We start from the raw sequence: 72,089 nt of genomic DNA, 5'->3' as shown, positions 1-72,089 counted from the left end.
CATGGAGGTGCCTCCTCACACGAAAGACCTAGTCTTCGTGTGGGCTACAACCCCCTCTCTACGAGAGAGGAGCTCAGGGATGTTTTATTTGAACAGGCAGGGTATACTAAACCCCTATGTGAGCCGGTGTGTGTGTGGGGGGGGGGCAAGAAAGTGCAGGGCTGTGATGTGAGAAATAACCTTAAAACTGGCTACTGGGTTACCTGTATTGTAACTTTATTCAACTACCGAGTGTCGGGATTAAAAGCAATGAGGAGCTGTTAACACACGTGCCAACATTAAAAGCACATGTGTAGCTAGACCAACATGTTTCGACCAGGTGACCAAGATGGGGTTGTGGCCTTCTTCAGGGTCAATATATTCAGCTACTGCATAAATATACTGAGTGTGTGTGAAAATGTTTCAAAAAACGTGAAATTAGAAAAGAAGTTTGATACTGAACCAGTGATCTGACTGTTAAGTAAGGACTGCATACAACCTGTATTGAAGACATAAAGGCATGTATGTCAACATAATGCATATCAGTGTATACATAACCAAAGTCTCATGTCCATTTACTAACATCCTATGTTCAAATTCATAACATTTATGCAACATATTTATGTTCTAATGTGTCAAAAACAACGACGTGTGACTCACAACAGTGGTTTGTACCGTTTACTTCATCTGTCCAGGCATATTAGCCATATGGTACATGCAGGCTGGATGTAGCCTACATAGAGAAAATGGTCTCTCCGTAGGCGTCCTCCGGACACATCACAATGCAGCGTTGTGATTGGCTTGGGGAGGGGAAGGAGGCTGCCTGCTTCCTGTTCCTTCCTGAGGCAGGAGAGCAGCAAAGCAGCAGGAAAACGTGGCCATGAGCGGAGGCGTTGCGGGACCCGGTACGCTAAGTTTTGTTGTATTTTCAAATCTCCTCCCCCCACGCAAAACCCCCAGCAAGTCATGCCGGCCGTGACTGATTAACAAGAGGAGACACTTATATCAACTGGCACCCCGTCATTTAATCAACTGTAGACCCTTCCAGTCTGAAAAAGTCGTTTAGATATATTTTTTCCATTTTTAACATGTTTGACTGGATGACATTATTTCTAAATTACAATTGCTGTCATTCTGGGGCAGCAGTTGTCTGTTTGCATGTCCTTTCACCGCTACACAGAGCACAGATGGGACAAGTTAGTGCAGATGATATACTTTTTCCCACCACTTTCCAAAACATAAGATGTGATTTCAAACTGCATATTTTCCTAGAAGCTTTGCTCCAAGGTATATTCTAAGGGATATATGATGCAATGTGACAACGTATTAATTATGTAATTGGAAAGTGCTTTCAATATCAAATTTGCTTCGTATTGGTAGACAGGGCGGAAAGTGCAGGGATGAAGCTAAAATCATGTTACATATTAGCTTTATAACAGTTCTGTAATAAGAAGCACCTCATGCTTCAGTGTCAATTTTTGAGTGGGGAGATCCCTGAAAACATCTGCCACCCTCAACACGAACATGGATATATGAGTAAAACAACACACACACACATGCACACACACACACTAACGGTACTACGGCAATTCCCTGTACCTGGGTTCTCCAAAATATTTATAAAGCAACTCCAGAACGTGCAGAGCGTGGCAACTGGGAAACAGCCACTACAGCATGGCCGTTTCCACACATACCCTTAAGCACGCATGCATTACAACGCATGCATGGTTACCACGCAAAGCATTTACCATGCATTCCTTTACTGTGAGATACATAGGAAAGGCATGTGTGTTAAAGGTACAATTGAAAAAGGGATTTGGGGGGTCTCCCCCCAAAAAAGCGTGTGTTACAAAAAAGGGGTTTGGGGGGGTCTCCCCCAGAAAAAAATTAAACCTGTTTCAAAAATGCACATGTTTTCGTCGTTTTCTGTTTCCGTCGTTTACAGATGCTGTTGTTGAAAGATGAGGAGGCAATAAGCGTCGTTAGAGAAAACGGAAAAACACTTCCACTTTCTCCTTACGACGTGCAACAAACCTCGGAAGAACTTGGAGAGGAGAGGTCTTGGAGAGGTAAGCAGGATTTTAGTCAAAATAAAAAATAATTTAAGGTACGAGGGGGTGGTGTCGCTTCAAAGCGGGGGTAACATTTTAGGGTATAGGGGAGGGGTATTTGATAGAAGGGTTTTTGGGTGGGGGAATCACGCAGGGGAAGATTTTAGTGTCCAGGGCAGGGCGAAGGGGAGCAGTTAACGGAATTTGGGCAGGGATCGCAGATGACCTTTACCATGAAAATGCCATTAACATGCATGATTTAACGAAAATCGTTCATCCAGAAGTTCACCATAACTAGAAAGTGAGTCAGTGACTGCAAAGCTCTATTGTGTGGTCTAATAATTGTGTGCTGTCAATCTCCATAGTCCTGTTATCCCCAGTTTCCAAGCCCTTCCAGCTCTACCTGCTTGTCCATACCAATGCTGGGCATGACTCCTGTCACTGAGATCAGCTAAAGTACGTACTAAAAGGCTACACATTTTCATCTGGAGTTGCACACCTTTTTGAGAACTGTGCTCTTTAGCTGTCGCTCGAAAAGGCGAGGCACACAATGAAGGGAGGAAGGGAGCCCATGAGGCAGGCTCGGTGGGACAACTATGGACAAATAGACTCTGTAAGACCTTTCCCCATTCAAAAATTTAAGCCAGGAGCACATGTGGAGCCAATCCTGCATGAAGGATTGGCCAAGTGTTGGCCAGTAGGGAGAGATTTTCTTCCAAGCTCAGGAGGCTAAACTGAGACAGGCAAGGGTCGAGTTGTGAAGTAGGTGAGAGACTCTGCTGCCTCCTGCACAAAGAATTCCTGCTTGCCTGCCAGAAAGAATTGGAGAGGGGAACGTGCCATAGCTCAGACTGAAAACTTTCAAAATCTACATATTTCCTTATCATCATGTGTGGAATCTGGCATTAAATAATTTGTTGGGGACTTAGAGGGTGCTCTGGCAGAAGATGAGATATACCGCAAGGAGGGAAAATCTCAAGCCCTCTGGTTCCACAACACAACGCTACAAACATTAGCTAGCCCTACAGCCTCACAAATGTTGAACATGTTTAATTGGAACCAGAGAGGAGGATTGAAATTCTGTTGATCATCTGTTAGGCATAATGTCTTTCATTCGTAAACGCAGTGAAATCAGGAACGAATGTGGTTCCTAACATCCCATACCACTCTTAGACGTATAATAAATACTTCTCACAAAGGAACTAGCAAATAATATCATTGGTATTGCTAACAATCCACAGCACCCTGATTAGTTGAGTTTCATGCTTGTAGGAAATGTGTTTATTTGTTGAGAGTGTGTGAGTCCACTCACATAATAAACATAATCCTTGTAAGGGTGAACCACAAAAGTCGCTAAATAAACCTGTGCTCAACCCCCTATGAAGCACTCAAACTGTAATAAAGTAAAACACAATGTAAAAAAAATCCTAGAGAAATTTTGAAAACTAGAGTAAAATTTAACAAATAAAAAAAAAAACATCTAATCTTTAGAACTAGAGTTATCGATTTTTAAAGTTTTAGGTGGAAATAGCGATTGAAAGCACAAAGCGTCACTCGTGGGTATCTAGTTGTGCTGGACCTAGTCAAAGTCACAAGTTCCCAACCATGTTATAATGAAAATATTAGGATATCAAGACAGGACTGTCGAAGACAAGAACAAAGATGGAGGAAAAAGTATGATGTAGAAGAGAAAATCATGTACAAAAACAAATTAGCAGATCATAAAAGAATAATCGTAGCAGCAAAAACCTCCTACTACTCCGAACAAATCAAAGTGGCTTGTGACGTAAACAAACTAATCGTACCTACTAATCCGAACCACGCAGTAACAAACCAAGATTTTAGCAACAAATAAGCATCTTTCTTCCAGGAAAAAGTTGCTAACATCTTTTCCAGCCTCTCAGCTAAAAGAGTAACAGGTGAAAGTGGGGAGAATGCCCCCAATGATGTTAGCCGCTTCTCCACATTTAAGGCTCTATCAGTGCAACTGAAAAAAACTCATTCCACTACTCATTAAATCTGGGGCACCTCAAGACCTCGGCCCCCCAAGGTAATGCATATGATTCTTGCCCAAGTGGCACAATACCGTGGCCACATATTGAATTCCATTGGCCGGAGGAACTGTCCCAACACACTAGAAACATGCCTCCATTCTACTTCTGCTAAAGAAGGACAACCTAAACGCAGGAAAATCAACTCTTGGATGACACTCAACACAGGGTTAGAAAAAAACGAAGCACGGAGTCAGCTTTGATAACTGCCACCGAGGATATTAGGGAAGTGCTGGACAGGGGAGGGACCGCGGCCCTTATACTGTTGGATCTCTCCGCAGCTTTTGATACGGTTAGCCATGATATCTTAGTTGACCGTACGTGCAGCCTAGGGATTGAGGTTGCAGCACTAGATCTCGACAAATCCTTCCTGGCAAATAGACAGCATATGGTGTCAATGGGCAATTATACATCTAAGCAATTCTCCTTACCCTGCCGAGTCACTCAGGGATCAGCCCTGAGCCCAACACGTTTTACCCTTTATGTGGCTCCACTTGTGACAATTATCAAAAGTGCAGGCTTTCACCTGACGTCCTACGCAGATGACACCCAAATTGTGGTGTCTCTGGAAAAGCCCAAAAACAACTCAGGCATGGCACTCAAAAACTGTATGACCAATGTAAGTAAGTGGATGGATCACAACTACCTCAAACTAAATGCCACCAAAACTGAGGTCATCCTCTTTGGTAACAACCCCTCACTCTGGACGCCAGACTGGTGGCCACCCGAACTGGACTCAGTCCCTGAACTAGTAAAGAAAGTAAAAAATCTGGGCGTGTTGATAGATAAAGAACTGAAGTTCAGGGATCAAGTCCACAAAATCACATCAGTCTCCTACCTAGCACTAAAGCTCATAAAAAAGATTGAAAGATTTCTGCCCCCAGAACTCCTGAGAACTGCCGTCAGCGCACTGGTTCTCACGAAGACAGATTACTGTAACAGCCTCTATCCCACTCTTGCAGCTGGCCTTGAAAAGAAGCTCCAGACCTTGCAAAACTCCCAAATATGAATCTGAGCCATTAGGAAACTGCACTGGCTGCTGGTTAAACAACACTGTAAATGTAAGGCTCTTTGCCTGGCCTACAAGGCACTACATGGACTAGGGCCGGATCATTTTAGAGAGAGACTCAAATGGTACTTCCCAGCCAGGACACTAAGCTCTGGCTCCGCAATGAATTTGATCATCCCGCCCTTTAGGAGAACCAACTGGGGAGGAGAGAGCTTCTTCAGGGACACAACAGTGCTCTGGAACAGCCTTCCAATGGCAGTGAAAGTTGCACCCTCTCCACTCACTTTCAGAAAGGCCCTAACGACCTGGCTGTTCCCCCAGGACACTTAAGGCCACCCGGCCAAAGCTAAACATGATAAGGACATCTAATACAGCATCTTTTTCAGGTCCTATAGCGTCAAGACGCCTTACGGCATTAGTTTTGCTTTACAAATTATATAAATAAATAAATGATGATCAGGTTCAAGACTAATTTTCATATGGCTATGTTTAAAGTGAATTGGCATGGGGAGCAAAAAAACGATGGATTTAAGCCCAGGTCTCTGTACTGGGGTGAATGTTCGACATTGTTCAACACTCTTCACTTGTTTTTTTTGCATTTGTCACCCTGAGCGGGATGGGTATGGCCATACCTGGGTCCTGTGCTCTCCATTCCACTTGAGTCAAGCTAGTCTGGCTGATGAGGGGTGAAATCCCGAAACCTGTCCCAGGATGCTTGTTTCCGGTCCAGGGAGTACTGGGGTGAACGTTTGTCATTGTTCAGTATTCTGTCCATCAATTGTTCTTTTTGAACTTTATAAAAGTGGCATCTGTGGAATAGTAACCAAACGTTTGACTAAGCAAATGAGTGAAAGAAGCACTTATCTATCTGTTCCCAAACTGAAGTTAGCACTTATTTAGTGTAAAAGGGTAACCCAGTGTTATTCTATAGGAGATACAGTCTTACTACAGTTAATAACAACTTTAAAGCATGTGTCACTGTCAGCACATGTAACACTTAAACCCAGATGTCCTACTTTTTAAATACTATGCACCCTACCGTATGAGACTTTAGGGCCTACATTAGGGGTGAATTATGAGCATTAAAAAGAAAGGTTTAATGGAACGCATGTCGCTGATGGTAGATAGTAGAGCAGATGAATATCCCGAACTATTTGCCCAGTTTATCACGATCCTGGCGAAGGAGTTCAGAGTGACCTGCCTAAAAATACCTGCAAATTCTGCGCTTGTTGCCTCTTAAGGATATGAAACCACATAGACTGCTGCCTGAGAGAATACTCACTTCATTCATCACACAGAGCCTATAGGACATGTTAGAAATTAGGACAAAGGAACTATGATGAGGAGGAGACGGGGAGGGGGAGGGAAGGGTCGGTGGCCCATTAGTCTTATGTTGTTTCTTACTATTTACTGTCATTTTCTGCATCACTTTGTTATGCTTTCATCTCCAAGTTGTTATCTCATATGTAAAACTCATAACTCCGCCGGCCTCCGGGTTGTAGACATCGAGCTGTGTAATACTCTATATATTTACTCGCTGCTGGCTAATGGTTGTAGGCGAGAGAAGTGTTAAAGCACAACAGACCTCAATAAAAATCATAAAAAGAAAGGATTAGGCCTGGCAAAAATGCATTTTTCGTGGTCAAAATAGCAGTTTAAAACAGCATAACAGGCTGGTGTGGCAGGCATGGGACATATTTTGCAGTACTACTTTAGTGGGTGGCACAGTGAGTGCTGCAGCCCGTTAGTAGCATTTAATTTACGGACCCTGGGTGCATGGAGTACCGTTTAGTAGTAACTTACAAGTACATTAAATGTGTTAGTTAGGTGTAGGTCAGTTTTACTAAGCACAAACACTTTACCTCTGGTTAGCGGTGGTAAGGAGCACAAAGTTCTAAAACTAACAAAAACAAATTCAGTAAAAATGCAGGATTGAAGGCAAAATGTTTGGCGAATACCCCACTAAGGATCTCAAGTCTAACAATGCTGAATAAATTGCCTTTGCTAAATATGAGGAGGTGCAACTGTTGTTTAGATTGCGTCAACTCAATGACTGAACCCATTGTGGTCTTATCATTAGATGACAAGGCACATGTCCTTCCCTGGAATTGTCCTTCATGTTGGTAGCACTGACTCAGAAGTCATCTGATCTAGATTCTTTTCATTGACCAAGCTATTGTTTATGAATTCAGAGGCGAGAGTCAAAACTTTAAAGTTCTATCAGACTCATTTGAATTGAAAGGAGGCACTAGACAATGGATCCTTTGTTCGTCCTTTTGTTCTCCATCTCGTTGAAGCCAGTCTCATGCTCCATTAGAGGAAACCCACTGGTTTCATTGGTGTGGAATGTGAAATGTTAGGATACCTCTAAATGCTGATGCTATACTCTTATATGTGATTTGCACTGAGCAGGCAATTGATAGAATGATACATATTTAGACTTATCGTAAATATTCTAGTTTAGGATTAATTGAAGAAAATTGTGTTCATTAGACTTGTGTTCATTTTCCATACAAACCAACTACCTATTCGGAGTTGAGCAGGATACCCTTTGAAACTTGAGGATCCAGATTTCTAGAAATATTGCGGGTCTTTTCTAATATTAGTTTGACTATGTTACTGGAATTTTGTTCTTCTTTGGGAAAGCATTACTGTATAGGAACTCCAATGTTCCTCTACGTTCTACAGAACATGCCGTACTAGGTCCCTAATGATGTGTTTTTGAAATCTTTACAGCATTCTATGCTCTCTGATTTGAGATGGTGGTGTTTTGAGGATCTCCCTCAAAACATTCATTAATGGTATGTAGAAGGAGGAAATAGCTCTATAACTAATGTCTGTCTTTTACTGGGCTTCCCAGTTGCATGTGCTTAATTACTGAGTGTTTGATCCCCAACAAGAAATGCCTCTCAAGATAGACCATCATGCCATGTGTAGTGGGGATTGTCTGCAAGCTGTCTATGGAGAGAAGATGTCAGACAAGTTTGCTGAGCTCACAAAGTGTATGATACAATTTTGGAAGTTAACTAAGCCTCTGATGAGGTGGGCCTGTTTTATCACTTAAAGGTGTCCTTAATGAGTTAGTAAGGATATGAATGAAATTAAATGTTTTAAGGAACTCCAGTGATGGAACATGATGAACATAACCAAGATTGACAATTTATGGGGTACTAAAGGGCTTTTGACAATTGATCAATAGCAAGTAGAATTTAAACTGGCTAAGACTGAATTATTTTGTTATTTTCAAGTACTACACACTGCCAGACAATTATGTTTCTGTTAGCAAGAATGTACTTGACTCCTCTCCAATGTTAGGAGTAGAATTCTACATAAGCCATTACCTATGAAGTGAGTGTCATTTATGCATAAAACATTCATTAGCAACCTCTCAAATAGTCTCATCTCCCATTACCTAAATGGGAAAGAGATATAAGACTAAAAGATGACTCAGAAGGTGAAGAAGTGATGATCTACCAAAGGCATTTAGTGATAAGGTCTAGAAGATTTAGACTGGTCCCACCTTAAGTCCTCTACAGGACATGCTGTACTAGAACTCAATGGATGCGATGTGGAAGGCTTCTGTCAGGACAGTGGTGTAAGGAACGTCGACAGGAAGGTACCTACAACATGATGCAGGAATGCTTGAGGGTCCAGGTGTTTAGGGTGCAGTATGCTGTTTAAAATGAAATGAAATGAAATGAAAAATTACATTTATAAAGCGCAATGGCTAACATGAGGCCTCCCAGCGCTGCGTAAGGAACACAGAAGGACAGAGGAGATCAATTAAATACAGTCCTTAAAAAGGTATGTTTTTAGGAGTTTACGGAATGCTAGCCGGTTAGGCTCCTTTCGGAGAAGTAGTGGAAGGGCTTTCCAATGGATGATGGCATTGTAAGAAAAGGAACGTCCACAGCATCTGGCTCTGCTTATTCTAGGGGGTAAGACCAGAAAAGCGGACATTGAACGAAGGTTTCTGCACGGACAGTATGGGGTGGTCAGGGATTGGATGACAGCTGGGCTCTTCTTCCAAAGGGCCTTATGGGCCAGGCACATGGCCTTAAACTGAATTCTCTCCCTGACCGGCAGCCAATGAAGGCTCCTAAGTGCTGGTTTAGCAGATTTCCGGCGGGAATCTGAAGTAACAGGCGGGCTGAACAATTTTGAATGACCTGGAGCTTATGAATAGTGGAATGAGGGGCTCCTAAATATAGGGCATTCCTGTAGTCCAGGCGGGAGAGGATAAGGGCCTCGACCATAATCCTTCTGGGCTGAAAGGGGGGAAGGGGGAGGATCCTGCGAAGCATCCTCAGCAGGCCGTAACATGTGGCTGAAAGCTTCGCCGCCTGGCAGTTAAAATTAAGAGAACGGTCAAGCCAAAATCCGAGGCTCTTAACCTGATCTTTCGCGGCTGATGCCGGGCCAAGGCAATTAGGCCAGAACAGGGTGGAATGGAAGGAGGCGGAGTTGAAAAACTTTGGGAATGCCTATTACCAAGATGGCAAAAATAAATCTTTCACTTATCTGGTGATGAGCAGATCTCACCTAGGTAGCATTAATTTTTAGCACATTTGGGTGTGACTGTAGCAGGGGAGGATAAAGCACAGACACGAGGGAGTCAAGAAGCTCTGGAAGTAGACTAATTATGTGTCCGGATACTCCTGGATATGTTATTATGATCTCATTTAAGACAACACCTATTCCTCCTGCATTTCCCATTTCTAAACCTCTTATACATTCAAATGGATAGTCATTGCATTTTGTTACACATGAAAAGCTCCTTGGTTATTCTACAACTGTGATGGATATTGCCATTGACATGGTGAGACTTAAATGTTATGATGTCTATTCACTTTAAGTTAGTTTTCTTGTGTATGTGTTTTTGGAGTGATATCAGTAAGAAGTTAAATAAATCTTCAGCAGTGCCATTGTGGAGACTCAGAGCTGAGGCGCTGCAGGATCCTCCCTATGTTGCGACCCTTCAAGACACTGTAACACAATATTTCGCCGAAAATTGGGGGACTGCAACAACCAGAGCAATAGAATGGGAGGCAATGAAAGTTGTGATTCGAGGTGCGCCTATTAAGACAACATATGGGGTTTGACAGCCGTTAGAGCAGGACATCAGATGCAGGAGCAAAATTTAGGAAACTTAGAAAAAAAAACATACACGAAGATCCACAAACGATGGAGGAATGGGGAAGGTTGCGGGAGGATTTGTTATAAAACAGAGCATAAACAACTCTCTTACCCCGGCCCCACTGGATGACATTTTTTACAATCCCATTACACTAGATACTCTTCCTCTCATTGATATGAAAACCTTCGCAGAACTCCTTATCCGTGTCAAGTCTGGATCACCTGATGATATCTGTCCACCTCACATTTTTAGAGAGCTAGGCTTAGCTATCCCACAGGGCATCCTCTCTTTCCTAAATGAGTCACTTTTGCAGGGCAAGGTACCCAGCAGTTTTAAGAAGGCACTGTTAATCCCCTTGTTAAAGAAACCCGGTATTGACCCACATGATTTGACTAACTATAGGCCGATTTCTCTCTTGCCCTATCTATCCAAATTCTTGGAAGCCCATGTTTCCTGCTGCCTGTCGAATTTCATCGAAAATTCGGCATATTTGGAGCCGAACCAGGCAGGCTTCCGTCCATGTCACTCTACAGAGACTGTGATTCTTGCAGTTCAAAACACTCTTGGATCTAATGCGGATAAGGATGTCCATCAGGCCCTTGTGCTCCTGGACCTGTCGGCCGCGTTCGACACGGTTGACTATTCCATTCTTGTCAACCGTGTCGAGCAGGCCAGCCTCAGAGGTTCCGCTTTGAGTTGGCTAACTTCCTTTATTACTGGGCGCACGCAACCAGTGAGACTGGGGACCTTCACGGCTCCCAGAACCCCGTCCACTTGCGGGGTCCCACAAGGATCCTCTCTGTCCCCTTTATTGTTTAACCTATATCTACGTCCATTATTATATTCTTTAAAAAAATTTAAAGTTACCATTTTTAACTATGCGGACGATCTGCAACTTGTTTTCTCCTTAAACTCCGCAGATTCTGTGACTGAATTTCAGAACACCATGGTTCACATTCAGAAGTGGATGACCCTGAATTACCTCAAACTGAACCCGGGCAAGACAGAATTGATCTTGCCCGGGAAAAGTGAACTCAGCTGGGGCATCCACTTTTGGCCACCTGACATGGGGGTTCCGCCCTTCAAATCCCTCACGGTCAAGAGCCTAGGGGTGACACTTAATGAAGATCTGTCACTCAAAGGTCAGGTAGGGGCGGTGGTATCCTCAAGTTTCTTTCAACTTAGAAAGATTTAAAAAATTGCTCACCTTTTGACATACTCCGCACTTATCCAGATAATTATAGCCCTTGTTCTGTCCCGACTGGATTTCTCAAATAGTCTTTACTTGGGACTCCCAGCAGGTCAGCTTAAAAGATTGCAGCTCGTTCAGAACCAGGCGGCCAGACTTATTTTTAAACAACCTAAATGGCAGTCTGTCAGACCTGGCTTACAAAAACTAAACTGGCTGCCTGTGGCTCAAAGGGTTGAATTTAAGGCAGGTTGCATTATTTTCAAGGCTCTGCAGAGTAGGGGTCCCAAATTCATTAGGAAAATGGTACTCAAGTATGCCCCCTCAGGGGGGCGCTAGAGGGCGCACTGCGGGATGGCTGACTGCTAAGTCAGCTCCGCCGGACGGGCGCGATTCTTCGTACCCCCTGGCCCTAAATCCGCCCCAATTCCTGTGCAAAACGGCGGAATGGACGTCTGAGGGACCCAGCTCCGAGGTGTGTTAACGACAGCCAGGAGCCACGCAGCATGCCGAAGCAATCGGCGAAAACGTCCCGGCGCTAACAGGCTGACCAAAATGGCGGCGCGCTGCTGTGGTGACCGCAACGGACATCGAGCGATGTCGCCCTCAGACGACCACAGGACCGGCTTCCTCCCGACACGCAGACAGTAAGGAGCGGCAGCCGGCGAAAACCGGGAGTGATGTGCCTGCCCAGAGAGCGGACCTTGAGACATATATTGTGCGTTCCACGGCGGCCAAAATGGCGGCGGCGGTGAAACGCATGACCGACGATCCTGCCCTGTGCACTGCCGGCTCTCCGATCTACACTGACAGCGAGTGACCAGGCACGGAGACGCTTCCCAGCGCAGCTGCAGAGGCGAGAAGAGGTACGAGGCGGCTGGGGGCTCACCGGGTGAAGTGCGGCAGTGCAGGGCTGCCCAGCGATATCGCGCTCCGCACCAGAGGGCGCGGACCGGACCCGCCGTAATCCACGGGACTGCCTCACACGGACAAGACCATACAGGGGTAATCAACGTTTCTGCTATCTCCGGGCGATCCAGTACTACATCGTGCGCTGCCCTGGGCCACTATGGGACTGCGTGACCACTCTGATGACTAGACCACCAACACAGGGGGCAGCTGGAGCGCACTTGCGACGCACACGGTCTACGATCACACCGGCAGCCCCGCCGAGCTCGACTATCGCTAGCCCAGCTACACTCACGGGCACCATGGGGAAGCCCGATAAACAACAATCAAAACTGCCCTTCGAGACCAGAAAGCAGACGGCGAAAACGGGTGCTGCTCAAGACGTCGACGGAGACCAGGTCCTGGGGGACGGCGCAGGTATGGAGGCAGTGCTGAGGGCTATCCAGCAGAGCTTGCATGATATGAATAGCAAAATGGACAGTGTCGTGGCAAGGGTGGATTCTTTGTCGAACAAACTGGAAAAACATGAGGAGAGACTGGTGGAGGCGGAACAGAGGATCTCTTCGGTGGAAGACCACTCAAGAGACATCGCTAAAACGCACAGCGCCATTGCAAAGACCCTGGAAACCCTGAAGGCGAAGGTGGAGGACCAGGAAGCGAGGTCCCGCCGCAACAACGTGCGCATCTCGGGCCTGCCGGAATCCACCAACACAGGCAAGATGGAGACGTACGTGGAGAACATGCTGAAAGACATCTTCGGCCCTGGGAGCTTCTCTGACGTCTTCCTGATTGAACGAGCACATCGCTCCCTGGCCCCCACCCCGAAGCCGGGGGCTACGCCTCGGATAATCATCGCCCGAGTGCTCAATTACAGGGACCGGGACGCGATCCTTCGAATGGCGAGGGAAAAGGGCGCCATTACCCACCAGGGCAACTCACTGGAGTTCTACCCAGACCACACCATGGCGGTACAGCAGGCAAGGAAAGAGTTCGCTCCAGTAAAGAAGAAACTTCGAGAGCTGGACATTGGGTATGCAATGCTTTACCCAGCTAAACTTAAAATCCTAACAGATGGCAAACCGGTGGTCCTCACGACGGTCCAAGCTGCGCAGGATTACGTCAAGAACCTCACCAAACGTCGGAAAAATCAAGATACTGCAGCCAGAATGAGCGACAACGACTGACGACGCAAAGGATGCCATGTGCCATGTGCGCGCCACTGGATTGCTTCTTCGACATTGAAAGCGGGCGAAGGACACTTCTAATTAAGTGCATCTCCACGATGAGCTCCACAAGACTATGGACGTCGCTGCTCACGAACTATGTAAGAGAAGCGCTACTAGGGATATCGCAGTGAGTACACTTGGGGAATGGTATGACAGAACCCGCACACGTGCTCTGGGCCTCAACTGACTAAATACATGTGGCTGGTAAGGTGTATTGACTACGTTCCCGCAGAGGAACACACCGGCAATAACTGCGAAGGTGTGCGACATTGCCTACATGGGTTCTGCAACCTCGAGGGGGGGTGGAGGAGATAGCTATGCCCATGCTATCATTACAGGGAGTCGGGGGCGGGAGGAGGGGACTAGGGGGTAACTATTGACATTGACATCATCTAGGACTCGCGCTCGTCCACATCCACTTCGTGGATGGAGATGTGTGCTTCGGGCGGCACCCCCAGGAGGGTGTTCCCCAGAACAATTTCGTACACAGTTTTGAAGTTCGGGGGGGGATGGCTTTGGCAAAGTTTGGGCGCTAAAGTGGGAGGCGGGGGGTTGGGGGAGCTGAATAGAGTTTATATGTTTGCACTGTGTCTAAGAAGCATTGCGACCTCTTTTGTTGCCTGTAATACACATGTTGAAAATGCGATATCTCACAGATGGCTGCATAAATCACGCGAAGCACCATTTCACCTGCTCACGCTCTAATGGCACGCACTGACACACTTAATTTCATCACATGGAACGTCAGGGGACTGGGGAACCCAAAAAAGAAACGGCAAATGTTTGCATACTTTGACAGGCTTAAGGTGGATGTGGCGTTTCTACAAGAAACACATATGGCACCCACTTCCACATCCAAGCTGGGCTCCAAATGGGCAGAATCCGCCACAGGCGCGTACTACTCGACGTACTCCCGAGGCGTCAGTATTCTGATCAAGAAAGGTACACATTTCAAGATTAATGAAAAGTACACTGATTCTGGGGGGAGGTATGTTGTGGTGGTGGGTGAGACGAGACACCAAAAACTAGCCCTTGTAAATGTGTATGGCCCGAATGTGGATGATGCGGGCTTTTTTGAAAGGTTATGGCACATCATAGCGGATATACAGGCGGACAATGTCATCTGGGGAGGGGATTTTAACGTAACACTAAGAGACGGGCTCGACAGAGCGGCACACACACTTGAGCACCACACCAAGGCGAGGGACATGCTACTTGACGCGATGTCAAATCTACACATGAATGACCTGTGGAGGCTGCAGCACCCGGGGGAACAAGTCGCCACGCACATTAATGCTGCAAATAAGAGCTGGTCCAGGTTAGACTTTTGGCTGGCCACTCAGGACGTCCTTACATGGGTAGAGCAGATAACACATCTCCCTAGAACACTATCAGATCACGGTCCCGTACTCCTGAAGCTGCGGATACCGAACTATGTCCCTCCGCCCTACACTTGGCGATTCAATGCACAGGCCCTACGTGATCCACTGTATGTTGACACGGTCCGTAAGGCGATCACCGACTACTTTGATTTGAATGTCCCCACCACGGAGGACCCGTGCCTCCTGTGGGAAGCGTTCAAGGCAACGATACGGGGCGTGTGCATTGCAACGTCCGCTGGCATACTGAAAGATATTCGCCACCAATTAAAGAGAAGGGAGGAGATGCTCCGAGACCTCGAACAGAGATACACGGATACAGGGGACACGGCACTACTAAGCGACATTCAGACGCTATTGATAGAATACAATACATTTGCTGAGGACGAACTTAAGTACATTTACAAGAGAACAACGGCCAGGAGATACGGGGAGGGGGGCAGACCGGGCAGAGCCCTGGCGGAAAAGATTTGCTCGGGTAGGGCGCCACAACACATAGCGGCTGTACACACCTCACAGGGCACTCGTGCGCACGACCTGCCGACCATCATGGGGGAATTTAGAAACACCTATGGGGCACTCTATGCGGCCAGGCCTCAAATATCGCGGGAGGAGATTTTGGACTACATGGCCGACGTTGAGATCGCCTGGCTGGCTGATGGACACAGGGAGTACTTAGCGAGACCCCTCACGACACAGGAAGTCATAGACACAATCAAAAGACTCCCCAATGGCAAAGCGCCGGGCCCGGACGGCTTCGTAATAGACTTTTACAAAACGTACGCAGACACGCTAGCACCTCATCTGGTGAATCTGTACGAGGCTGCGCATGAAGCCCAAACACTGCCACCTTCCATGAGAGAGGCGTTGATAGTTGCTCTACTGAAACCGGGCAAAGACGAAGAACAATGCGATTCATACCGCCCACTTTCCTTGATAAACATAGACACCAAAATTTTAGCCAGCATCCTAGCAGACCGACTGAAGCCACTAATGCCGCTGCTAATAAGGCCGGACCAGGCAGGTTTCATTCCAGACCGGTCGACCACGCACAACACTCGCACCCTGTTTGCACTGGCACACTACTTGGCCCCTGATATTAAAGCGGTTGCTGTATTATTAGATGCAGCAAAGGCATTTGATACGATTGACTGGCCTTTTCTTCACGCAGTCCTAATCCGGATGGGGTTCCCCCCATTATTCATCGGCTGGATATCAATGCTATACTCGGGGCTATCTGCCCGCATACGGGTAAACAAGCATCTATCGTCCCCTATACCTATCGAGCGAGGCACTAGGCAAGGATGTCCTCTATCGCCAATGCTGTTCGCCCTTATACTCGAACCCTTGGCGTGTAAAATAAGACAGCATCACCACTATTCGGCTATTCAATTACCTACGCGACCGATACACATAGCATTATATGCAGACGACATGGTCCTGTACGTGAAAAACCCGGAGACAAATCTCAACCCACTGCTCAGGGAGTATATTAAATACGGCCAATACTCGGGTCTTCATATCAATTGGAGCAAATCACTTGTTCTCCCGCTGACAGACGGTACCCGGCCCACAGCGCTGGATTACCCCCTGGAATGGCAGGATGAACCGACTAAATATTTAGGCGTCTGGTTCCACAGAGACCCGGAGTTGGTCATCCGCACTAACTATTGGAGAGCCGTCTCAACGCTAGAAGACAAGGTCAACAGATGGATAGGCTTGCCACTCTCGCTGGCAGACAGACTTGCCATTGTGAAGATGGTGCTCCTGCCCAAATTTTTATACCTTTTCAATAATATACCTATTAAGCCGCCGGCTGAGGTGTTTCGCAACATTAAGTCCCTTATGCTCTCCTTAATATGGGCGGGGAAACAGGCTAGGTTAGATCTGCAGACTCTGACCCTCCCGTATGCCAAAGGGGGCTTCAAGGTGCCAGATATTTACCTATACTACCAGTGCGCCCAGGCGCAATTTGCGCACTACTGGTTCCATGAAATTCCCTTTTTGACGCACGTAGCAGTAGAACATGGCGATGTTGATCCCATTCCACTCACGAGCATATTAACGCACAAACGCCCCAGACTGCACGATCATGACATCAACCCGGTCAACGCCACGATAGACGCATGGAGGACACTGAGTAAGATGGCGCACTGCACACCACTCTACGCACCAGCACTCCCCTTGGCACACCATCCGGCATTATCGGTCACTCAAGAACAGGTGGGAATGGACCTTCTTAAACGCGCTGGCATAGACACCCTTGGGGACTTATATAGGGATGGGCAATTCGTGACACTGAACCAGCTGACATACATTCAGAATCCAACTCTGCTGTTTAGTTTCAACTACTACAGGCTACAGAGGGCAGTGAGGGAGCACTTCGTGACCTTTCCGGCGGAACCACAGGCACTTGCACCACTGACACTTGTGCTCAACACCCCCTCAGCGTCACACTTAGTGTCCCGACTATACCGCAGCGCGCAAGCTAGCAATGGGGGTAACACTACCAGAGCAAGGGAAAAATGGAACGCAGCACTGGGGGAAGACCTCACGGAAGAGGAATGGGAGGCCTCCTGCATACTCACGGGGATGCTGACGCCGAATGGGAATCTTAGATTGATTCATTACAAATACCTGCACCACATGTACCACACGCCTGAACGACTGCACAGGTATGGGCTGAGGGACAACTCTAACTGCACTAGGTGCGGGCAGGAACATGCAGATTTTATACACTTAGCGTGGCGCTGCGATGCGGTGGCACAATACTGGGATCAGGTGGTGCGGACGCTCAACACTATATTGGAGGCGCAATTGCCATGTACAGCTAAAGTTTGTCTCCTGGGGTTAGTGCCACAATTAAGAGCGAGGCGCCGTAAGCTATGCGTGATTGCACTACTGGTGGCGAAAAGGAGAATCTCTTTACACTGGAACAGTAAGCGGAGACCTACAGTAAAAAATTGGCTAGAGGACTTGACCTACTGTAGAGACACTTTAATTACATACGAGGAAGAGTTGCCTATGGGTTCCCGCCCCAGAGACTTCTGGGAACCGTTTCAGCATTATCTGGTGTCACTGGCCACTGCCACCGGCGCGTGCTGAGCGCTCAACTGTTACAGGATGTTTGCCACTCTGTGATACTATTGACGGGGCGGTGAGGGAGGGAGAATGTTGTGACACAGTGCTTTGAGGGTTTTTTTTTTTTTTTATTTTTTTTTTATTTTCTTTAGGGGGTTATTGAGTTGTTGTTTACATCGTCCTCCCTAGGTTTTGGGAGCTTGGGTTGAAAATACTAAAAATGTAAGACCGACCGAACGTGTATACCATACGACTACATTGCCAAAACAAAACACCGAGATTGCACTGACGCCACATAAGCGCCGCCGGACCTATGGTTGTCGGCTGATGGGCTGTGTATGGATGAGCCTTTGATGTAAATTTGCGTGCAATGCACAGCCGGCCTTCTCAGGTTGTAGGCGATATTGTTTGTACTATTTCTGTGACAATGTGCAATAAATGTCTTACCCAAAAAAAAAAAAAAAAAAAAGTATGCCCCCTCACGTAACCTTTGTTCCGCTCACAAAGACTTGTTAGTTGTTCCTCGGTTTAAGAGGAAACGGCAGGGCGGGAGCTGTTTCCACTTTATAGCTGCTACCCTCTGGAACTCTTTACCACTGCCTTTAAGACAGTGTGAAGATCTTCTTACTTTTAGATCCTCTCTCAAAACGTGGTTATTCAGGCAGGCTTATCCCTAGAGTAGTGTGCTGAGTGTCCTATAGAGCATTGTGTTGTGTTTTCCATTCCAATAGCGCCATGAAACCCACGGGCGTACGAGCGCTTAAGAAATAAATATTAACATAACATAACATAACAAAGCGGTACAAAAGGGGGTGGTGATGGGCGGAGCATCTGAACCAATCAAACACTCACACCCAGTCAACAGATCTGGGTTTAATCCATCACCGTTCTTTAGCCCACTCTACCACCCGAGTTCAGACATGACCATATGCAATTCAGTTTGACCCTGTGCCTCATGGGAACAGTCCAGCCTGAACTGCCAAGCCATGCCTTCCCTGGACTGGAAACAAGCTTCCTAGGACCGGTTTCTGGCATTCCGGCCGTCTTCAGCTAGGCTTGCTTGAATCCAGTGGCAAAGTGAGCAAGGGACTCACGTCTGAGCATACCCTGCCAACTTATGGCGAACAAAGCGGTACAAAAGGGGGTGGTGATGGACGGACCATCTGAACCAATCAAACACTCACACCCAGTCAATAGATCTGGGTTTAATCCATCACCGTTCTTTAGCCCACTCTGCCACCCCAGTTCAGACATGGCCATATGCAAATCAGTCTGACCCTATGACTCATGGGAACAGTCCAGGACCCCCCTAACGAGAGATCACACAGGTGGCACCCCCGCAGCAGGAGGGAGGACTGGAGAAATTCATTGAGGCACCTTGACAGGGCTTAAGACGAGGAACAGATGGCCCAGGCACAGTGAGACAGGGAAACACCCAGCCCATGCTTGACACTAAGATAGCCGCTATGAGTCATCTCGAGGAGACCCACCATTTCAGGGGCTTAGAAGGTCCTGGGCACATATCAGGGACAACTCTCTACAGACCCGTCCTTTCCCCGCAGCATAACAAGGGGACCCCCAGAGATAAGAGTGGCCCAGTCACAGTGGTCGCTACCACATCGTACTACTACTCTTAGAAAAAACGGACATCGGCCAGTCTTTTAACACATATCCTATCCGGCCTACCCATCAGGATATGGAATTTATGAACCTACCTCTGACCATGGAGACCTAGCTTTTTGACTGATGCCTGGGGAAGCTACTTGATAGCTAAAGAGGAGATCGGCTGTGGACTACCCCTTCAGCCGTCACCTACCCAGCCGGCCTTTGGACAGAACTTACTTCATCTCTCCGTTGTATTCTCCCTCTGACCCCTTTGCTACACACCTTTCTCCTTTACGCTCCATTTATCCCTCCTCTTTGCTCTTTAATTGTTTTCCGTTAAGACGTAGCTGTTTGGCTGATGCCCGGTGGAGCTACCCGATAGCTAAAGAGGAGATGTGCTGTGGACTACCCCCACCCCCCTCCTCAGCCATCACCTACCCAGCCGGACTTTGGGCAGACTCTCCTTCATCTCTCCATCCTATCCACCTCCCATCTCTTTACCCCACCCCCTTACTCTTCTAAGCTTCATTTATTTTGTCTTCTACTCTCTTGAAATGTAATTTTGTAATTTCTGTGAAACCTTATGTAAAGCGCTTTGATACCTCTGGATCTAGCCAGCGTTATATAAAACTTTCCAAAAATGAAAAAAAACTCCTGGGCCTGATATTGCTGCCTTGGACTCCAGGCCATGGGTTGGGTTAGGGATTACAAAGCCTAAGTGCCTTAGGGGTGCACTGGTCTACAATGTGTGATGGAAAGTCACAATTCCTTCTCAAATACAAATTATGCCACTACTTGTAACCCTTCCGAATTGAGCCCCTGAGGTATTCGGGGAGGGCACAAGCAGGAGGAGTTTTAGTTGTTGTACATTGTCACTTAAGGCTTAGCACTGGCAATTGTGGTTCCCCCAGGCTGAGTAGACTGAAAGGGCCAAAATTACGCTGGGACGTACCAGTTTATGACCACCTCCAGTGAATTGCTTAGTTGTGCAATCTACCCTGGATACTGTCTTTGAACACTCACCTTTTGTTGAGTGGACATTTGCCAGCTTGAACAACCCAAGTGCATTTCCACAAGACCTTTTCCATCTAAGAACCCTGTTTGCAGATCTCAATCCTGTGTCTGTAAGTAAAGAGTTAAAACGGGCAGAAACGTTGGCAACAGCACCTGGATTTCCATTGTAGTAATAATCTTAAAGATGCATCTTATGCTTGGCAATGAATATTGTCTGCAAAGGACAAGCTCTGTAATGTGACTAGCACCCAGATGATTATTCTTTGATTGTATAGGAAGATGCAGTTGTGGAGCATTTTAGAATCAAGCGTAATTTACCGATTCATGCCCTTATATAGGTACAATTCACATTGCCCTTATATAGGCATAGAAATCCTGCCCATATTTAGACATAACCCATCCACTCCAAATACAGGCATGGCTACTTCCACTAGTTCCAAAAAGTCACAACGATTTCTTGGAAAACTCGGCTTCAGCAGTCAGGGACATCCCCTTGCTTGAATATGGATTTGTCCTAGAAATCATGGCGTTTTCAAACAACTACCATTCCCTTGGGGTTCTTTGGTGCAGTTATTATGTCCGACTTTACGTTAAACAATGCACCTTGAAGGTATAAATGTGCCTACACTTACCCTAGCAAACACACAGTGGTTCGGAGCAGCTCGACTATCTACTTGCCCGATGCAGCTCGCTACAGCAAGTGCTGAAGGAAGCCGACCCTCCAGCTGACACACTGACAGAGAGGCTGCCTTTCACTTACGGAGAATCCAGCTCCAGTGTTTCCAAGCTCCCCTCGCGGGGTGTTTGGAAATCGAGTCCCGAGACAGAGATACCAGACCTCCTTCATTTCTGAAACAAAGGTACGGAGCTGATTAGACCCTAAGAGAACTCTTGGTTAGATTCTTGGCAAAAACAAACTAAAGCTATGCTACACCTCACTTACTTCTTCCCTCGTACTAGACTTAGGTTAGGTACCTTGGGGTAGGCGTATTTTAAAAGCAACAGTTGAGTACTTTTTAGCCTTTGTTATTTATGTATGTAATTATCTATGGTCTAGGAGCCAGACAATGCTTTTACAGTATTATTTTATCATTCTCTTCTTACTGTACGCATTATACTTTGCAACCAGTATTACGATTGTAGCAGTTCATTTCTTTTGCATGAACCTTTTATTGAAAACGCCTGTCTCTCTATTTCTCTGCACCACTGATGAAACCAAGCATGCACGATTGACTTAGTGAAATATCTATCTATTGTTTCCACGACTCTGAAGATTAGTTTTATTCTTGGGGAAAACAAAGTTGTCATGTTTATGCGGTTGTCAGAAATGAATCCCTTCTTGTTTATTCAAGAAAGTTTCTAGTGACCTCTGAGCTAGCTGGCACTCACAATTAAGTCTAATATATTCAATAGAGACCTAGTCGACCTAAGTCCTACGTCAAATCTATAGGATATATTATTCCAATGGGCAGAGCCTATTGGGAATATAGGAACTAAACAACAGTGCAGAATCGCGTCAGATACCACACCAATAGAGAGTGACTGTTCGGATCCTGTCCTTGAATGCACCAAGTGATTGTGCAGATTTCATCATGACTTCATCAAGTAGGTCATTAAAGAAATACAACTTTGTTCTATTCTCCAGCCAGTTCTGTGTTCTAGATTGCCTGTTAAGTTGTGGTGGTGAGAGACCACACCTCTTGTGAGACGTAATAAACTTCTGTAAGGCTCAAACAACGTGGCCAAACAACATGGTCCCTCCATGGTAAATTGGGTCTTTTCTAAGGACCCTCTGGTAACCCATGGTACCTTGGCAAAGTAGCAGTGATGTCCTAAAACAATGCCTTTTTGAAGGGTGAAACATCCAGCTAAACAACACCAAAATGTAGAAATAAAGAACTTAAATGGTCCAAGTTAGGTCAATTAAAAAATATATAATTTAGTAGGAAAATGTCACAAAAGGGAACAAAATGATAGCTAGGGATCAAAAGTTGTAAAAGACAGCAAACACTGCCCTTGATGAAAAAAGTATTTAATGTTATCCAATGCAAAATGTCAACAAATGAGAGGAATTTGGCAACAAGTTATCTGGGGGAAGTTTTTCACAAAGTCCAAAGCAAAATGCTGAAGCCCGAAACTCGACCACAGCTGGGCACCGTTCTCTCTCAACAAATTCTGTCAATCAGGAAAGAAAAAATCTTATCTTTATAATGTAAGAAGGTCTTCTCTCCTCTTCAGCTCCTGAAAGATTATCATTTTGTCATGGATCCGAAAGGGTGTTCTAAAAGGAGCCTCCACCTGCTGGAAGTTGATCTATTGTATTTTGGAAGCTAGATGAAATACCAGGGAAAATGAAACAATATTATGTGAAGTGAGACCTGAATTACCAATTGTCCATATAATTCCTATATTCTCATGGTACACTAAGGGTCCCACTTGTAATCAACTGGTAACACTCATGCCCTTGGTATCCAGCTAGTGCAAATAGGGAAGTATAGATTTACTATAATTAACTGCACTGTAGCCGTTTTGGCATTGCGGTCCGTACCACGGTGCATTCCTGTCATGCATCACGCCACATACCTACACGGAGGCCTGTTATCTGACAATTTGCATGACAGGAATGCCACAGCTCCAGTTTTGGAACTTGGGCTTCCTCTATTCACATGTTGGGGCACTATAGTCTTACCTTCCTTTCACTGGATATATATTTCTTTCTTCATTTCTTCATGAGGCCATCTTGCCTTCCCATGATTCCATAGTCTTCTTCCCAGAAGGCCTTGTGAAGTATCTGCTCTACCAATTCTAGGTGGCGCCCTTCCTATTCCGTCCGCTATCCTTTTCCTGATTCACTTCCTGTTTGGTACCTTCCTGTTCCTGTTTGGTCCCTTCCTGTTCCTGTTTGGTCACTTCCTATGCATGGGTATTTAAAAGGCTGAATCCTTCATTTCCTTGTGTTGCAACACTCATTGCTCCTGCTGGTGTGTCCTCACTCATATTGGTATCCTGTGCTCCTGCCTGGTGTATCTGTAATTCCTGCTGGTGTAACTTATTCCTGATTATAGTCTTCTATTCCAATTTGGATTCCTTGCCTACTAATTCCTCCTCACTGGTAGCTTCATTCCTTCCTTTTTATTCCTGGAGTCCCCACTTCCAAAAGAGGTTTTTCCCTACAGGGTTTTTTCCTCTTGCGACTCCTTTTGGAAGCCATGGTCTGCTTTGGCCTTTTTCCTTGTTGGCTGTACCGTAGCTACTAGAAGGGGTCGCACTTACCTTGGACAGACCAGAACCCTCAAGAATCGAAGTCAAGGATCTCTCCAATACACCAGAACCAGTAAGAACACTACAAATCGTGACAAACACTTTCACTTTATTGCATAACCTAAACATCGAAAAATGTCAAATTTCTTTGATAAACATCATGGCCATATTAGAATATGTGAATCTCTGCATAGTGCTGTTATAATTTACAGAGCTAAATGCTGTTGTGACCACAATCACATCAATTCTTCCATAATAGTGAGCTAATAAAACTACAGCCTAAATGAAAATACAATTTAAACATCAATCTTGGCAAACATAGTCATTGTGAAAAATTAGTTTAAAATGCAATACCTAGTGTCATTAAGCCCCATTGGGCAAAATCCATAACTAAGTAAGCTATGCAATTGCGAGCAAAATCTAATTTAAAATTGCAAATGCTCAATTAACCAAGTACTAATTTGTCGTAGTGGATTTAAATTAATGCACAAATAAGTACTTAGCTTTTCAGTAAATACATAGACATCACTGTTATACTACAATTATTCTTTTTCAAAAACCACTTTATTCGATTTAGTTAAAAATCATGAAAGCATGCTACAATAAAAAGGGCATTTCAAAATCGTAAAAAATTCATAAAATACAATATCATGATTTATACAAAGATTAAAAAAACAGACATTTAAATTGTACAAGATAAAAACAGTTTGTCACCCCTCATAGACCCTCATGCTACATTTTTCATTCTCCTCCTCCTGATCCTAACAGCTGCGACAAGGTAATTGGCCACATTAAACATAACCAAGGATGATTCTAACATTTGTAGATATAAGAAAGCTGGTTTTGCCTGAATGAAAGCTTTACCTTTAAGTAAAGGCACCAGATACTTCTGTCTTGGAATATTATAAAATGGACAAAACAACATTAGGTGCATATTATCTTGTAAAGAAAAATTATCACATTTGCACACAGGTGCATCCTCAGGCTTATACCAACCATGACTATCACAGAGGACCATATAGATCTGATTAGATCGAAATTTAACCAGGAGCCACCTGTGAAAAGGGATGTTTACTAGAGTAAGGTACGGTTGAATAGCTAAACAAGTGATCGTCATGAAATGGGCTCTGACCGTAGGTTTAGTTAGATGGTATGCCTCCCGATCCAAACTCTTCAATTTAGGGAAGTTTTGCTTGACCCATTCTAGGTCTGCTTTTTTTAAACCCAAAAGACAGGAAAATATCTCAGGGCGTCCAAGTTCTATTGAACATTTGTGAATGTATGACAGCCAGAAAATATCTTTAACACCTTGGATGCTAGGCGTTTCCCCCCCCCCCGTGCAGACTTTTCATTTACTCCATGCTTCATGACGAGCTCAACTCGTCATCAGCACAGCTCAACTGTGCATCATGACGAGCTGAGCTCGTCATGAGCATCGAAAGGGTTAAATGTATCGAGTTTTAAACAATCCATCAATATTTTATGGTTCAGACCTAGATTTTTTTTAAACCAAACCCTAATCCATAAAAGAATTGGTGCCATGGACAGGATATCAGTAATGTACCCCAGTCCAAGCTCCAGATGGACTGAAAAAGTGGCTGTCGACTGAGGAAGCCCTAACAAAGACCTGAGGAACTTATTTTCCTCCCTTTGGATAGTATCACTTTTAGCGTAACCCCACAGGCCTGCTCATACCTTGCAATTGCAAGTGTTTTTGCCTTGTACAAAGCTATTAATGCACCGCTCGGTTTCCCTCCAAGTCTCCTCGAAAAGCTTAAATTTGCATTTACCGAGCTCCTCACCGCTTTAGTTTTAGCTATTATTTGTGGAGTCCAGCTCCCCTTATTATCAAAAATTATTCCAAGGTATGTAAAAACTTTGACATTAGTGATTGCTTCACCGTTACAAAAAAAGGGCTTAATGTTATTTTTAACAGCCCCAAAAGCCATGACATGTGATTTCGAATTATTTACCACTAGGTCAAGTGAGGCCATAAATTCACTAAATGTATTTAATAATCTTTGAAGACCTAAATGAGTCCGGGCTATTAATGCAGCATCATCCGCATACAGGAGCACAGGAATAGGGGTATCTCCTGCACGCGGGATGTCCAAGGATGCAGTTAAAAGTTTTTCCTCCAGAGAATTTATATATAGAGTGAACAGCATGGGGGCAAGAATGCAGCCCTGGCGCACACCCCTGCCAGATTTAAACCATGCTGTACAGTTGCCTTCTTGATTCATTCTAAAAGATGCCTTTAGGTCTTTATGGAGTTCAGCCAGAAAATGGACAAGAGGTGGGTCAAGGCCCCATTTTAACAGCATGGACCATAGCCGAGCCCTGTTAACCAGGTCGAATGCTGTAGACAAATCCATGAAGGCCACAAAAATTGACCCCTTTGCAGCCCTTGTATATTTTGAAATTAACAAGTGTAAATTTAAACACTGATCTTCAGTGCCCCTTCCGGATCGAAATCCGTACTGGGCATTAGACAAAATATCATTATCCAACGTCCACTTATTAATTCTGGCAAGCAGTACTTTGCCCAGGATCTTCATAGAAGAATCCAGCAAGGATATGGGACGGTAACATTTAGGGTCACATCTTTGCCCTTTTTTAAAAATAGGCACTATGATGGAGCATAACCAAGTTTTGGGAAAACCCCACGCAAGTACACAGTTAAAAACATTCGCAAGTATTGTTGCCCACATCTTTGCATTTAATTTATAGAGATCCAAAGGCACCCCATCCGGTCCCGGGCCTTTATTCCCAGCAGAACCTTTTATCGCTACCTCAACTTCAGTTACACTAAAATCTAGTTTAGGTAGCATATCGGAGGGGCAAGGCATATGAAATGTCTCAAAAACTTCATCACTCCCATAAATTGCAGAAAAATGTTTTAGCCAGTCTGCCTCAGGGATATTTACTTCAAGATCTGTATTTCGAGATTGGGCAAATAACGGGTTATTTATTATTGACCAACATTTAGAGCTTTGTTTAAGAGTGGTAGAATCCATTAATGAGTCCCAGGCATCTTCTTTTATGACTTTTTTACGCGTCTTCACCACCTCAGCGTAGTTCTTCCTGAGTTGGGCTACCAGTGACTTGTCTCTAGGGATGTGTTTTAGCGCTCTCAACAGTGCAGAGTGAGCTTGAGAGCAAGCATGATCAAACCAACCGTGGACTGGGGCAGGTCCCCTCCTTGGGCTGGCTGAGAGCTCCTCCTCCACTCTAGAGCAAATAGCCTCAAAGGCGGCAACTACCTCTTTCCCCCCTTGTCTGGATCCCTGCATGTATCAAGTTCCACTGCCATTACTTGTTCAATCAAACTTAAAAAGTCCTCAGGACACACTCTGCACCATTTTAGTCGCCTCCCTTGATCTTTACTCTTGACATCTTTCACAGAAGTGCCCGAAAAGGCACTTTTGAGTAGACAAAGAGACCCGTCCATGACAAGTGACACCGGGGTATGATCACTAAACCCGCTTATGATAGCATTATAAAAAATGACCTGGGGACACAAAAATATAATCAATAATCGACTCACTTCCCCTTGCATTATATGCGACCACACGATCACTTGGATCAGAAAACCCTGGTTCATATAAATCATTGGATGATAACAAATCCTCCATAGCTGAGCCCTTTATACTGTGCTCGAAATGTGGCAAGGTCGTGTCATCAGGACCATCAACATCCTCAATCTGACAATTTAACCCGCACAAATGAACATTAAAATCTCCCATTAATATGAGTTGTACAAAAGTGGTTTGTTTTGACACATAATCAGTTAAAAAGGAAGATAAACCTTCTAATACAAAATTGGGAGCACCCCCCTGCATTGAATTATAACAATTTATAATAACCATCTTGTTTTTGTCTGGTAGGAGGATTTCCAGCAACTGAAAATAGTGTGAGGAGCAGGAGATTTCCTTAACACTACCAGCTACATTAACGGACACTAGGAGCATCAGACCGCCTCTATCCCTTCCCACCGGGGAACTCTGGGCTTTGACAAAGAAAGATGTGTAGCCATCCAACCAAAAAACATTGTCCCTAGACCAAGTTTCTTGTAAGGCCACTATATCATACTCTTTTAACATTTTTAACCAAATAGGGTCTTCGTGCTTTGAACGTAACCCCGCATTATTCCAGGACAGCAACCTGACGTTTTCCCGGCCTAGATCTGTTGGGCCATCACTGGCTATAGATAATGTGTTAAAGGGTGAAGTGGTAATAGCATTATCCTGGCCATAGATTTTCTTTCTCATTTGATCATGCACTAGTCAGTCACTGTCTGCTTGATTGGCAAGTGCCGTAAATCTATTAGACAAGATTAAATCGTCTCTAGGCATGATCCTTGAAATATTAGCTGTACCGCCTCCACCCCTAGATTGCTTGGTAACCCATTGATTATCTTGTAAAGGCGAAATTGCTCTGTCTTCTTCCCATGGGTTTTTATTATGCAGCGGCCTAGATTTCTCGCTGCCAAGTGTCATATGTACTGGAGGATAGAAAAAGCCCAGGGGCATAGCACGGACGCCCTTACCTACTAGGTCCAGGGGAGAAGCATCCCAAAAGAGGAGACTAGCTATATTGCGCGATTTAAAATTTACTATGACACAGTCACCTGTCACACATTTCTTTGTATAACCCACCCAATTAACCCTTCTACCTGTCAGTACATTATCTGCAATATTACTTTCGCCTGAACAATTCGCATTGCACCATTTTTTAATGTGATTACGCAAGGTGTTGTGTGATTCTACCTCCCCACCAGCTAGCTTAGGCACATTTACCAATATTGCTACAAAAGGTGTTACATCTGAAGGTAGATTTACTGGGGGTACTGTAACCAACCGCCCCCCCTGTAGGCCTCGTGCCCTTTCCGATGGTGTGGAAATAGGCAAAGTTTCCAAAGTGGGCGTAGATAAACCCTTTTCAACTTTACCTATATTGGGCACAAGGTTACCAGTGATCATGTTAGTCAAGGGGCCGCCAACCTTGGGTACAGGTACCTGTAAAGCTGATGTACACAACACTGTTTGTGTGGAGGACGTAAGGGCCTGAGTGTTTAAAAAATCATTTATTCGGTCACATTTCACCAGTAGGTCCTTAACACAGTCCTTCAAAGTCTCAGTTATATCGGTGGCAATTTGAATAAAAGCAGATTCCAGTCTGTCAGAAAAGAGTTTTTCTAATAGTGACGAAATGCCATCCTCTGTAATGTATATAGCAGGTTTACCCCCAATCTGACCACTTGATATGCTCTCCGTAATACCAGGAACAGTAACGGTGGGAGGTATCACCGTTTCTGGCAATTCCGGAATAGGAAGTAAAGTGGGGGACTGAGGCATGATAGGTCTACATTGCTCAATAATGACCCTTGGTTCCAGCAGTATACAGTTAATGGAAGAGGTTATAGTTGTACTTGAGCCCTCTTGTGGACTTTCAAGGCCCAGCTCCCGCTCTGTGACCGCAATCTGCGTAGAAAGTTCGTCTACTTTCGTGGTCAGGTAGCTTATAATACTGGTGGTATATTTAGGAACTTTAGCTTTCACTTCCCCCACTGCAGACGTAGGTAATTTTCGCTTACCCATGATGAAAAGGACGTGGCCCGTCCCGTCCCTGGTCGTCCTTGGACGGCCTTAGACGGCCCGCCCTCTGCCCGGCCTTAGACGGCCCGCCCTCTGCCCGGGCTCCGCCCGACGTCACCCGCGCGCGTCCCGCGACGCGGTAGGAGCCGCTGTTACTTATGCGCCTCCGGGCGCTGAGGGCTGGCGCTGCTGACGCTGGACGCTGTACCCGGCGTCCCCGGGAAAGAGCAGGGGGCGCTGGGAAATGTAGTCCCTCCGCTCCGAGGGAAAGCGCTGCCGCTGGTCCACTGGTCTCAGTTTCCCGGGTCCCGTGCCTCCGGGTCTCCGCACACAAAGTCCCTCTGGAAAGTGCCCCCGCTCCTCTGCAGGAGCCGCTGTTACTTATGCGCCTCCGGGCGCTGAGGGCTGACGCTGGACGCTGTACCCGGCGTCCCCGGGAAAGAGCAGGGGGCGCTGGGAAATGTAGTCCCCCCGCTCCGAGGGAAAGCGCTGCCGCTGGTCCACCGGCCTCAGTTTCCCGGGTCCCGTGCCTCCGGGTCTCCGCACACAAAGTCCCTCTGGAAAGTGCAATTATTAGAAAGGTACTCTCAAATATATATGATGCCCCATTGGGCTGACCTACTTGAATGTTTTCAAAGCAATGTATTAATTTAACCAAAATCTAAATGCTACAAAGAAAATATCTTAGCTCTCCTGTGTTTCGCAAATCAGTTCCATTCATGTCTCACTTTATTAAGATGTTTGTTATATGTGGTGATGAATCTGCACTTGCTGCCACTCTGAGAATTCTATACTGGCATTTTGAATAGCAATTCTACTTTTTGTAGCTACTCTATTTCTTGTTCGCTTCAGGATCTCCTCATGATATCCCCTATCCATTAATCTGTGATCATTTCCTCTTCTGTCTTATCATACAATGGTTTAGAGCTACACATTTTTCGGGCCATTAGCATTTCTCTGTACGGTATACTGTTCTTCAGTGCTGTAGGATGTGAGCTTGTGGCATGTAATATTGTATTTCCTGAGGTTTTCTTGCTAAACACTGTTGATGTGAGATGTGTGCCTATTATCTCGAGTTTAACATCAAGAAATTCTTCACAGGTGTTGCTAATGCAGCTGGTAAAAGAGGGATTTAAATCACTGATATTGATTTCCTTAACATATTCTTCTACTGATTTCTGGTTACATTTCCAAAGTAAGAAAAGGTTGTCAATATACCTAAGCCACATAACAATATGATGGGACCACTGTTGAAGCTCTTTATTACGTAGCACCTGCTTCTCCCACTAGCCCATGTGCAAATTTGCATAACTTGGGGCGAAACAGGTGTCCATCGCTATCCCTTGCAATTGTTGGTACATGGCATTATTGAATAAAAAGATGTTATTCTCAAGGCACCCAGTGATCATATTTAGCAACATCCCATTGTGTTTGTCGAACTGTATTGGCCTAGACTTTGAAAAATGTTGCACTGCTCGCAAACCATCTGCATGTCTTAAGCCCATATATAAAGAGTTAACATCAAGGCAAACTATTAGATAGTCTTCCTCCCAGTGTATGTTGAATATTCTTTTCAAAAAGTCAATAGTGTTCCTAATATATGATGAAAAATCAAGGACCAATGGGTACAAAAAATAGTCTACAAAATTAGAAATATTTTCAAATAAGCTATTTATAGCAGAAATGATCAGTTTACACCGAGGACGATCTTTATTCTTGTGTATTTTTGGCAGCAAATATAGTACCGGTACTTTTGGATGTAAAATTCTCAAAAAATGGTACTCTTCTGAACGAAGTAAACTGGCATCATGCTCATCAGATCTTTATAGAAATCCTCTCAAAGGTTCTTATAGTAGTTTTTTGTGATTTTACAGTAGCAAGCTTCATCATTTAACTGTGTATATGCTTCCTGCATGTACATCTCTTTTGACCAGATAACAACATTGCCTTCTTTGTCTAAGCTACAAATAATGTATTGGTCATTACAAGACCATTTGTGCATCACTCTGCTGTATTTCAGATTCCGAGGGTGTTGTGCTTACTCCACTTACCTTTAGATGTTTTTTAGTTTTTTTAACTCTTGTATTAGACTCTCACTAAACAAGTCAATACTGTTGCGTGGCATAATGGGATTAAATCTCAATTTATGGTTAAAGGGAGTGTCTGCTCTCTCATTGTGCACTACTTGTTCAACCAAAAATTCTGCATCATTGAGATTTCCCGGCCCCTCAGCCTCCTCATTTTCTAATTCTCTGAGATTTCTCATTAAATCAATATTGGATGCTGGGAGATTTCTGTGAATGGTCCTTTCAGGTATCCTTTTGACGTTCTTTTGTTGTAATTTGAGAACTTTCCTGAGTTGCAGCATATTTATTTATTTTATTTAGTGTGTTTTATATAGTGCACAGCTACCCCAACGGGGTGTCCCGGCGCTTCTGCAGGTGTGCTGTCTCAAACAACAGTGATTCTTAACAAAAGAGGAAAGTCTTCAGTGCTTTCCGGAAGGGCATCTCTTCATGAATCATCCGGAGGGAGAGTGGAAGTTTATTCCATTGAGAGGAGGCGCATACCTGGAATGTTTTACCTCCTGAGCGCGCCTTTCTGAACCTCGGGATGGCAATCAGGTTTTTTGAGTTGGACCGGAGGTGTCTGGCATTGCTATAGGGGCGGAGACAAGAAGAAAGGTAGGCAGACCCTTTCCCCTTGATAGCGTGATGGGCCAGGGTGAGGGCCTTTAACTTGGCCCTTTTTTGGATGGGGAGCCAAGGAGAAATGTGTTCTCGGAGGGAGACACCACAGACCAGTCTGACTGCCGCATTCTGGACTGTTTGCAGACGGTGACACAATCCGGAGGTGAGCCCTAAGCATATGAATGAACATGTAAAGATCTATTCTACTTTGTTCGTAATTAAAGGGGGAACTTGGACAATACGTTAAACCCAACCCAAGGATTTCTTTATCTTCAGCTGTTAATATTTACTTGGTAAGGTTGATTACCATGTTTGCTCCTTTATATACTCACTCACAGACCCACGCAAATTCATGGATTCAGTGACAGACGTACTCAGAGACTCATGCACACACACACCGACCCAATCCGAGACTCATTCATGTATTCACACAGTCATAGAGAGAGTCACTCACCCACTCAGAGACCCACTCACAGAAACATACATCCATTCATAGACCCACTGAGACACTTAAGCACTCACACACAGACTCACTTAGAGACTCACAGACCCAGTCAGAATCACGTACCAACTCACAGACCAATCAGACTGCCACACACCCACTCAAGACCCATTTAGACACTCACATACCCACTCACAGCCCCACTCAGAGACTCATGCCCCCACTCACAGATTCACTCAGACTCTCACAGATCCATTAGAGACTCATGCTCCCACTCACAGACCCACTTAGAGTCTCATGTACTCACTCACAGACCCACTCATAGGCTCATGCACTCACTCAGAGACTCAGTCATAGACTGATGGACTCACTGACAGACCTACTCAGAGACACATACACTCACTCAGAGGCTCAAAAGGTCTTTGCCCGAGCGCTTCTCATGAAAGTTCAAACTTGGATAGAGGATAATAACATTCTAACTCCCTTCCAAGCTGGGCTTAGACAGAAAGTTAGCACTGTCGATCAGGTCTTTCGCTTCCTACTTCTATCATGGAAGACAGTGACACTTTCAAAGGGAAATTTATATGTAGCCTTTATTGATTTACGGTCTGCTTTTGACCTTGTCCCTAGACCTAAACTATGGAATGTCCTGAAGGAGATGGGCCTTCCACTAGAAATTTCTATCACTGATCACTCGTTTGCACAAGAATAACTATGAAAGGGGGCGATGGGGGACTAAGGCCAGTTGTCAGACCCAATCAGGGTAGACAGAGGTGTCCGACATGGATGTGCAATGGCTCCTACCCTTTTCTCACTCTTTAATAATGGAATTGTTCAGTTACTTGCTGAGAGTCCAGCTGATGTGCCGACTTTGGGGGCTCAAGGAGACAACCTTGCTTTTTGCTGACAATACGTTGATAGTCTCCAAGTCCCCAAGTGGCCTGCAAACTCTTTTTAAAAGTTTTCAGTCTTTCTGTGCACTAAGAGGGCTCGAGATAAACACTGCAAAGACTAAGTTATGAATGATTAATCCCCACTGATCCTTTAAAGGGAAGATCTTCTTAGACGGAAAACTACTAGAAAGAGTGAGCACCTTCGAATATATGGGTGTCACTCTCTCGAATGATCTTACTTGGAGACCCAAAATCAAGAGACAGAACGTAAAGCTAAGGCTGCTCGGGGGCATTGATCAAGGAGCACAAGATGTCAGTGAGCAAGTCAGTTGCAGCCCCATTTGCATATACGACCACAAAGCAGTGGGAGCAGCCTTATATGGGGCGGAACTATGGCGGTTTGAAAACTTGGACTCACTTCTAGTGACCGAAAATAATTTTTTTAGATTTCTTTGCTCTCTTCCGCAGAGTACACCATTACAACCATTGAGATTTGATTTGGGTAGATTCACGATTTTGCAAAAAGCCCAGCTGCCCCCATACTCTTTTGGCTACGTCTAAAAGCTACCCCCGAGCTACACCATATTCTGCTGCCCTGGACGAGGTCTATGCGCTAGATTGTCAAGAAAATTGGCTGGCTGACCAGGGTGAAGCTACTGATGTTCTCCATAGGGATGGGAGGCACATGGGATTCGTATACCCTAGAATCCCTTCCAACGAAAGCCCAGGTTAAGAAACAGTATTGGTATTGGGTGGCGCAGTCCCTCATTACCCATCCAATTGGGGGCCATTTGACCTTCGAATTTATGGAGTTTAAACTGGAAAGTGCCTTCAAGCCATATTTGGAAATTATTACCAATGCCCAGGATAGGAAACTTTTTATGCAATTTAGATTTGGCACTCTACCTCTTAATACTTTTGTAGCCGCCTGGTCCCAACATTCTTCGGCTTCTTTGATCTGCCCCAGCTGTTCTCTTACAAATGAGTCTATTAGCCACATATTATTTGCATGCCCTAGGTACCGTCACTTGAGATCTAGGTGGATAGTTCCTATTTGTACACAACTAGGCACTCGCAGTCCAGGCGTTGCACTGTGTATTTTAAAAACCAACTTCTGCACGCCAATTGTTTGTACTGTTGCCAAATTTTTAGGCGAAATCTGGATCAGCAGAAGGTACGCAGTGTCAAGTTAATTATGATAGTCACTGTGGTATTAATTTTTTTGAAAAAGTTTTAAATATATCGATTTATATAATAGTATTGTATTAACCATGAACTGTACTGCATGATGGGTCATGCCGTTAAATTATGCGGCATAGGCTTTTGCTAATATCGTTTCTGGGTCAGATTTTAAATTGATTTTATTGTTCTTGTCCAAAATATTTTGTAATACTGTATTAATTAGTCTGATATAAACCATCCTTTGGTTTTTGTAATCCATTATGATGTTTCTGTACCTTAGGCACTTGCACTTTAAAAGTCCAGGAAAGACATCTTTGGGGGAAAAGATAGATTTTGTTAACTCTGTATTTTACTTTATGAGAAGATTGTTCACCTATTATATTAAAGGTATATGCATCTTTGTGGACTCTCTTTTGCTCCCCTTGGACTCTCATGAAAATTTGACCACAAGAGTGAAAATCTATATGCTAGTATGGACTGCTATTCCATTTTCACCGTTTTAGTATGTTTGTCTTTTATTACTTGTATGTGATACTTTTATGGCCATAATGGCCAAAATAAAGTTACTTGACTGACTGACTCATACACTTACTCACAGACCTATTCATTTTTGTATTTACTATATGAATAATCCTCTGAGCTCAAACTAAATACTAAATAGGTTTCTATACATTTATAATACTAATAGTGACAGTGCGCTGGAATCATGTACCAATCACGAGGGGGCACGTTGGGCACGCGACTCCTACACTTAAAAAAAAATCAACAGTACTTTATACAGCAAATAATTTAGTCTGTTTAAAAACATATAAACTCATTACAAAAACATTTAGACTTATGCACTAAATTTAAATAAATATTTAAAAACAAACGGTTTTATTTACACATATAATCAATACTTCAAAGATGTATACATACACTCTGTTACACAGTGTTACATAGCACCAATGATTAATTTTCATAAATTACACCGTATAACAAAATATTACAATAAAAAAATTCAGTTAGCATTAACTTTCAAAAAAACTACTAGTTCTAGTATAACATTCACAAAATTTTACAAATTAAAAAAAATAAAACATTTAGAGACTTTATGGTGTCAAAATACAACACATATATTCCAAGGATAGCTGCCATAGGACATAACGTAATTTTGTTGATGTTTCGGTTTCAATTTTGATTATTAGGAGGGTAATAATGACCCCATCCCCACATCAAGTTTACCCAGGCTGGGATCTGGGATGTCATGTTACATAACTAATGAATACCGTTTTGGACACACCATATGTATCTTTCTTTGAATACATTTAAGGCTGCCCTTTGGTCTGTTTTAGTCCTGAGGAAGACCCGCCATGATGTATAGTGAATAACATTTGATCATAAGGTCGAAACATCAATAAAATTACGTTATGTTCTATGTCAGCTATCCTTGGAATATGTAAAGAAGATATAAGGATACACTGAACAAAACATTTTTGGGACATTTTGATTATTTGTGGTTCCAAGCTCTCATGTTGGTATATGTGATGGGAGATTTGTAATTTTCACTATGAATATGTGAATGTGATGTATTGTTCTTTGTGTTCTCTGGACAGCCGTTGAAAAGATAAATATGAAAAGAGTTAGATATACATGTTTTGATATATGAAAAATAATACATTTAAAACAAGTTAATGGCTGTGTTGTGTCAGTAAATAATTTATTGTGTGTTTTTAGAGTAGAAGTTTTACGCATGCTTGAGAAATCATTTATATGCCCTTTTAGTACTTAATGTTTATTGAAAATCATTATTTTACAACTCCCTTTGAGGAGATTTCGTTCATTCAACAGAACTGTTTGTAGCTCATAATTGAGCATTTATATAGCACTTTCTACCCCTATGTGAGGTGCTGAAGCACTTGCCCACACAGATAGCATACTGCAATAGGTAGGGAGTGTGCTTACAAAAGTGCTATTGTAGTATTGAGCCAATGTGGTAAGTGCTTCCTTGTCGTACATGATAACCTCTGAGATGCAGTCATCATGTTATGGAACGCAGAGTCAGGGGTATTTTCAGTTATTATAAGAGAGATTCCATCCCTGTTTCTCTATTGATTTCTATATTAAGGTTGAACTAGTTATAATATTAAGAGGCTGTACAGGATTGAGGGGACTGAAGAGTGTGTCAAGCATCTGCCCGAATGAACCTTGAGTCAGAGCTCAGGGATTTCCAGTGCTCGGCACTGGCACTTAATTGTCAACACTGGCACTTGTGACATTCTGCCACATGGTGGCACTGTTTGTCTAATTTGGAGATGGGCACAACAAAAATTGTTTATTCATTCTATATACATTAAAATGACTAATACCAGCCGACCAAGTCATTCTTATGGAATTGGGGTCCTGGAGAAGCCTGAATTGTCACATCTACAGGAGGACAGCGGTTAGTAGTTGTGTCGTACCGTAATTGTCAGTGCTGGCAGTAGTTATGGGTTTTACAAGCTGCAGTGGCCTCATGACGAGGTTCCTCACACTTATCCTTTTCTTTGCACATTTCTATTTTAAAATTAACCTCTCAATAGGGATCCCTATTACCTCTGTACCTCTTGAAAATCTGTGAAATAAAATTAATTAAGCAAAGTAGCAAACACAAGGAAATGATGGACGGAACGCTAAAACTTTTCAGACACACACCCCCAGTCACAGATCTGGCTTGAATCCATTATCGTTCTTTAGCTAACTTCCCCACCCCAGTTTAGACCCAGCCATATGCAAATCAGTCCTGACCTTGTTCCTCATGGGAACAGCTCAGCCTGAACTGCCAAGCAAGGTCTTTCCTTAGACTGAAAACAAGCATCCTGGGACCTGTTGCGGGGTAACACCCCTCATCAGCAAGACTGGCTTGAATTCAGTGGCCGACGTCAGGGCATACCCTGCCAACTTAGGGTGAACAGTGCAAACACAATAAGATGATGGACAGAGCGCTGAAACTTTTCAGACACTCACCCTCAGTCATTATTAGATCTGGGTAAAATCCATCGACGTTATTTAGCTTACTTCTCCACCCTAGTTCAGACCCAGCCATATGCAAATCAGTCTTGACCCTGTTCCTCATGGGAACAGTCCAGCCTGAACTGCCAAGCCAGGTATTGCCTGGACCAGAAACAAGCATCCTGGGACTGGTTTCGGATAACATAAATAGCCAGATGAACATAGAGGAGAGGCATGTCAGTGACAGGGTCGGACTGGGAACCAAAACCGGCCCTGGCACAGTGCTCGGCTGTACCCCCCCTCCAGGGGGGGGGGTTGTGGGTCCCGCCGAGCTCTTTGCCAGGGCCAGTTTTCGGCCGATTTTGTTACAGGGCCGGCCCTGTAACAAAAACGGCCCCCGGGGGCCCCAATATGCCCCCCCATGCAGCGCACCAGGGCATTGCCAAATGCCTGCTACGACCAGTCCGGCCCTGGTCAGTGAAACTGTACTGAAAAACACATGGGTGGATGAAGAAAAATAATTTTTTTTCTAGAGACCGCTGAATGTTGAGAGAATAAGCCTAGTATGCTGATTCTAGATATAATACCCATAATGACAAAATTCTGACACATTCTTCTGTAGTAGTTTTGTAATCAGCACCTGCTTTTAATTTTGCTGTTTTAAAATAAGGAAAAGAAAGGGATTTGGAATGCTGTGATGTTCTCAGTGAGTACACAAACGTGATTTGAATGAACCAAGTCTGGATTTGCAGCCTGGTTCTGTTTCAGGTATTAGCATTCAGTTTAAACAAGCATTGCTTTAGGAAGAGCATTTGTTTATGGAAATTGCAGAGCAAACCACTGGGTGAAATATCATACCATGTAAATATGCAGATTTCAAATGTGATTTGCACCTGGCCGCGGCCGAAAAGCAAACAAACAGACGTTTTTCTCAACCTGAACGCAGACTGCGGTTGTGCTGTCAAGATTAGAGGAGGAAGGGCACACAGTGATTATAAAGTCTTTCAGAGCCATTTGGTATGCCACATCCACGCCTACACAAACATATCATATCCCAACCGGTTCCTGTTTCCTTGTTATTATAACCAGGGCCGGAATTGGAACCCAAAGCAGTCCTGGCAATTTTGTAGGGCCATCACCCACCCTCCACCACTACAAAACCGGCCCCCAGTAACAAAAAAACAGCTCCCACTGCTGTAAAATTGAACCCCACCCTTCCAGCCTGCCGGGTGCCCAGTGGCGTAACGAAACTTGAGGAGGCCCCCCTGCAAACTTCATGGAGGGGGCCCCCCATTCTCCGTGCCAGTCTAGAGCTCTCAGGCCATACTGCAGGGGATGCGGGGCGATTGTTACGCCACTGTCACCAATACAGCTGTTATAAGTAACACTGGATGGTGGAGTTAAAGGTTGGGCGTAGTCTGCCCGCAGGCTATCATAGGTAGTGGTCCATTCATTACAGGGTCCCTGCCATCAGTACGCCGGGGAAGTTTGCCCAATTTTAGGTGGGTTTCCTGATGCAGACTCCTGTCATGATATACAACACCGGGACTACTCATCGCTCAGTTTTAAAAAAAGTGCATCCACTGCTCCTTCTCATTTTTGTTTTAAATCATTAGACAAAGCGACAAAGCAGTATTTCAAAAGCAGATGTAACTACAAAGAGCACATTTTGATAATACATTTTTATTAGTAGACAATAGCAATCTTAAGAGGCATTGCATAGCTTCATACACACTGTGACCTCAATTCCATCACAGTCTCTCTCTCTCTCTCGCTCAGTCAGTCAGTCTCTCTCTTTCAGTCTCTCTCTCTCTCTCTCTCTCTCTCTCTCTCTCTCTCTCTCTCAGTCAGTCAGTCTCTCTCTCTCAGTCAGTCAGTCTATCTCTCTCTGTCATTCAGTCTCTCTCTGTCAGTCTGTCCGTCAGTCGGTCTCTCTCTCTCTCTGTCAGTCTCTCTATCTCTCTCTTTCTGTCAGTCTCTCAGTCAGTCAGTCTCTCTCTCTCAGTCACTCAGTCTATCTCTCTCTGTCATTTAGTCTCTCTCAGTCAGTCAGTCTCTGTCAGTCAGTCAGTCTGTCAGTCAGTCCGTCTCTCTCTCTCTGTCAGTCTGTCAGTCAGTCGGTCTCTCTCTCTCTTTGTCAGTCTCTGTCAGTCTCTCTCAGGCAGTCCCGCTCTCTGTCAGTCTCTCTCTCAGTCTCTCTCTCTCAGTCTCTCTCCCTGTCAGTCCCTCTGTCTGTCAGTCTCTCTCGCAGTCTCTCTCTCTCTCTCTGTCAGTCTCTCTATCTCTCTCTTTCTGTCAGTCTCTCTCAGTGAGTCAGTCCCTCTCTCAGTCAGTCTCTCTGTCTGTCAGTCTCTCTCTTAGTCTCTCTCTCTCAGTCAGTCAGTCTTCCAGATAGTCTCTCTCTCCTGTCAGTCTCTCTCAGTTAGGCATTCTCTCTCTCGCAGTCAGCCAGTCTCTCTTAGTCAGTCTATCTCTCCCTTAGTCAGTGACTCTCTCTGTCAGTCTCTCTCTGTGTCGTCAGTCAGTCTCTCTGTCAGTCAGTCTCCCTCCTAGAGTCTCTCTCAGTCAGTCTCTCTCTCTCTGTCAGTCAGTCTCTCTTTCTCTGTCAGTCTCTGTCTCTCTCTCTGTCAGTCTCTGTCCCTCAACCTCTCTCTCAGTCAGTCTCTCTCTCTGTCAGTCTCTCTCTCTTTCAGTCTCTCTCTCTCTGCCAGTCTCTCTCTCAGCCAGTAAGTCTCCCAGTCTCTCTCTCTGTCAGCCAGTCTCGCTCTCTCCCAGTCAGTCTCTCTCTCTCCCAGTCAGTCAGTCTCTCTCAGTCAGTCATTCTCTCTCTACCTCAGTCAGCCTCTCTCTCTTTCTCCCTGTCAGTCTCCCTCTCAGTCAGTCTATCTCTCTCTGTCAGTCTCTCTCTCTCTGTCGGTCTCTCTCAGTTAGTCAGTCTCTCTCAGTCAGTCAGTCTCTCTCGCAGTCAATCAGTCTATCTCTCTCAGTCAGTCAGTCTCTGCCTCTCTCTCTGTCTCTCTCTCTGTCAGTCAGTATCTCTCTACCTCAGTCAGTCAGTATCTCTCTACCTCAGTCAGTCCCTCTCTCTGCCAGTCAGTCTCACTCTCAATCAGTCTCTCTCTCTCTGTTAGTCAGTCAGTCACTCTCTTAGTCAGCCAGTCTCGCTCTCTCTCTCTGTCAGTTTCTCAGCCAGTCAGTCTCTCAGTCAGTCAGTATTCAGTCTCTGAGTCAGTCAGTCAGTCTCTACTCTCTCTCCACTCTCTCTCTCTCCATTCTCTCTCTCAACTCTGTGCACTCCATCTCCACTGTCTCTGAACTCTCTCTCCACTGTCTCTCTCCACTTTCTCTCTCTCTACTCTCTCTCCACTCTCTCTCCGCTGTCTCCCACCACTGTCTCCCTCCACTCTCTCTACTCTCTCTCCACTCTCTCTCCACTCTCTCTCCACTCTCTCCCCACTCTCTCTCCACTCTCTCCACCCTCTCTCCCTTCACACTCTCTCTCTACTTTCTCTTCACTCTCTCTTTCTCTCCGCTCTCTCTCTCCACTCTCTCACTCTCTCTCTCTACTCTCTCACTCCACTCTCTCACTCCACTCTCACTCTCTCACTCTCTCTCTCACTCTCTGTCTCACTCTCTCTCCACCCTCTATCTACTCTCTCTCCACCCTCTTTCTACTCTCTCTCTACTCCCTCTCCACTCTCTCTCCACTCTCTCTCCCCACTCTCCATTCTCTCTCTCAACTCTGTCCACTCCATCTCCACTGTCTCTGAACTCTCTCTCCACTGTCTCTCTCCACTTTCTCTCTCTCTACTCTCTCTCCACTCTCTCGCCGCTGTCTCCCTCCACTGTCTCCCTCCACTCTCTCCCTCCACTCTCCCTCCACTCTCTCTCCACTCTCTCTCCACTCTCTCTCTTCTCTCTCTCTCTCCTCTCTCTCCACTCTCTCTCTTCTCTCTCTCTCTCTCCACTCTCTCTCTCCACTCTCTCTCTCCACTCTCCACTCTCTCTCTCCACTGTCTCTCTCTCTCTCCACTCTCTCTCCACTGTCTAGCTCCACTCTCTCTCTCTCTCTCTCTCTCTCTTTCCACTCTCTCTCTCCACTCTCTCTCTCCACTCTCTCTCTCCACTCACTCTCTCTCCACTGTCTCTCTCACCACTTTCTCTCTCTCTCTCCACTCTCTATCCACTGTCTAGCTCCACTTTCTTTCCACTCTCTCTACTCTTTTTCCACTCTCTCTCTACTCTCTCTCCACTCTCTCTCTACTCTCTCTCCAGGCTCTCTCTCCACTCTCTCTCTCCACCCTCTCTCCCTCCACTCTCTCTCTCCACTCTCTCTCGCTACTCTCTCTCCACTCTCTCTCTCCACTCTCTCTCTACTCTCTCTCCACTGTCTTTCTCTCCACTCTCTCTACTCTCTCTCCACTCTCTCTCCACTGTCTCTCTCTCTCTACTCTCTCTCTACTCTCTCGCTACTCTCTCTCTCCACTCTCTCTCTACTCTCTCTCCACTGCCTCACTCCACTCTCTCTCCACTCTCTCTCCACTCTCTCTCCACCCTCTCTCTCAACCCTCACTCTCTCTCCACTCTCTCTCTACTCTACTCTCGCTCTCTACTCTCTCTCCACTCTCTCTCCACTCTCTCTCCACCCTCTCTCTCAACCCTCACTCTCTCTCCTCTCTCTCTCCACTCTCTCCCACTCTCTCTCACAAAGTAGTGTGCGTTCCATGGGCATCCGCAGAAATGTTTCCGGGGGGGGCACATTTTTAACTTTATATCCATCCCCCTTGCACCCTTCTCCCCTCTGCCTTGCAGCACCCTTCTCGCCCTCCCCCTTGCACCCTTCTCCCCCTCCCCCTTGCACCCATCTCCACCTCCGCTTTGCACCCTTTTCTACCTTGCACCCTTCTCCCCTCTGCCTTGCACCCTTCTCCCCTCTGCCTTGCACCCTTCTCCCCTGTGCCTTGCATCCTACTCCCCTCTGCCTTGCACCCTTCTCCTCTCTGCCTTGCACCCTTCTCCTCTCTGCCTTGCACCCTTCTCCTCTCTGCCTTGCAACCTTCTCCCTCTCTGCCTTGCAGCCTTCTCTACCGTGCACCCTTCTCCTCTCTGCCTTGCGCCCTTCTCCTCTCTGCCTTACACCCTTCTCCACTCCCCGTGGCACCCTTCTCCTCTCCACCTTGCACCCTTCTCCCCTCCGCCTTGCATCCTTCTCCCCTCCTCTCTCAGTCAGTCAGTCTCTGCCTCTTTCTCTGTCTCTCTCTCTGTCAGTCAGTATCTCTCTACCTCAGTCAGTCAGTATCTCTCTACCTCAGTCAGTCCCTCTCTCTGCCAGTCAGTCTCACTCTCAATCAGTCTCTCTCTCTCTGTTAGTCAGTCAGTCACTCTCTTAGTCAGCCAGTCTCGCTCTCTCTCTCTGTCAGTTTCTCAGCCAGTCAGTCTCTCAGTCAGTCAGTATTCAGTCTCTGAGTCAGTCAGTCAGTCTCTACTCTCTCTCCACTCTCTCTCTCTCCATTCTCTCTCTCAACTCTGTGCACTCCATCTCCACTGTCTCTGAACTCTCTCTCCACTGTCTCTCTCCACTTTCTCTCTCTCTACTCTCTCTCCACTCTCTCTCCGCTGTCTCCCACCACTGTCTCCCTCCACTCTCTCTACTCTCTCTCCACTCTCTCTCCACTCTCTCTCCACTCTCTCCCCACTCTCTCTCCACTCTCTCCACCCTCTCTCCCTTCACACTCTCTCTCTACTTTCTCTTCACTCTCTCTTTCTCTCCGCTCTCTCTCTCCACTCTCTCACTCTCTCTCTCTACTCTCTCACTCCACTCTCTCACTCCACTCTCACTCTCTCACTCTCTCTCTCACTCTCTGTCTCACTCTCTCTCCACCCTCTCTCCACCCTCGATCTACTCTCTCTCCACCCTCTTTCTACTCTCTCTCTACTCCCTCTCCACTCTCTCTCCACTCTCTCTCCCCACTCTCCATTCTCTCTCTCAACTCTGTCCACTCCATCTCCACTGTCTCTGAACTCTCTCTCCACTGTCTCTCTCCACTTTCTCTCTCTCCACTCTCTCTCCACTCTCTCTCCGCTGTCTCCCTCCACTGTCTCCCTCCACTCTCTCCCTCCACTCTCCCTCCACTCTCTCTCCACTCTCTCTCCACTCTCTCTCTCCTCTCTCTCTTCTCTCTCTCTCTCCTCTCTCTCCACTCTCTCTCTTCTCTCTCTCTCTCTCCACTCTCTCTCTCCACTCTCTCTCTCCACTCTCCACTCTCTCTCTCCACTGTCTCTCTCTCTCTCCACTCTCTCTCCACTGTCTAGCTCCACTCTCTCTCTCTCTCTCTCTCTCTCTCTTTCCACTCTCTCTCTCCACTCTCTCTCTCCACTCTCTCTCTCCACTCACTCTCTCTCCACTGTCTCTCTCACCACTTTCTCTCTCTCTCTCCACTCTCTATCCACTGTCTAGCTCCACTTTCTTTCCACTCTCTCTACTCTTTTTCCACTCTCTCTCTACTCTCTCTCCACTCTCTCTCTCTCTACTCTCTCTCCAGGCTCTCTCTCCACTCTCTCTCTCCACCCTCTCTCCCTCCACTCTCTCTCTCCACTCTCTCTCGCTACTCTCTCTCCACTCTCTCTCTCCACTCTCTCTCTACTCTCTCTCCACTGTCTTTCTCTCCACTCTCTCTACTCTCTCTCCACTCTCTCTCCACTGTCTCTCTCTCTCTACTCTCTCTCTACTCTCTCGCTACTCTCTCTCTCCACTCTCTCTCTACTCTCTCTCCACTGCCTCACTCCACTCTCTCTCCACTCTCTCTCCACTCTCTCTCCACCCTCTCTCTCAACCCTCACTCTCTCTCCACTCTCTCTCTACTCTACTCTCGCTCTCTACTCTCTCTCCACTCTCTCTCCACTCTCTCTCCACCCTCTCTCTCAACCCTCACTCTCTCTCCTCTCTCTCTCCACTCTCTCCCACTCTCTCTCACAAAGTAGTGTGCGTTCCATGGGCATCCGCAGAAATGTTTCCGGGGGGGGCACATTTTTAACTTCATATCCATCCCCCTTGCACCCTTCTCCCCTCTGCCTTGCAGCACCCTTCTCGCCCTCCCCCTTGCACCCTTCTCCCCCTCCCCCTTGCACCCATCTCCACCTCCGCTTTGCACCCTTTTCTACCTTGCACCCTTCTCCCCTCTGCCTTGCACCCTTCTCCCCTCTGCCTTGCACCCTTCTCCCCTGTGCCTTGCATCCTACTCCCCTCTGCCTTGCACCCTTCTCCTCTCTGCCTTGCACCCTTCTCCTCTCTGCCTTGCACCCTTCTCCTCTCTGCCTTGCAACCTTCTCCCTCTCTGCCTTGCAGCCTTCTCTACCGTGCACCCTTCTCCTCTCTGCCTTGCGCCCTTCTCCTCTCTGCCTTACACCCTTCTCCACTCCCCGTGGCACCCTTCTCCTCTCCACCTTGCACCCTTCTCCCCTCCGCCTTGCATCCTTCTCCCCTCCGCCTTGCATCCTTCTCCCCCTCCCCGTTGCACCCTTCTCCCCTCTGCCTTGCACCCTTCTCCTCTCCACCTTGCACCCTTCTCCTCTCTGCCTTGCACCCTTCTCCCCTCTGCCTTGCACCCTTCTCCCCTCCGCCTTGCACCCTTCTCCTCTCTGCCTTGCATCCTACTCCCCTCTGCCTTGCACCCTTCTCCTCTCTGCCTTGCACCCTTCTCCTCTCTGCCTTACACCCTTCTCCCCTCCCCGTGGCACCCTTCTCCTCTTCACCTTGCACCCTTCTCCCCTCCGCCTTGCATCCTTCTCCCCCTCCCCGTTGCACCCTTCTCCCCTCTGCCTTGCACCCTTCTCCTCTCCACCTTGCACCCTTCTCCTCTCCGCCTTGCACCCTTCTCCCCTCTGCCTTGCACCCTTCTCCCCTCTGCCTTGCACCCTTCTCCTCTCTGCCTTGCACCCTTCTCCTCTCTGCCTTGCAACCTTCTACCCTCTTCCTTGCAACCTTCTCCCTCTCTGTCTTGCACCCTTCTCTACCGTGCACCCTTCTCCTCTCTGCCTTGCACCCTTCTCCCCTCTGCCTTGCACCCTTCTCCCCTCCGCCTTGCACCCTTCTCTACCTTGCACCCTTCTCCTCTCTGCCGTGCACCCTTCTCCTCTCTGCCTTGCGCCCTTCTCCTCTCTGCCTTGCACCCTTCTCCTCTCTGCCTTCCACCCTTCTCCCCTCTGCCTTCCACCCTTCTCCCCTCTGCCTTGCACCCTTCTCCCCTCTGCCTTGCACCCTTCTCCCCTCCGCCTTGCACCCTTCTCTAACTTGCACCCTTCTCCTCTCTGCCGTGCACCCTTCTCCCCTCCCCCTTGCACCCTTCTCCCCTCTGCCTTGCACCCTTCTCCCCTCTGACTTGCACCCTTCTCCCCTCTGCCTTGCACCCTTCTCCACCTCCGCCTGGACTCCAAAACGTAAGCTGGTCACTTTCTTCAAACAAAATATTTTTGACCTAATATACAAGCTTTTTATTTTTAGTAAATGCATGGCAGGTGCTCTACTATCAGTTTGCAGTTTTCATCCAGTATCCATATGTACTCTGGCTATACAAGGAAAGTGCCACCATCCCAAGCCAAGGATATACACTAAATACTAAGAACTACCAACAATATATCGACCAAACAAGGGTGGGCAGAGAGCACATCACCCTCACATGCATTCATGTTTTAATGAGGATGCTTTTCTCTCACAATGAAATTAATGTTTGTACAAATGCCATTTTGACACCTCTATGTGCTGTACATAACGATTGTCACTGTAACTCAGCTTACCGAACTCAGAGGGAAGGTTGACTTGGTACACCGAGAGAATAACAAATGACTTGGAGGACTTAAACAGATGTCAGGGTGAGCGTGAAACGGACTACGATAAAGCAAGCAATTAATATTGTATTTTGTTTAAAAGAACCAGGACTTGTCGGAAAACACAATTTCTATTATGTATAAAAGTTCTTAAAAATGTCACAGTGATTACAAACTATATTACACAGGCACGTATGGTGGAGAAAGGACCTACAGGCTGTCTGAACAGAGATAATGTTCCCTTACTTGCAGGCCCATTATCCCATTCCACCGAGACCTCTGTTTCACCTTTCAACAATAAAAATAAACTTACTCACTGTCTCGTTCCTTGTCGCAAACTTGGTGGCTGAGGAAGTGCTTCTGCATCTGGAGCGTTCTTTCTAATAATTATAATTCACCATGGGCCGACCTGTGCACAATCACATAGCAGAACACTGCCTCTTCGCCACATGCCAGCATGCCAGCTCTCCACATTTACCGAGGCCCACTCAAGAGCGGTGTGCAAATCGCTTTCACTTTTGCATGTTAGACCTGTGTAGTTGAGCTGGCTAAAATCATCCAGAAAAGGTAAGCATGCTTTTAAAATGCTGATGTGGAAACACAGAGCCAGCTTCAACATTGTAATTGCGTCTTTAGATAACTTGTAGGGGGAGGCAGGGAAGCAGTTTTTTTTAAGGGTGTCAGAATCACATTAATAGGTCCCCAGCCCATGTAGGCCCCCAAACCTTGACAACCTCCCTCCCCAACCCCTCACCCCTCACAGCCCTGGCCTCCTCCCTTCTCAAAGGAATAGTGCCCTGATGAGAATGCACTATCTTAGGGCCCCCACCCCCTCCTCTTTCCGGGCCTGGCTCGTGGCTTTGACTGAAGAGAAACAATGGAAGTTGATACTTTGTTTCTCTTCAGTCAAAGGTCAGCAGCGGAGCGAGGAGGAGGCTGCAGACAGCAGCAGCTGCTTTAGAGAGAGAGAGACACAGCTCTCTACAGGAGAGCTCAGCTGAGGGGCCCCCTTCATCTACTGGAGACTGGGGGGCCCCCCGCACCGCGGGGGCTGCGGGGGTGTTTGTTACGTCCCTGCTGGTGCCTGCTACAACCATTACGGCCCTGACCATACCTTTATGTCAACTTCGATAACTGTATTGTTCCATACAACCATGCCTGAGGCATTCCCTAAATTCACATTCATGGCAGTGAAGAGTGGGGTTGTATGTCTGTAGCAGACTTAACTTATTCTTCAAATGAATCACGGGATCAGGGATAGCTGGGATGCTGATCACCAAGTATTGGAACCTAAGGAACAAAGCAAAAGAAGCAAGCATTGGCAAAGCCAACAGTTCTCGTACCAATGTTTTTTTAGTCATGCTACACAGCAGAAGTGGTAAAAAAGGGGGTGGTGATGGACGGAGCATCTAAATCAATCAAACATTCACACCCAGTCAAAAGATCTGGGTTTAATCCATCACCGTTCTTTAGCCCACTCTGCCACCCCTGTTCAGACATGGCTATATGCAAATCAGTCTGACCCTGTGCCTCATGGGAACAGTCCAGCCCGAACTGCCATGCCATGTCTTCCCTGGACCAGAAACAAGCTTCCGAGAACTGGTTTCTGGCATTCCAGCCGTCTTCAGCCCGGCTTGCTGGAATGCCAGAAACCGGTCCTCGGAAGCTTGTTTACGGTCCAGGGAAGACATGGCTTGGAAGTTCAGGCTGGACTGTTCCCATGAGGCACAGGGTCAGACTGATTTGCATATAGCCATGTCTGAACTGGGGTGGCAGAGTGGGCTAAAGAACGGTGATGGATTAAACCCAGATCTTTTGACTGGGTGTGAGTGTTTGATTGATTCAGATGCTCCGTCCATCACCACCCCCTTTTGTACCACTTTTGGCTGCCATAAGTGTGGCAGGGTATGCTCAGACGTGAGTCCCTTGCTCACTTTGCCACTGGATTCAAGCAAGCCGGGCTGAAGACGGCTGGAATGCCAGAAACCGGTCCTCAGAAGCTTGTTTCCAGTCCAGGGAAGACATGGCTTGGCAGTTCGGGCTGGACTGTTTCCATGAGGCACAGGGTCAGACTGATTTGCATATAGCCATGTTTGAACTGGGGTGGCAGAGTGGGCTAAAGAACGGTGATGGATTAAACCCAGATCTTTTGACTAGGTGTGAGTGTTTAATTGATTCAGATTCTCTGTCCATCACCAACCCCTTTTGTACCGCTTTTGGCCGCCATAAGTGTGGCAGGGTATGCTCAGACGTGAGTCCCTTGCTCACTTTGCCACTGGATTCAAGCAAGCCGGGCTGAAGACTGCTGGAATGCCAGAAACCGGTCCTCGGAAGCTTGTTTCCGGTCCAGAGAAGACATGGCTTGGCAGTTCGGGCTGGACTGTTCCCATGAGGCACAGGGTCAGACTGATTTGCATATAGCCATGTCTGAACTGGGGTGGCAGAGTGGGCTAAAGAACGGTGATGGATTAAACCCAGATATTTTGACTGGGTGTGAATGTTTGATTGATTCAGATGCTCCGTCCATCACCACCCCCTTTTGTACCACTTTGGGCCGCCATAAGTGTGGCAGGGTATGCTCAGACGTGAGTCCCTTGCTCACTTTGCCACTGGATTCAAGCAAGCCGGGCTGAAGACGACTGGAATGCCAGAAACCAGTCCTCGGAAGCTTATTTCCGGTCCAGGGAAGACATGGCTTGGCAGTTCGGGCTGGACTGTTCCCATGAGGCACAGGGTCAGACTGATTTGCATATAGCCATGTCTGAACTGGGGTGGCAGAGTGGGCTAAAGAACGGTGATGGATTAAACCCAGATCTTTTGAGTAGGTGCGAGTGTTTGATTGATTCAGATTCTCTATCCATCACCACCCCCTTTTGTACCGCTTTTGGCCGCCATAAGTGTGGCAGGGTATGCTCAGACGTGAGTCCCTTGCTCACTTTGCCACTGGATTCAAGCAAGCCGGGCTGAAGACGGCTGGAATGCCAGAAACCGGTCCTCGGAAGCTTGTTTCCGGTCCAGGGAAGACATGGCTTGGCAGTTCGGGCTGGACTGTTCCCATGAGGCACAGGGTGAGACTGATTTGCATATAGCCATGTCTGAACTGGGGTGGCAGAGTGGGCTAAAGAACGGTGATGGATTAAACCCAGATCTTTTGACTGGGTGTGAGTGTTTGATTGATTCAGATGCTCCGTCCATCACCACCCCCTTTTGTACCGCTTTTGGCCGCCATAAGTGAGGCAGGGTATGCTCAGACGTGAGTCCCTTGCTCACTTTGCCACTGGATTCAAGCAAGCCGGGCTGAAGACGGCTGGAATGCCAGAAACCAGTCCTCGGAAGCTTATTTCCGGTCCAGGGAAGACATGGCTTGGCAGTTCGGGCTGGACTGTTCCCATGAGGCACAGGGTCAGACTGATTTGCATATAGCCATGTCTGAACTGGGGTGGCAGAGTGGGCTAAAGAACGGTGATGGATTAAACCCAGATCTTTTGACTGGGTGTGAGTGTTTGATTGATTCAGATGCTCTGTCCATCACCATCCCCTTTTACACAGCAGAAGTAGCATAGGGGAGGGCGGAATGACAGGGAGGCAACATGGGGGCTGGGGCAAAGCAACACAGAGGGTGAGGGTGGGGGCAAGAAACAACATGGAGGAAGAAGGAGGGCACAGGGAAAGTAATGTTGAGGTAGCGGGGAGGCAATGGGGAGAATCACAAGACAGTATACAACAATAAGAGGGCAGGGAGAAGTGCTTGTTCAACAGAGATTAACATGAGTGCAGGGAGAGAAGTACACGAAGGGGACAGCTCGAAAACACATGCACTCTCATAGAGTACTTAACTCAAAAGTAAACAAGCATTTACAATGCAATGGTCTCGGCATTGTTAAAGTTAGAGCTATTGGCATTGCTAATGACATTTTTTATTCATGTTTTTGTTTTTAAAACATATAAATAAATGGCATTGTCATTTACAATGCCAATAGCTTAATCTCTCGCAAATGCGAGACCTATTGCATTTGCACCCACACACAGAGCCACACACAAAGCCACCCACACACACATACAGAGCCACCCACAGAGCCACCGACAGTCATTCACATAGAGCCACCCACACACAGAGCCACCCACACACACACACAGAGCCACCCTCACACAGAGAGAGCCACCCTCACACAGACAGAGCCACCCTCACACAGACAGAGCCACCCTCACACAGACAGAGCCACCCTCACACAGAGTCACACACACACAGAGCCACACAGAGGCAAGAAAATAAAACATTGGCACAGCCAATAGGTTTTGCCTATGGGCGAGCTATTAGCTATGCCAATGGGGTCGGGGTAAGCAACAAGGAACAGGAGAGCAGGTCGGGGTGGGTAACGGGTCAGTAAAAAGTGCGGCATAACACTTTTCTTTCTATTCTGTCCATTGATAGGGGCAGAGAATAAACAGAGTTGAAAAAGAAACTGGGTTGTTTAGGCATTTCTTGGAGATGAAGCAGGGGCGGGTGGGAGTGTTGGGAAAGAAGCAGCAGGGGCGGGTGGAAGGGAGTGAGGGAAAGAAGAAGCAGGGGCTGGTGGGAGGGAGGGAAAGAAGAAGCAGTGGCGGGTGGGAGGGAGGGAGGAAAGAAGAAGCAGGGTCGGTGGGAGGAAGGGAAGAAGAAGCAGGCGCAGGAGGGAGGGAAAGAAGAAGCAGGTGCACGAGAGGGATGGAGGGAGGAAGAAACAGGACCTATTATATGCTTACATTCATTTGCGATTATGTGCTACTTATCCCTTTGCATTTTTTACTTCTCAGTTTTACTTGTATACTGTAAGGCTGGTGTGTTGTGTGGTCCATTGTAGCACTGTGGTTAAAGTGTAAACTTCCTTCAAATAAACAGCTTTAAGTAAACTCTACGCTTCGTTTGTACCAAACATCATCTATGACATACCCAAGGTCAAGCTATTTTTCAAACGTTTCAATCCACCGTGTCACAAATCCATACTTAGCGACATTACTGGTCATTAATGCCTCCACACCTAGTCTTTTGCCCAGCATCATTTTCGTCTTCTTATTTTTACAACCTGACAGCCCAGGATCATAACCAGGCTAGGATAATGATTATATAACTTCAAAATACTTGCAAAATTGTCTCATGGAAAAGAGTACATTTACCTCACCGGCACAGGGTCTGCTGCGCCAGCACTGCTGATCGGTAGGTCTGGCACAGGTGCTGCTGCAAATATGGACATGGACATGGAATCCTTTGAAAGGGAAGCATGCAGACTAGGGGATTCTGGTACCTGCAGCACGGCATAGGGTTCCCTGGATGTAAGAGCTCTTGAACAGCAAAAGAAGAACTCTATTTTGTGTGTTAGCACAACTGGCTTCCACGTCTCATCCACCATGGGACATAAATGTTGGAGTATGCTTACTACTCCCATGCATGCCTCTACTATTCGGAAGGGAACTCTGCGCGCATAACAGCCAACACTAGCAATTTTGCAAAATGTTATCCTTTCACCAAAAGGTTTCATGTTTCAAAAATGTCACAAAACGGAGCCATCATTAATGATATCCTGCTTAACTAGTGAGAAATACATCTGTGTTGATAAAACAGGACACTCTTTTTGAGTAACCGTTGCGCTATACAAGAAAATAAATAACATAACATAACATAACATAACATAACAACGCCGTACAAAAATGGAGTTTTTTGAGAGCTAATACTAAGTGATTTGTCAAAAGGGGTAGACATTTCAAAACACTTAAGGTCTTTAATCTTCCAAAGATATAAAGTGCATTTGGGCAGTGGGCTAACAACTATTCAACAGACTTTGCAATAGCACCTACAAGCTACAACACTTTTTCTCTACCGAGAAGGGAGGATGGCTCGAGCACACATGGAGTCTGCTTAAAAGACCCGGGCACTATATGCACGCATGTGGGTTCCACAGCTAGCTTACTTTCCACCTGTCAAAAGAGGAAAGTACACGCCTAGTCCTTAAAGGCACTGCTGTGCAGGTCGCCAAACCCCTTCTCAGCCCCCACCCGATGCTCAGCACTTTGAATGTGGAACTTGTGGTGGCACACACACGCAACACGCCGCACATGCATTCGACTGTGAAGCACCTATGATAAGAAACAGGGTTTCAACATCAGAGGCAATTTTGATGCAACAGCTGAAGACAATTACATTTTTTTATTGACCGGAAAGTGAAATATAAATGTTATCCTTAAAAAGGGAGTGCAAATAATTTACAAAGAATATAAATGAAAGGTAAAGTCTGCACCTGCACTTAACAAACCATCCAAAAAAGACTAGAAAATAAGGGTAACATGAACTTCCTTCAAAACACACCTTTCTGCAGTCTTGTGTCTCCATTGGCGTATGCACTGGAAGTCAGGCAATGTTGCCTGTGACGGGGCGGGGCCGCGCCCGGACCGGAAGAGGCGGCAGGCAGAGTAAATGCGTATTGCGGCCCGGGGCTCCTGTGAGCAGTGGAAAGCCCCGGGGCCGCCAGCAGGAGGTTACGCAAGTGTTGCGGGGCTCCCTTGACCAACAGGGAGCCCCGGGAAAGGAGCTGGCAAGAGCCGCAGCGGCGGAGTCCCCCGAGATTGGCCCGGTAAGTTAATAAAAGGGCTGGGGGGTCTTGGTGAACTTGTGTGTGTGTCTGTGTGCGACGGGGGGGGGGAGCACTCGTGTGTGTGCGTGCGCATGTGTATGTGTGGGGGGGTGTCTGTATGTGCGTGCGTGCATGTGCACTCGTGTGTGTGTGTGTCTGTGAATGCGCGACAGCAGCTGGCCACAGCGAGCACGTTCGTGTGCGCGTGCAAGTTTCAAATCGCCTCCAAGGCGTTGCGCGCGGCCAGGTGCTGTCTCCTGGGAAGCAGACCCGGCAACAATAGGTTCTCGGCGAGAACGCGCTTCCGCGCGCTTAGCCGAGACCTAAAAAGTAGGTCTTGAAAAGCGAACAGTGGAAGCATATTTGCCTGCTAATCAAAGAGATGGTAAAAAGACAATGTACACAGTAGGGGCAAACACAAGATTAACAAACTTGTTTTTGTACAGGAAGGAGTAACTTCCTGTACAGAAAGAATTGTGGGAGGCATATTCCTATTTCTATGTTTGCTGCAGAATTAAGAAAGGAAGAAACACGGAGAAATACAACTATTTCTACTTGTTACGCCTCACCTCAGAAGGTGCAAAGTTTTAGAGCATTCTCAGGTTTTCAAGTTCTTGTAAACCAGAGTATTCGTCAAAATCCTTAGCAATTGCATGGGAACACCCATGTAACGCCCATGGAATGCCTACCCAGAGCAGAGTAACGCAACGCAGAGATTTGCGCTGCGTTGCATCAGCCACGCAAAGTGGCTTTGCATGGCTTCAGAAATCTGACTTAGAGGTTTGCGTCACGCATGTACCAAGTTGCGTGGTGCACACGTGCCACAAGCTCTCATAAATAATCTTCTCTGTACTTGACTATACCTGCCACTTAAAGCCCTGGACAGCACCCTTTAATATGGAGAAAGAGGTAAAGCGAGGCCTAATTTGATGGCTTATCATTATTTCCACAAACAAACGCGACAACTTTCTTGGAGAATACACAAGTCCGCACTGTGAGAACTGCCAGCCAAGTCATAATGTAAAAGAGACCAAGTCCTCCAATCAAAACACGCTACCAAGGGTTAATTATGAAATACATCACAGCAGGCAGAGGGCTCGCGCCCTGAGGCGTCCTCCATTTTGGAACATGTCCAGCCCTTTCCTGGGTGCAAGCCAAGGACAATAATGCGTGTCCCATATAAATCAATATTTCATACTGTGTTAACGTGCAAGTCTGAATCTATTCATTTTGACAAAAAAATAGCATTTTCATCTAGCAGAGGGAACTGCTACTTTGAGCCAACATTGTAATGTTGCTGAAGTCGATCCAACAAGAACAGAATATAAATGCTCTGCCTTCTGCCCTGGGCTCAGAAAGGCTCAGTGAACCGAGCAGGCATCCTTTTGAACAAGTACGTTTAAAACCTTCTGTGAAAAAAAATCACAATTGGAGGTGGTGACCATGCACGTTTTTACCCATAAAAGCAGCTATGAATTGCATTAGAGTCTTCGGCTTAAACTACTAATTATAAAAGGTGACAAGTGGTAACGACTTTAAATGTTTTAAACTGCTCGCAACCTTAGGTACGAAAGTTTGCTGTTACTTACTCTTGTACAACTCCTGAATTGTAAGTGTATGCCAGGAGTACTCAAGAGTAAGTCACATCTAAACCCCGATTCTCTGTAATCCGAGATGTCACTAATATTCTCTTATTTTCTTGACCCACAATTTAAGAGGTACACTTCTATTTACTGTACATGATGCAATTAATTTCTAAAAAAAAACAAAAAACAGTTTGATGGACAGAATGTAGATCAATGTCTTAAATTCACCCCCGTACAAGGATCTGGGCCTAAATCCATCGTTTTTTGCACTCCACACCACCCTGGGTCAGATAATGGCTTTATGCAAATCAGCTCTGACCCTGTGCCCCATGGGAACAGTCCAGTCCGAACTACAACAGCCATATCTTTCCCAGACCGGAATCAAGCATCCGAGGACCGGACCGGTTTCGAGGTAACACCTCTCATCAGCCCGGCTAGCTTGACTCCAGTGGTGTGGAGGCTCTGGGACCCACGTCTTAGCTACCCCAGTACACTCAGGGAGAAAATTACAAAAAACAGTTTGATGGACAGAATGTAGATCAATGTCTTACATTCACCCCAGTACAAGGATCTGGGCCTAAATCCATCGTTTTTTTCACTCCACACCACCCTGGGTCAGATAATGGCTTTATGCAAATCAGCTCTGACCCTGTGCCCCATGGGAACAGTCCAGTCCGAACTACAACAGCCATATCTTTCCCAGACCGGAATCAAGCATCCGAGGACCGGACCGGTTTCGAGGTAACACCTCTCATCAGCCCGGCTAGCTTGACTCCAGTGGTGTGGAGGCTCTGGGACCCACGTCTGAGCTACCCCAGTACACTCAGGGAGAAAATTACAAAAAACAGTGAGTGTGTGACATTGATCCACATTCGGTCCATCACCTGTTGTGTTTGCATATTCCGCCCTAAGTGCGCTGGGGATGCCCAGACGTGGGTCCCAGGCACTCCACACCACTGGAGTCAAGCTAGCCGGGCTGATGAGAGGTGTTACCTCGAAACCGGTCCGGTCCTCGGATGCTTGATTCCGTTCTGGGAAGGACATGGCTTTTGTAGTTCGGACTGGACTGTTCCCATGGGGCACAGGGTCAGAGCTGATTTGCATATCGCCATTGTCTAACCCAGGGTGGTGTGGAGTGCAAAAAAACGATGGATTTGGGCCCAGATCTTTGGACTGGGTTGAGTGTGTGACATTGATCCACATTCGGTCCATCACCTGTTGTGTTTGCATATTCCGCCCTAAGTGCGCTGGGGATGCCCAGACGTGGGTCCCAGGCACTCCACACCACTGGAGTCAAGCTAGCCGGGCTGATGAGAGGTGTTACCTCGAAACCGGTCCGGTCCTCGGATGCTTGATTCCGTTCTGGGTAGGACATGGCTTTTGTAGTTCGGACTGGACTGTTCCCATGGGGCACAGGGTCAGAGCTGATTTGCATATCGCCATTGTCTAACCCAGGTTGGTGTGGAGTGCAAAAAAACGATGGATTTGGGCCCAGATCTTTGGACTGGGTTGAGTGTGTGACATTGATCCACATTCGGTCCATCACCTGTTGTGTTTGCAATTAATTTCTAGTCACTTTTTTTGCAAGATGTAATGTAATTATGTAGGCCCCAATTCACAGAGCCCCAGGATAATTCCACATCTGTATAACATTTCCAAGATTCACACAGAATACAAGGGGCCTCATTTATGAAAAGTGACGCATCGCTGCGTGAAAACAGCGATGCGTCACTTTTCACTGCGCACTCCTTGCGACACCAATGATGCGTCATATTTAATGTATGACGCATAATGTCGCAAGAGCTTACAGATACGTCAGTATTTCTGACGCATCTGTAAGCGCAAAAGTGACGCATTGCTGGAGTGTGTCACAAAAGTGGCGCAACTCCAGCAATGCGTCCTTTCACATGGGGAAAGCCCCATGTGAATCAATCAATCAATCAATCAAAGCATTTATATAGCGCACTACTCACCCAGAGGGTCTCAGGGCGCTAGGGGAGGGGGGTCCGCTACTGCTCGAACAGCCAGGTCTTGAGTTGCTTCCTGAAGGCGAGGTGGTCCTGGGTCAGGCGGAGGTGGGTCGGGAGGGAGTTCCAAGTCTTGGCGGCGAGGTAGGAGAAGGACCGTCCCCCTGTGGTGGCTCTTCGGATGCGGGGGACGGCGGCGAGGGCGTGGCCGGTCGATCGAAGCTGGCGTTTGGGGGCGTAGAAGTTGAGGCGGCTGTTGAGGTATCCTGGGCCTTGGTTGTGTAGGGCTTTGTGTGCGTGGGTGAGGAGACGGAAGGTGATTCTCTTGTAGACCGGGAGCCAGTGCAGGTCTCTCAGGTGTCCGGAGATGTGGCTGCGGCGGGGGATGTCTCGCGCTGAGGTGTTCTGTATCCGCTGGAGTCTCTTCTGGAGTTTGGCGGTGGTTCCGGCGTAGAGGGAGTTGCCGTAGTCCAGACGGCTGGTGACGAGGGCCTGGGTGACCGTCTTCCTGGTCTCGGTGGGGATCCATCTGAAGATCTTACGTAGCATGCGCAGGATGTTGAAGCATGACGAAGAGACGGCGTTGATTTGTCTAGTCATGGAGAGGGAGGAGTCCAGGATGAAGCCCAGGTTGCGTGCGTGGTCTGTTGGTTTTGGTGCGCTGCCTAGGGCGGGGGGCCACCAGGAGTCGACCTGAAAGGGCTTGCGTCAGTCTTACGCCTGCTGTGAGGCAGGCGCAAGATTTTGACGCAACAGCATCCTAAAAGTGACGAAGTGAAATCTCATAGATTTCACTGCGTCACTATTACAAGGCTTTTTGCGGGGGAACGCCCCCTCTGCATACATTATACCTGACGCAGGTATAATGTGGCGCAGGGGTTTAAAAAGTGACGCATCTACCTAGATGCGTCACTTTTTAAATATGGCGCAACAAGGCGCATTTTGTACGCCGCTGGTGCGTCACAAAAAGTGACGCACCGGCGGCGCAAAACTGATGCAAGGCCTCATAAATAAGGGCCAAGGAGTGCACATGTGAAACTATTCTAGTTAGTGATTTCTAGGAATACAAACATTTCCATCAGATGGAAATGTTTGCATTAGGAAAGATAATGCGATAAGTTGCACACTGAGGGGTGTTCCTCTTCATCCAAACCCTGGAAACGGACTTATTCCTGCCCTTCACATGAATCATTTTGCATATTACCATGGAAGGAAACTACCTCTAAATCGTGGGAGAATAAAACAAACACGCGTGTTTCTGGATGTTCACCTACTTTTCCAGATAGGTCCATCATGAAATAGCAATAAATTCTCCAATTATACAAAATTCACTACAAAAGAAACTTTCTGTAGTGACAAATGCCCTTCCTTCTCTAGGGTGAAATTCCACTGATCCTTACTCTGTGAATCACAATTGGCAATTTTGCGCTGCAAGTCGATTTATTTACAGATCTTTAGTGATTTATACGTGCAAACGCATTTCTTAGTGAGGCCTTAAACGGTTTTTGGAATTGCAGATGTAATATTGCAGTCTATATATGTATATAGATTAACTGATCTTGAATTAATCATGATGAGAAAGAAACACGTTTGGGCATGGTCTGCGTGCCGAGGCAGAATGGCGGACCCCGTGTGAGATCCTCGCTTCACGGAACTCTAACAGCGTTTTTGTGCCTCTTTTCTTGATTTCACGAGTGTTGAGTGACAGTACTGTTCCTCTAACGATGCGGTGAGTTCCATGACCGGTTTTTGGGTATCTGCATGCCTTCATTCAGCCGCTTTCCGTGCACTGCAGTTTCGCCCTGTCAGAGGCGTGAACAGCCGCCATTTTAGGTTGCTGCGCTCACGTCTGAAGCCCTAACAAATTTCTGCCGTTTTTTATGAGGAACCTGATACCATGCCTACATGCCTCCATTTTCTTTTCATAATATTACTCTTTTGTGTCTTCAATGCCTAAATCAACCTGCTCCTGGCATTTTCTAGCGGATTTGGACTTCTGATGACACTGTGCATCAATCTTCCTCACTATTCAGCCTTTCCACATGCAATATTCAGTGGTCTGAGGAAATGGAGCAGTCTTCTCTTCAGGTGGTGCTATCATTTGTTCTTTGAGATGCGTTAACCTTCGCTGAGCCGCTTCTGATCCAGGGCAATTTCATCCTGTCAGAGACGTGAGCTGCCACCATTTCAGGTGTCTGCGCTCGCGTCTCACTACGCTGCCAAGAATTGCCACTTCTTGTGAAGTTTTTATCTTTTTTACTGTTCCTCTTTTGTCTATAATAAATGAGTCACCTCTTTACTCATGTCACCTAGCGGATTTGGACTGCTATTAGCTCTATACCATTTTACATGACTCAGTTTTCCTCATTATTTAGTTTTTTCTTCATGTACTTACCAATAGTCTGAGGAAATGGAGAAGTCAGCTTATCAATTATTGCTCGCATTTAGTTTCTGAGGAACTCTACTTGTGGTGCATTGGATATTGTTACATTTTGGAGGAACTTCTCAATCTGGTCTCATCTTGAACAAAACGATCAGTATAAGTATTCTAGTATTCTACAGCAGGTGATTTCTTGTGCAATTTACAATGGCTAATGACACTCATACTGCTAGATCTTCTGTATCTGGGACAAAACCAAAAAGACATAAAAGTGATCCACCTTCTCCCATTCATTCCTATCAAAATCCTGTTTTGGACTCTATACTAGATGAAGTCCTTGGTCTTCAACCATTTATTGTCAGAACCTTCAAAAAATGGTTCATAGTTGTTTTGTTCCTCAGGAGCAGTACCCAAAAGCCCACCTTCCAGCAGCTTCGGCTCTGCGTTATAAGTTCAGCAGAAGGCCAAAGTGGCTAGACGAGGGGAGGTAAGGGAGGGTTCTGCGGGGAGGGAGATCTGGAATGAGAAAAAATAACAACCGGAACACGTGAGTGCTAGTCGCTACAAAAATCACCTGCTGCTCTCACAAAATGGCTTCCGGATACCTGAAGGAAAGAACTGGCTTGTAATAGTATAACTCAAGTTGAAAAACATGACTTAGAAAGTTCACCTAGGCTTACATCCAGTATAACTCTAGAAATCAAAGTGCAAACAGATTCTTCTGAATTGTATTAGTTCCCAAAACATTCCCATACTTTTGTAAAATGACACCTAGAGTTGTCACAACTTACATCAATAATAATGCTCTTAGTCAATAATTAAAACAACATTCCCAAAATGCATTTACCTCATGCACACATCATCAAAAGAATAAACACAGCTATAATGTTGGCAAAATTCCTAAATGCATTAATCTCATGCTCCTAAAAATAGAAGAAAAAAACCCCAGGAGATTAACAGGCTGTTTGAGGGATTCGAGAAGAGAAATACAACTCAGCCAAGTTGTTTAATATTGCCAGGAAATGAGGTCAAGTGGTGTTAATAGGCTAGTAAGGCAAGATATTCCAAGAAGGGAAGAAGCTTTCAGCCGAAAGACTTCTAAACATTGAAAGCGCGATTTAAATAGGGTGCGCACCAAGACACGAAAGTGAAGGTCTGAGATGAAGGCCGCCCGCACCAAGACACGCGGTAGCAAGGCCTTCCTGGAATCGGCAATAGTGAAATGGTTGGATCCTACCTGAGATTTCTTAGCTCGGATCTCAGAGGTAGGATTCAACCCCAAGGTCAGGAACTGCTGTGGAGAGATCAGGAAACCAGCCGGGTACAGGAGAGGCGCCGGGAAATCAGAAGCGGTCCGGAGCTCAGAGAGCCTTCAGCAACAGCAAGCAATGCTCTAGAATAATCCGCAAGGAATCTAGGGCGTGGCTCAATTTATAGCCCCTGATTCCGAACTACAGATGCTGAGAAGGAACAAAAGGCCTCCAGCAAAGTAAAGAAACACAACAAACATTGGCACCTGCAAAAACACAGTTATAAGCAAGTTAGGCACATAAGAATTATAGACCTTATAGACCATTACAGGGTTGCATCCTGACAGTGCCCCCCAACAAAAATGGAGACACCCCTCTTCAAGATGTCAAGTAATTGCTTCTGGGTGACGTGCGTGAAAGGATCGCACCAAACGAAGAGCATGCACATTCTCTCGGGAAACCCAAGAGTCTTCTTCGGGTCCATATCCTTTCCAGGATAGCAAATACCATAATTTGCCCCTGACCCGTTTACTGTCTTTGATGCAACGAGCTTCAAATTCTTCTTGATTCTTTACTTGGATCGCAGATGGTCGAGGTCTTTTTTTTGGAACTGCCTTTTTCAAACGAGAAGTGTGGAACACAGGATAGATTCTCATGTTTTGTGGAAGGAGTAGCTTATATGCTACCGGATTGATACATCATACAATCTTGTAGGGTCCAATGAACCTTGGATGAAATTTATAGCGTTTTCTAAACTGAAAGTTTTTTGTGGACAGCCAGACCAGGTCCCCTGGCTGATATTCTGGAGCTTTACGTCTTTTCCTGTCCGCAAATTTTTTATAGGAAGCTTTTGCCTTCATGATGTTCTTTCGTAAAGTTTTGGTGATTTTACTCATTTCTTGGAAGTGCGAATCCAGGGAAGGAATATTTGTCTTTGGTTGAGCTAACAGTAATGGTGAAAAGTGTGGGTGTCAGCCATAAACAGCAAAAAATGGTGACATTCCTGTTGAAGAGTTTTGTAGGTTATTATAGGCAAATTCTGCTTCCCATAAGAGACTTGTCCATGAACCTTGTTTCTTACACAGATAACATCGTAAATACTGTTTCAGGATTTGATTGACCCGTTCCGTTTGTCCATCTGTTTCTGGATGGAAACTTGTAGAAGTGTTATTTTTGATATTCATGGAATCACACCATTTTTTCCATAGTGTAACAACTGGGGGTCTCGGGGTCGCTACAAACACAACAAAACAAGACACGACACAGTTCAAAGGTTGGGTGATTTATTTGTATATCAATACAAATATATAATGAAATGTGAATAGTTACTGTTCTCTGCCAGCCGGTCTGCGTAGTACCGTCCTCTGCAATTACGCCGGTCCCGGCGTATGCCAACAGAGGACCGAAACACAGTAGCCGGCTGTGCCACCCGGTGTGTTTAAGGGGAACGGGGAAACTGCCGTTTCTCACCGATGCAGCAGGGAGACACCCAGCCGGGGTCTCTACCTGAAGGGAGCAGCCGCTCGACCTTAGGCAACAGAGGAATCAGGGAGACACCCAGCCGGGGTCTCGACCCGAAGGGAGCAGCCGCTCGACCTCTTCCTCTCTACAACGGGACGCGGCTTCACCTCCGGGTGATGCGTCACCGTTGTCCCAATAACAAAACAGAAGTTGGAAACGAGAGCAGCCGCTCGATCGTTTTCTGAAACTCCTCAGCCGGTACGCGGCAAACACCTCCTGGTGTGCGTATCAGCTGGAGTCCTAGTAGCTGTGTGACAGGCTGGGAGCAGCGGCTCACACCAGCGAATACCCCAGGGAAGGCTTCTCGACTCGTCCGAGTCAGAAGCCGCAAGGAATCCTCCTGGCTGCTCTCCCAGAAGACAAGGGGCGTAACAACAAAGAGCGGTCCGGGGAGTTTCACTCGACCCACCTCCGTCTTTGTCCAGGAGCTTAGGCAAAGATGTCTTCTCTGAGCGAGCACTCTGGAACTGCGTGTTGCAAGGCCGTGTGGATATCAGAATATCCGACACTGTTCCTTTCGCCGAGTACCGCCTATATAGGCGTCTTGTAATTGCGTTATGCAACCACTGCTCTGGGTTGCATAACGCTCCTCCCGCTTTGCTTTCTGGGATTTGAAGTCCGGAGGAGTCGCGGATGTCATTATCACTGAGGGAGCGGGAAATTCCTGACAGTACATCCCCCTTCCCTCAGCATCTCCCCACTGGGCAGGCGCTGGACGGGAAGCGACGATGAAACAATGAAACCAGGCGCGGAGCGTGCACCCCTTCAGCCGGCTCCCACGACTGTTCTTCAGGTCCATAGCCTTTCCAGGCTACCAAGTACCACAGCTTTCCCCGCCGCCATTTGGAGGCAAGGATACCTGCAACCTCATACTCCACCTCCGAGTCCACCACTATCGGACTGGGTTTAGGGGTCTTGGAGGTAGCTGCGGGTTTGAGCAGCGAAACATGGAACACAGGATGGATTCTCAATGTCTGGGGTAGGCACACCTTTACGTTCAAAGGACCCATACATTTGGTGATCCTGTACTGCCCCATGAATTTAGGATGGAAGACGCTGGTTTTCCGAAACCTCATGTTCCGAGTAGATATCCAAACGTGGTCCTCAGGCCGGTATATCGGTCCTGGTCTCCGTCTTCGGTCCGCGGTAGCCTTATACCTCTGTTTAGCTGCAATCAGGAAGGCCCTAGAGCGCAACAAGATGTCCTTGATGTGTGCTACCCGTTCTGCTGTGGCTGGTATTTTGTCCTCTCTTAGGGGATGGAAAAAGGGCAAGAACCTCGGATGATGTCCATAGTTGCTGTAGAACAGGGATGACTTAGTCGAGCTGTGAGTGGCGTTGTTATACGCTATCTCCGCGATCCAGAGCAGATCGACCCATTCTTCCTTACCCTGCTCCACAAAACAGCGCAGGTACTGTTTTAGAGTTTGGTTCAGGCGTTCCGTTTGGCCGTCTGTCTGGGGGTGGTAGCTGGTGGACATCGCGGTCTGGATGTGCAATGCAGAGCACCAAGTCTTCCAGAACTGTGCCGTGAACTGCGACCCCCTGTCCGACACGATCACCTCTGGCAATCCATGGACTCTTACCACGTTGGTTAACAGTAACGTTGCTAGCTCTCCTGCCGTAGGTACCTTCTTGCATGCGATGAAGTGCCCCATCTTAGTCAAGTAGTCCACGACCACTAAGATAGCCGTCATTCCTTGATCCTTTGGCAAACCCACCACGAAGTCCAACAAAATGTTCTCCCATGGTCGATGCGGGGTAGGAAGGGGACGAAGGAGCCCTTGGGTCTTTCTGTGATCCGTCTTCATGGCTGCACATGTGGGGCAGGCCTGTCCCCACGACTTGACATCTGCTCTCATGGCTGGCCACCAGAAATAGCGTCCCAGGTTGGCCACCGTCTTCTCGTACCCCAAATGACCCGCACAGGGGGAGTCATGGCACCACTCAAACGCCTGCTTTCTCAGCCAAGGCGTGGGTACCTGCAGGCGTCTGCCGTTCACAGGTATACCATCCCTCACCTGCCATTCCTTGTGGCTCTGTAGCCACCTCCTCCAAGCGAACAAACGGATCCCTCGCTGGATCCCTTTCAGGAAGGAGTCTGGTTGGATCACCCCCAGTACCATCTGAGGGGGAATGATGGAATGCACTGCCTCCGGTAAGGGTTCTTTGACAGCCGACTGTCTTGACAGCGCGTCGGCTGTACGGTTTTCTGATCCTGGACGATATGTTATGCGGAAGTTGAATCCAGCGAAGAATATCATCCACCGTAACTGCCGAGGAGAAAGATGCCTGGCCGCCGTCATGAACTGTAGGTTCCGGTGGTCGGTGTACACCGTCACCACATGCCTGGCCCCCATCAGCCAATGTCTCCACTCAGCGAATGCGCCCTTGATCGCGAGAAGCTCCTTTTCCGCGATATGATAGTTGCGTTCAGCGTCGTTGAGCTTGCGGGACATAAAAGCCACGGGATGAAGCAAACCCGTGTCGGGATTGCGCTGTGACAAGATAGCCCCTACAGCCACGTCTGATGCATCTGCTTCCACCACATAGGGAAGGGCCGGATCCGGGTGTGCCAACACCGGTGCTTTGCCAAAGGCGTTTTTCAGGGCTTCGAAGGCGCTTTGTGCTTCACTGGACCACACAAACTCAGCTGACTTCTTTAGCAGGTGTGTGATCGGAGCCACCAGCCCCGAGAAGCCGTCGATGAAGCGCCTGTAGAAATTGGCAAAGCCAATAAAGCATTGAACATCCTTTACTCCTTGTGGGGTTGGCCATTCTCTCACCGCCTTGATCTTCCGTTCTGCCATCTCCTGTCCGTCTGGACTAAGCATCACTCCCAGGAACTCCACCGATGTGACATGGAAATCACATTTGCTGAGTTTGCAAAACAGCATGTGCTCCCTCAGCTTCTGCAGTACCGCCGAGACGTGTTTCACATGTTCATCCTCATTGTCCGAATAAATGAGGATATCGTCGATGTAGACCACGACGTATCGGTCCGTCTCCTCCCGGAACACCTCATTCAGGAAATACTGAAAGGCGGCCGGTGCGTTACACAACCCGAACGGCATGACGAGGTACTCAAAGAGGCCAAACCGGGTCTTAAATGCGGTTTTCCACTCGTCGCCGTCCCTCATACGCACCAGATGGTAAGCCCCTTTCAGATCCAACTTGGTATAAATCTTCGCCTTCTTGACCTGTTCCAGGAGAACGCTTATGAGTGGTAAGGGGTAGCGGTTCTTTACGGTGATGGCATTCAACTCCCTAAAGTCCACACAGGCTCTCAGCTCCCCGTTAGCCTTCGGAATGAAGAAGAGTGGCGAGGCGGCGGGAGATTTCGACGGTCTGATGAAACCTAGCCCCAGGAGTTTATCCAGATACCCTCTGAGATGCACGTTCTCCGGTTCTGTCAAGGCATACAATCTGCCACTAGGCACGTTGGCCCCTGGGACCAGATCGATCTGACAGTCATATATGCGGTGTGGGGGGAGCACCTCCGCCTTTACTTCATCGAACACGTCTTCCTATCTGTGATAGGCTCTGGGGAGCACAACATCTTTTTCCGCTGCCGTGGCTATTGACTGACTTCCGCTCGGTTCTATGAAGGGATGTTCCTGTCTCATCCCGCAGTGCAACCGGCAAAACGGGGACTTCATCTCCATGGCATGTGTTGGCCAGTCCACTGAAGGGTTATGCTTCTGTAGCCACGGGAGACCCAAGATGACCCCGTATTGAGGTGCCCTGATAATGTTGAAGTCGATCTTTTCCAGATGGCTCCGTCCGTACTTCATCAGTAGGCCCCCTGTGTGCTGTCCTATGGGTCCGGTCACCAATCGCCGTCCGTCCACGGCGTATACGTCTTCGGGAACTGCTTTGGGAAGAAGCGCTAGACCCAGTCTATTCGCTTCATTGATGTCCATGAACATTCCCGTTGCCCCCGAATCCACCATGGCCACCACAGGTACCCACTGGTCTTGCACTCCCACATGCACCGTGATGAACAAGTGTCTTTGTCCTTTTGACACCGAATTAGACAGTGAAGGGATGTAACCGTGACTCCTAGATGTCCCTTCCTTGGTCTGGGAGTCCTCTAGTTTTCCGCCGGGACGTCCAACACCGCTGTTACTGACCGGTTGCTCCTGTACCGGGTGGTTTTCGGCTTTGCCGGGCATTCCCGGACATAGTGACCCTTTTTGCCGCAGTACAGGCACAGCCCCTGTTTACGGCGGGATTCTTTCTCCGTTGCCGTGAGACTCGCTCTAATGGCGCCAATGTCCATGGGTTCACCCCAGGGCCGGACTGGTGCTTTCGGGCACCGGGCAATCCCCCAGTCGGCTGGAGGGGGTGGGGGGCCGGTTTTGAATCAGGGGGCCGGTTTTGTGAGTGGGGGCCGATTTTCGGTCCGACCCGACGGGTACAGCGTGTCAGTGTCACACAGTCTGACACTGACACTCTGTACCGGTCGGTTCGGACCGAAAATCGGCCCCCAGTCCCCCCACTCACAAAACCGGCCCCCTGATCCAAAACCGGCCCCCCACCCAGACAGTACTGTACTCACTCAGAGTCCCGCGCCGCCCATACACTGCAGCAGGCAGCAACAAGCCTGATTGTCGACCTTTGCACTGACGTGCGGTGCAACCTAAAAAAAAAGCGGAAGCGTAACTTTGGAGGAGAGGGAGAGGTGCCTGACTGTGTGCAGCGCGCAGTTATGCCCTGCCTCCTCCGGCGCGTCTGCGCGCCGCCTAGGGTGCTGTCTTTCGCGCATGTGCATTGAATGGGGGCAATTAAAACTGCGCAGTCAGTGTGCCCTACTACAGCAGGTTGCAGGCCCTGATCACGAGCGTATACGTCTTCGGGAACTGCTTTGGGAAGAAGCGCTAGACCCAGTCTATTCGCTTCATTGATGTCCATGAACATTCCCGTTGCCCCCGAATCCACCATGGCCACCACAGGTACCCACTGGTCTTGCACTCCCACATGCACCGTGATGAACAAGTGTCTTTGTCCTTTTGACACCGAATTAGACAGTGAAGGGATGTAACCGTGACTCCTAGATGTCCCTTCCTTGGTCTGGGAGTCCTCTAGTTTTCCGCCGGGACGTCCAACACCGCTGTTACTGACCGGTTGCTCCTGTACCGGGTGGTTTTCGGCTTTGCCGGGCATTCCCGGACATAGTGACCCTTTTTGCCGCAGTACAGGCACAGCCCCTGTTTACGGCGGGATTCTTTCTCCGTTGCCGTGAGACTCGCTCTAATGGCGCCAATGTCCATGGGTTCACCCCAGGGCCGGACTGGTGCTTTCGGGCACCGGGCAATCCCCCAGTCGGCTGGAGGGGGTGGGGGGCCGGTTTTGAATCAGGGGGCCGGTTTTGTGAGTGGGGGCCGATTTTCGGTCTGACCCGACGGGTACAGCGTGTCAGTGTCACACAGTCTGACACTGACACTCTGTACCGGTCGGTTCGGACCGAAAATCGGCCCCCAGTCCCCCCACTCACAAAACCGGCCCCCTGATCCAAAACCGGCCCCCCACCCAGACAGTACTGTACTCACTCAGAGTCCCGCGCCGCCCATACACTGCAGCAGGCAGCAACAAGCCCAAGACCTTTGCACTGACGTGCGGTGCAACCTAAAAAAAAAGCGGAAGCGTAACTTTGGAGGAGAGGGAGAGGTGCCTGACTGTGTGCAGCGCGCAGTTATGCCCTGCCTCCTCCGGCGCGTCTGCGCGCCGCCTAGGGTGCTGTCTTTCGCGCATGTGCATTGAATGGGGGCAATTAAAACTGCGCAGTCAGTGTGCCCTACTACAGCAGGTTGCAGGCCCTGATCACGAGAGCCAGCCAGAGCCAGGAGAGGACCGGAGCGCCAAGGGGCCACCATAATTTAATTTATTGTACTGCTGTGGTGGGGTGGCTAGGCTAGGCCCGGGGCCGCTGGCACGCTGCCCGCCCCTGGAAGTAGGCAGCCCTCCTGTCCTGTGTCTGCCACCAACAACACGGCCCTACCCGTGGTCCGTGACGGCGTGACCGTGAGTGAGTAAGTGTAGCTTGACTGTCTGTCTTTAATGCAAACACTCATGACCTTACCACTCTCACTCAGGTCAGGTCATGACTGCCTGGCATGGTCATCACAGCATCGGACACTGCAGGGAGACTGCATAGCAGTGAGCCTCGACCCCGTGCAGTGCCCCGTCTCATTGAGCCCCCCGCTGCTGCTCGCACCGCCATCTGTTGCACCCCCATTTGGTGTCTGCAGCCTCTCATGAAGTAATGCCGCTCGTGTCCGGACCGGGCCCAGCTGCTGAAGAGAGTTTGTTGCCTCAAGAACATCATGAGGCTGGCCTGTAGCGTGGATTTCTCTCTTTGCTTCAGTTTCAGGTAATTTATTATTCTAGTATAGTTAATTATTTTAGAGCGTCATCATGTCACTGCTGACTGACTTTGAGCCTGCTCCAACTCTGCTCACTGCTCAGGCGAGGCTGCGCTTGGGAGGGTGCCTCGACGAGTTTCACACTACTGTTTGATTAATTTGAAAGGACAGTAGGTCACGCAATTGAGAGCTTTGATAGTGCACACATTTCCAGAGCTCATGTGAACCCTTTAAAAAACGTTTGTAAGCCCTGTCGGTGACTATGCTTTACTTGGCCAGTGCTGACCTCTATTGTACCCGAGGGTCGAAAAGGTCATTTGTTTGTGTGCGGACCGTCATTTATTCTAAAAATCTAGAAGAGGGTCTGCCACAAAGTCTTTGCTCGGCTTACCTAGATGGTTCATTCCTACCAGGAGGTGCCCCTTACCACAGAGTGTGTTAGTGGTAGGAATAACATCTCCGTGTTGCAAGATACCCGACTGTCTGTCCTGTGTAGTTTTCTTGATAGGACACTAACTTTGTTACATTGTTCTCTTTTTCTGTAATGTGCCGACATATTTTCATTGCATATCACAAACAAGCAACCATCGGAAGTGTTCTATATTGCTGTGATATGTACACACTTGATTAAGTCTCTAAAATTAATTGTACATTCCACAGAAATGTTTTTAAAAATGCTCTTATCTGAAATGTATACAGCATACGTAAAAAGCTGCGCTCAGAAATAGGATAAGTATATCAAGGACTAAGTGAGCTGCATCAGTCTTTGTAGTTTACTCATACTAATGCTGCTTTTTAGTGATTCCTGACTCGCATGACGGGGCCAAGAGACTCAATTAAAATCACACATAACAAGAGACCTGCGTGTGGGAAGGGCTTTGCCTGCACTCGATCCTCCTTTTGCTAGGGTCGTCATATTAGCTTTTCTCCCTAAAAGACCACTGTGTGGTGATATACCACTTGCTCTATGCTGCCTCTTGTGGGTCTTGGTATGTTTTAAGGCCTTTACTGGGTAACATAACTTTTCTGTTAATTCTGATGCCTAAGGCCTAAGGGAAATAGATGACTCCATGTAAGTAGAGATACAATGCTCTAGTCCTGTTAGTTCAAATGAGCCGCTCCAGGACTGCAATTCCCAGAATGTAGTAGATTTGTTGTTGAATGAAAACCTACAACAGAAGCAAGGCATCCTTGGTAACATGGGATTATCTAGTCACCGTACTAATGTCTGTCATTGGATCCCTGTTTTCTCATCTCTAACTAGATTAGGGATCTCTTCTCTATATACATGATGGGGTATAAGGGCATGGATCTGGCAGCCTGCAGTCACAGAAGCAGTGTTTATGGATACATAGAGCTGTCAGAAGCGCCTGGAACCCTCCCCCTCATTTCTCCCTTCAGAAATATGCCAGTCGGCCCAGGTCCAACGGCAACTACTTTACTTTCAGCACTGATCCGCAGCATCACGGTCAACAGAGCCTTTAGTTCTGTGACAGGCTGCCTGCAGCTGGTGTAATCTGGTGCCTGCTGCAGGGCTGGGCACGTAGGCACCTCTCGCCAAATGGGGAGGATTGCTCAGCTAGGGTTAATGGCTTTATTTAGGGTTGAGGCTGCTGCACTAGTCTTGAAATAACAACATACAGCCTGGCTGTGACCTATGTGTGCCTCAGCCTCACTCTCCGGTGTAATTTCTAATTATATTGCTCGTGAGAAAATGTCACTCATAATCGTTGAATTGTCACTCATAATTACATTGAAATTATGAAAATGTCACACATGGCAATCTGAAACCTTGGCAGCTATGACACTGAAGTTGGAGCAATTTATCCAGAGGATTGCCAGGTCTTTGCGAGGCCTTATTGGTGAACTGATAGCACAGGGAGCTGTCAGGCCTGAGTTATCATCCCCTGCTTTAATGCGGTTTCGATGTGAATTGCAAAGAAAACATCATTTCGGGTGGATGTGTTCAGGCATCTTGTCCTAAGGAGTGTGCTGTGGCAGGCCTCAGAGGAGGGTATTTTGTAAGAACTAGTGTGTTCTCAGCAGGGGCCGGGCCCAGCAGCAAGCCGATTGATCTCACAGGCACCGCGCTCTGCATGCATGTGGACAAGAGAACCCAAGCGCGGCAACAAGAGAAAGGCCTCTCCCCCTGACCACCTGCTCCTCAGCTCCTTCGTTAAGATGTTCCCCTGTTAGCTGTCTATTTTTACTGTCTTTTAAGTCGGAGTCATCACCCAGAGCCTGCCAGTGCCCGGCCGTAGCTGCCAAGGGTTCAGATTGCTAGGTGTGTGACATTTTCATAAGTTCAGTGTAATTATGAGTGACTATGTTCCCCTGTTAGCTGTCTATTTTTACTGTCTTTTAAGTCGGAATCATCACCTAGAGCCTGCCAGTGCCCGGCCATAGCTGCCAAGGTTTCAGATTGCTATGTGTGTGACATTTTCATAAGTTCAGTGTAATTATGAGTTACTATGTTCCCCTGTTAGCAGTCTATTTTTACTGTCTTTTAAGTCGGAATCATCACCTAGAGCCTGCCAGTGCCCGGCCATAGCTGCCAAGGTTTCAGATTGCTATGTGTGTGACATTTTCATAAGTTCAGTGTAATTATGATTTACTATGTTCCCCTGTTAGCAGTCTATTTTTACTGTCTTTTAAGTCGGAGTCGTCAGCTAGAGCCTGCCAGTGCCCGGCCGTAGCTGCCAAGGATTCAGATTGCTATGTGTGTGACATTTTCATAAGTTCAGTGTAATTATGAGTTACTATGTTCCCCTGTTAGCTTTCTATTTTTACTGTCTTTTAAGTCGGAGTCATCACCTAGAGCCTGCCAGTGCCCGGCCGTAAGCTTTCACAAGTGCGCACTATTTAAAACCGCCGAAAATAAAATGTGGATTGTGACTGTCACCCACACGCTAATCTCCTCTTCCAAGAATTAAGGACAAACCATTAATCTTTGATGTCAGAAAGAGATACCCATCAAGTGGCTGAACTGCACAGTGGGAAACTCGAAAATCTGCTATCAACCCCGGCTTCCGTGGTTGACCAAACAGTGTAATCCTGAGCAAATATTTTGCCTCAGAGCCTCCTTTTTCATCATTATCACATATCAGAGCAGCTTCAAATAAGTGTGCTTGGGTTGTGTGCAGTACAAAAACCTCTTTTGTGATTGATTTAATGTTACTCTCTGTATGATAAGAATTTAGGCCACATATAGGGTAGAAATGACAACTCACTTGCTTCTTAGTTCACGAATAGCATTTTTAGCATGGCGTGGGCAGGAATATTTGTAAATTTCTGTTTAAAACCTTTCGCTTGCAATAAATACTTCTCGATGCAGAGATACAATCTGATGGACTAAGGTGAAACACTCAATATTAAAGAAACACTTTTTAAAAATTTTGAAGACAACTTATATTCTAATATGTTGTTTCTTGCATGATTTTCAGGGCTCAGCTCGCACATGAGCTTTTACAGCCAGAGCCCACCCTTGGCTTGGCTCTGTCTCGGCTCTCCCTGTTAATTTCTTTGCTCGCCCACTTCTAGTACTTGTAGACATATCACAGTAGAGTGTGGATAATTTGACCTTCCACCTAACCTGTGTTAGTAGAGTCTGCTAATCCACCTGCTTGGGTTCTTGGTAGATCTTGTTAATATGGGGTGTGTCTGTTCTTTCCTATGTGTTATTGGAATGCTTATAAAAGTGGGTGTGTGGGGTGTATGGGTTTGATGGCATTGTTGAGAGTTTTCATGTTAGTTCTAAAGTTATAATCAGGCTGCTGGTTAGGTGATCTCTCTCTCTCTCTCTCTCTCTCTCTCTCTCTCTCTCTCTCTCTCTCTCTCTCTCTCTCTCTCTCTCTCCTCCTTTATCTCTCTCTCTGCTCGTTTATCTCTGCTCCTTTATCTCTCTCTCTCTCTTAGCTCTTTATCTCT

This window comes from Lissotriton vulgaris, chromosome 2_1 (genome assembly GCF_964263255.1).
Source record: "Lissotriton vulgaris chromosome 2_1, aLisVul1.2, whole genome shotgun sequence".
In the NCBI taxonomy this organism is placed as follows: Eukaryota; Metazoa; Chordata; class Amphibia; order Caudata; family Salamandridae; genus Lissotriton; species Lissotriton vulgaris.
Note: the sequence above shows the minus strand (reverse complement) of the source record.